This window comes from Microtus pennsylvanicus, chromosome 2 (genome assembly GCF_037038515.1).
Source record: "Microtus pennsylvanicus isolate mMicPen1 chromosome 2, mMicPen1.hap1, whole genome shotgun sequence".
NCBI classification, from domain to species: domain Eukaryota; kingdom Metazoa; phylum Chordata; class Mammalia; order Rodentia; family Cricetidae; genus Microtus; species Microtus pennsylvanicus.
In genome coordinates, this window is record NC_134580.1 from 90,609,877 (window position 1) to 90,670,824 (window position 60,948).

The window sequence follows — 60,948 nt, forward strand, 5'->3', positions numbered from 1 at the left end:
GACTGTTTTTATTCCTTGAGTCAAGATACTCCAATTTAAACGCACACAGAGATTCTGTATCTCAGGAACGGGCTCATGGCGGAACTCAAAGGAAACGGATAGATACAACAAAAGAAATCAAATCATTGCCTCCATTCTTTTCTGATTAAAATCTTGTTAGGAAGATATATCTTAGCCTTAAAGCCACTTACTGAACATAGACTAAAGAAGTGGAGAGGGTATGAGGCTCATTGCTAATGACTCTAGTATGCAGCGTTCTTCTTCATGGTCATTCTGAAGCCAGAGCCAGACCATTAGTGCTCTCCTGTCAGTCTGTCCCTCCCTGCCTGCCCCCCCCCACTTGCTTCCTGGTCTACTCATTTATTAGAGTTTGCATGTGTGTGTGTGACGGTCTTGATATTTGCACATATTCAGTGTATTTTTCCTGTATGGACCGTGTGTTTTCAGAAACTCTTGAATTACATGATGCATAGCATTCGGTCAGCTCCGATGCTTTCATTTTTTTCCTTGCAAGTTTCTCTTGACCTTTATTTTTGGTTGTGTATTTTTTTTCCCAATTTTGATTAATATTTTTTTGATTTATTATTTTTCTTATTTAACTCAAGGCATTCTGTTTTGTGTTGGGCTTTTTCTTCTGAAACGAGTTTTCTTTTTCATCAACTTCATGAATTTTATTAATTTTCCAAACTTTTCTAACTCTATCGTTCCTTCATGTCCTCTTCATTTTTCTTAAACATGTTTAACGATGAAATAAGTTACAGTGTTTTTCAGCATATTTTTCTGCTCCTTATTCCTCGTGATTTTTGTTGTTGTTTTTGAAGGAAGGTCTCACAATGTAGCCCAGTTTTACCTTGAACTTGTGGCAGTCCTCCTGTCTCAGCCTCTTGAGTGCTGGAATTATAGGCATGAGCCACCATGCCTGACTTTTGAATGGTATTATGTAATTGTTCATGCATCTTTTGTGTGAATGTTTTTGCTTACATGTATGTATATGCACTACATAACCCCAGAGTTCAGACGAGGACATCAGATCCCCTGCAACTGGAGTTACAGATAGCGTGGGTGCTGTGATGGAACCTGGATCTTTTCACAAGAGTAGCAAGTGCTAGTTGCCACTGAACCATTGCTAAACCTCTATACAGATCGCATTTGGGTTTTTTTTTCCTGTGGATGGCCTGCATTTAGCCATGATCAAAGACCGGGAAGTGTTGCATCTCTTCTAATACTAGCTGCCACCTATTCCTACAAATTCTTCTTGGTTACCTTGGATTTTTCCCTATTCCACAGGAACATCAGATGTAGCTCTGTTGCTGTCTTTTTTTTTTTTATCATTATTATTTTATAGTCTCTAATGCCAAGAAAATCCCAATTTTTATTGTTTGCCCTTAACTTGTTTAGTGCAAGGTTTTTAGGATAGATTTTACATATTGTTACTGTTTTCCATGTTTTTCTGCTCACTGTCTATTTGGTCTGTCTCTTTGCTATGTTAGCTTTCAAAGAAATTGAAAAGCGTATTGCTGTTGCTTCTGTCTTCTTCTGAAAAGTTTTGGCAATTCAATGATACTTTATAAATTAGCAAGTAAAATTCTTTTTGCATTATTAAAGTGGAAATTAGAAAAAAATAGGGTAGGTATTCAAGGCAAATGAGAAAGTCAAAAGAACTAAAAGTTGCCAATCCCATTGCTTAACTAAATATTTTCCCCTTCCGTTGAATAAGAAATCGACTGCGATGGAGGAGATTGTCTTGATGAAGCAGCAGCTTCAAGAAAAGGAAGAAGTCGTTAGTACTTTGCAGACTGAGCTCAGGCAGAAACAGGAAGAGCAAGCTGCACAGGTAGGATGATGGCGCCTCCATTAGGATAGAATCCATGGGGTCCAGAATGGTGCAGGTGGCAAGTCAATCCCGGCAGTCACTTGAAAAGCTTGGTAGATGAAAGTATAGTAGCTAGGATATTAAAGCCAAGCCTAGGAGGGTGTGGCAGAAGAAGCCACAAGTATGGTAAGTGGTTCATATCTTAGTAGGAAACATCAGAACCCCTCAAAAATGCCTTAGGTTGGTGAACATGCCATAGCTTTATGATGACTGTTTTTATTCCTTGAGTCAAGATACTCCAATTTAAACGCACACAGAGATTCTGTATCTCAGGAACGGGCTCATGGCGGAACTCAAAGGAAACGGATAGATACAACAAAAGAAATCAAATCATTGCCTCCATTCTTTTCTGATTAAAATCTTGTTAGGAAGATATATCTTAGCCTTAAAGCCACTTACTGAACATAGACTAAAGAAGTGGAGAGGGTATGAGGCTCATTGCTAATGACTCTAGTATGCAGCGTTCTTCTTCATGGTCATTCTGAAGCCAGAGCCAGACCATTAGTGCTCTCCTGTCAGTCTGTCCCTCCCTGCCTGCCCCCCCCCCACTTGCTTCCTGGTCTACTCATTTATTAGAGTTTGCATGTGTGTGTGTGACGGTCTTGATATTTGCACATATTCAGTGTATTTTTCCTGTATGGACCGTGTGTTTTCAGAAACTCTTGAATTACATGATGCATAGCATTCGGTCAGCTCCGATGCTTTCATTTTTTTCCTTGCAAGTTTCTCTTGACCTTTATTTTTGGTTGTGTATTTTTTTTCCCAATTTTGATTAATATTTTTTTGATTTATTATTTTTCTTATTTAACTCAAGGCATTCTGTTTTGTGTTGGGCTTTTTCTTCTGAAACGAGTTTTCTTTTTCATCAACTTCATGAATTTTATTAATTTTCCAAACTTTTCTAACTCTATCGTTCCTTCATGTCCTCTTCATTTTTCTTAAACATGTTTAACGATGAAATAAGTTACAGTGTTTTTCAGCATATTTTTCTGCTCCTTATTCCTCGTGATTTTTGTTGTTGTTTTTGAAGGAAGGTCTCACAATGTAGCCCAGTTTTACCTTGAACTTGTGGCAGTCCTCCTGTCTCAGCCTCTTGAGTGCTGGAATTATAGGCATGAGCCACCATGCCTGACTTTTGAATGGTATTATGTAATTGTTCATGCATCTTTTGTGTGAATGTTTTTGCTTACATGTATGTATATGCACTACATAACCCCAGAGGTCAGACGAGGACATCAGATCCCCTGCAACTGGAGTTACAGATAGCGTGGGTGCTGTGATGGAACCTGGATCTTTTCACAAGAGTAGCAAGTGCTAGTTGCCACTGAACCATTGCTAAACCTCTATACAGATCGCATTTGGGTTTTTTTTTCCTGTGGATGGCCTGCATTTAGCCATGATCAAAGACCGGGAAGTGTTGCATCTCTTCTAATACTAGCTGCCACCTATTCCTACAAATTCTTCTTGGTTACCTTGGATTTTTCCCTATTCCACAGGAACATCAGATGTAGCTCTGTTGCTGTCTTTTTTTTTTATCATTATTATTTTATAGTCTCTAATGCCAAGAAAATCCCAATTTTTATTGTTTGCCCTTAACTTGTTTAGTGCAAGGTTTTTAGGATAGATTTTACATATTGTTACTGTTTTCCATGTTTTTCTGCTCACTGTCTATTTGGTCTGTCTCTTTGCTATGTTAGCTTTCAAAGAAATTGAAAAGCGTATTGCTGTTGCTTCTGTCTTCTTCTGAAAAGTTTTGGCAATTCAATGATACTTTATAAATTAGCAAGTAAAATTCTTTTTGCATTATTAAAGTGGAAATTAGAAAAAAATAGGGTAGGTATTCAAGGCAAATGAGAAAGTCAAAAGAACTAAAAGTTGCCAATCCCATTGCTTAACTAAATATTTTCCCCTTCCGTTGAATAAGAAATCGACTGCGATGGAGGAGATTGTCTTGATGAAGCAGCAGCTTCAAGAAAAGGAAGAAGTCGTTAGTACTTTGCAGACTGAGCTCAGGCAGAAACAGGAAGAGCAAGCTGCACAGGTAGGATGATGGCGCCTCCATTAGGATAGAATCCATGGGGTCCAGAATGGTGCAGGTGGCAAGTCAATCCCGGCAGTCACTTGAAAAGCTTGGTAGATGAAAGTATAGTAGCTAGGATATTAAAGCCAAGCCTAGGAGGGTGTGGCAGAAGAAGCCACAAGTATGGTAAGTGGTTCATATCTTAGTAGGAAACATCAGAACCCCTCAAAAATGCCTTAGGTTGGTGAACATGCCATAGCTTTATGATGACTGTTTTTATTCCTTGAGTCAAGATACTCCAATTTAAACGCACACAGAGATTCTGTATCTCAGGAACGGGCTCATGGCGGAACTCAAAGGAAACGGATAGATACAACAAAAGAAATCAAATCATTGCCTCCATTCTTTTCTGATTAAAATCTTGTTAGGAAGATATATCTTAGCCTTAAAGCCACTTACTGAACATAGACTAAAGAAGTGGAGAGGGTATGAGGCTCATTGCTAATGACTCTAGTATGCAGCGTTCTTCTTCATGGTCATTCTGAAGCCAGAGCCAGACCATTAGTGCTCTCCTGTCAGTCTGTCCCTCCCTGCCTGCCCCCCCCCCACTTGCTTCCTGGTCTACTCATTTATTAGAGTTTGCATGTGTGTGTGTGACGGTCTTGATATTTGCACATATTCAGTGTATTTTTCCTGTATGGACCGTGTGTTTTCAGAAACTCTTGAATTACATGATGCATAGCATTCGGTCAGCTCCGATGCTTTCATTTTTTTCCTTGCAAGTTTCTCTTGACCTTTATTTTTGGTTGTGTATTTTTTTTCCCAATTTTGATTAATATTTTTTTGATTTATTATTTTTCTTATTTAACTCAAGGCATTCTGTTTTGTGTTGGGCTTTTTCTTCTGAAACGAGTTTTCTTTTTCATCAACTTCATGAATTTTATTAATTTTCCAAACTTTTCTAACTCTATCGTTCCTTCATGTCCTCTTCATTTTTCTTAAACATGTTTAACGATGAAATAAGTTACAGTGTTTTTCAGCATATTTTTCTGCTCCTTATTCCTCGTGATTTTTGTTGTTGTTTTTGAAGGAAGGTCTCACAATGTAGCCCAGTTTTACCTTGAACTTGTGGCAGTCCTCCTGTCTCAGCCTCTTGAGTGCTGGAATTATAGGCATGAGCCACCATGCCTGACTTTTGAATGGTATTATGTAATTGTTCATGCATCTTTTGTGTGAATGATTTTGCTTACATGTATGTATATGCACTACATAACCCCAGAGGTCAGACGAGGACATCAGATCCCCTGCAACTGGAGTTACAGATAGCGTGGGTGCTGTGATGGAACCTGGATCTTTTCACAAGAGTAGCAAGTGCTAGTTGCCACTGAACCATTGCTAAACCTCTATACAGATCGCATTTGGGTTTTTTTTTCCTGTGGATGGCCTGCATTTAGCCATGATCAAAGACCGGGAAGTGTTGCATCTCTTCTAATACTAGCTGCCACCTATTCCTACAAATTCTTCTTGGTTACCTTGGATTTTTCCCTATTCCACAGGAACATCAGATGTAGCTCTGTTGCTGTCTTTTTTTTAACATTATTATTTTATAGTCTCTAATGCCAAGAAAATCCCAATTTTTATTGTTTGCCCTTAACTTGTTTAGTGCAAGGTTTTTAGGATAGATTTTACATATTGTTACTGTTTTCCATGTTTTTCTGCTCACTGTCTATTTGGTCTGTCTCTTTGCTATGTTAGCTTTCAAAGAAATTGAAAAGCGTATTGCTGTTGCTTCTGTCTTCTTCTGAAAAGTTTTGGCAATTCAATGATACTTTATAAATTAGCAAGTAAAATTCTTTTTGCATTATTAAAGTGGAAATTAGAAGAAAATAGGGTAGGTATTCAAGGCAAATGAGAAAGTCAAAAGAACTAAAAGTTGCCAATCCCATTGCTTAACTAAATATTTTTCCCCTTCCGTTGAATAAGAAATCGACTGCGATGGAGGAGATTGTCTTGATGAAGCAGCAGCTTCAAGAAAAGGAAGAAGTCGTTAGTACTTTGCAGACTGAGCTCAGGCAGAAACAGGAAGAGCAAGCTGCACAGGTAGGATGATGGCGCCTCCATTAGGATAGAATCCATGGGGTCCAGAATGGTGCAGGTGGCAAGTCAATCCCGGCAGTCACTTGAAAAGCTTGGTAGATGAAAGTATAGTAGCTAGGATATTAAAGCCAAGCCTAGGAGGGTGTGGCAGAAGAAGCCACAAGTATGGTAAGTGGTTCATATCTTAGTAGGAAACATCAGAACCCCTCAAAAATGCCTTTTAGGTTGGTGAACTTGCCATAGCTTTATGATGACTGTTTTTATTCCTTGAGTCAAGATACTCCAATTTAAACGCACACAGAGATTCTGTATCTCAGGAACGGGCTCATGGCGGAACTCAAAGGAAACGGATAGATACAACAAAAGAAATCAAATCATTGCCTCCATTCTTTTCTGATTAAAATCTTGTTAGGAAGATATATCTTAGCCTTAAAGCCACTTACTGAACATAGACTAAAGAAGTGGAGAGGGTATGAGGCTCATTGCTAATGACTCTAGTATGCAGCGTTCTTCTTCATGGTCATTCTGAAGCCAGAGCCAGACCATTAGTGCTCTCCTGTCAGTCTGTCCCTCCCTGCCTGCCCCCCCACTTGCTTCGTGGTCTACTCATTTATTAGAGTTTGCATGTGTGTGTGTGACGGTCTTGATATTTGCACATATTCAGTGTATTTTTCCTGTATGGACCGTGTGTTTTCAGAAACTCTTGAATTACATGATGCATAGCATTCGGTCAGCTCCGATGCTTTCATTTTTTTCCTTGCAAGTTTCTCTTGACCTTTATTTTTGGTTGTGTATTTTTTTTCCCAATTTTGATTAATATTTTTTTGATTTATTATTTTTCTTGGGCTTTTTCTTCTGAAACGAGTTTTCTTTTTCATCAACTTCATGAATTTTATTAATTTTCCAAACTTTTCTAACTCTATCGTTCCTTCATGTCCTCTTCATTTTTCTTAAACATGTTTAACGATGAAATAAGTTACAGTGTTTTTCAGCATATTTTTCTGCTCCTTATTCCTCGTGATTTTTGTTGTTGTTTTTGAAGGAAGGTCTCACAATGTAGCCCAGTTTTACCTTGAACTTGTGGCAGTCCTCCTGTCTCAGCCTCTTGAGTGCTGGAATTATAGGCATGAGCCACCATGCCTGACTTTTGAATGGTATTATGTAATTGTTCATGCATCTTTTGTGTGAATGATTTTGCTTACATGTATGTATATGCACTACATAACCCCAGAGGTCAGACGAGGACATCAGATCCCCTGCAACTGGAGTTACAGATAGCGTGGGTGCTGTGATGGAACCTGGATCTTTTCACAAGAGTAGCAAGTGCTAGTTGCCACTGAACCATTGCTAAACCTCTATACAGATCGCATTTGGGTTTTTTTTTCCTGTGGATGGCCTGCATTTAGCCATGATCAAAGACCGGGAAGTGTTGCATCTCTTCTAATACTAGCTGCCACCTATTCCTACAAATTCTTCTTGGTTACCTTGGATTTTTCCCTATTCCACAGGAACATCAGATGTAGCTCTGTTGCTGTCTTTTTTTTAACATTATTATTTTATAGTCTCTAATGCCAAGAAAATCCCAATTTTTATTGTTTGCCCTTAACTTGTTTAGTGCAAGGTTTTTAGGATAGATTTTACATATTGTTACTGTTTTCCATGTTTTTCTGCTCACTGTCTATTTGGTCTGTCTCTTTGCTATGTTAGCTTTCAAAGAAATTGAAAAGCGTATTGCTGTTGCTTCTGTCTTCTTCTGAAAAGTTTTGGCAATTCAATGATACTTTATAAATTAGCAAGTAAAATTCTTTTTGCATTATTAAAGTGGAAATTAGAAGAAAATAGGGTAGGTATTCAAGGCAAATGAGAAAGTCAAAAGAACTAAAAGTTGCCAATCCCATTGCTTAACTAAATATTTTCCCCTTCCGTGGAATAAGAAATCGACTGCGATGGAGGAGATTGTCTTGATGAAGCAGCAGCTTCAAGAAAAGGAAGAAGTCGTTAGTACTTTGCAGACTGAGCTCAGGCAGAAACAGGAAGAGCAAGCTGCACAGGTAGGATGATGGCGCCTCCATTAGGATAGAATCCATGGGGTCCAGAATGGTGCAGGTGGCAAGTCAATCCCGGCAGTCACTTGAAAAGCTTGGTAGATGAAAGTATAGTAGCTAGGATATTAAAGCCAAGCCTAGGAGGGTGTGGCAGAAGAAGCCACAAGTATGGTAAGTGGTTCATATCTTAGTAGGAAACATCAGAACCCCTCAAAAATGCCTTTTAGGTTGGTGAACTTGCCATAGCTTTATGATGACTGTTTTTATTCCTTGAGTCAAGATACTCCAATTTAAACGCACACAGAGATTCTGTATCTCAGGAACGGGCTCATGGCGGAACTCAAAGGAAACGGATAGATACAACAAAAGAAATCAAATCATTGCCTCCATTCTTTTCTGATTAAAATCTTGTTAGGAAGATATATCTTAGCCTTAAAGCCACTTACTGAACATAGACTAAAGAAGTGGAGAGGGTATGAGGCTCATTGCTAATGACTCTAGTATGCAGCGTTCTTCTTCATGGTCATTCTGAAGCCAGAGCCAGACCATTAGTGCTCTCCTGTCAGTCTGTCCCTCCCTGCCTGCCCCCCCACTTGCTTCGTGGTCTACTCATTTATTAGAGTTTGCATGTGTGTGTGTGACGGTCTTGATATTTGCACATATTCAGTGTATTTTTCCTGTATGGACCGTGTGTTTTCAGAAACTCTTGAATTACATGATGCATAGCATTCGGTCAGCTCCGATGCTTTCATTTTTTTCCTTGCAAGTTTCTCTTGACCTTTATTTTTGGTTGTGTATTTTTTTTCCCAATTTTGATTAATATTTTTTTGATTTATTATTTTTCTTGGGCTTTTTCTTCTGAAACGAGTTTTCTTTTTCATCAACTTCATGAATTTTATTAATTTTCCAAACTTTTCTAACTCTATCGTTCCTTCATGTCCTCTTCATTTTTCTTAAACATGTTTAACGATGAAATAAGTTACAGTGTTTTTCAGCATATTTTTCTGCTCCTTATTCCTCGTGATTTTTGTTGTTGTTTTTGAAGGAAGGTCTCACAATGTAGCCCAGTTTTACCTTGAACTTGTGGCAGTCCTCCTGTCTCAGCCTCTTGAGTGCTGGAATTATAGGCATGAGCCACCATGCCTGACTTTTGAATGGTATTATGTAATTGTTCATGCATCTTTTGTGTGAATGATTTTGCTTACATGTATGTATATGCACTACATAACCCCAGAGGTCAGACGAGGACATCAGATCCCCTGCAACTGGAGTTACAGATAGCGTGGGTGCTGTGATGGAACCTGGATCTTTTCACAAGAGTAGCAAGTGCTAGTTGCCACTGAACCATTGCTAAACCTCTATACAGATCGCATTTGGGTTTTTTTTTCCTGTGGATGGCCTGCATTTAGCCATGATCAAAGACCGGGAAGTGTTGCATCTCTTCTAATACTAGCTGCCACCTATTCCTACAAATTCTTCTTGGTTACCTTGGATTTTTCCCTATTCCACAGGAACATCAGATGTAGCTCTGTTGCTGTCTTTTTTTTAACATTATTATTTTATAGTCTCTAATGCCAAGAAAATCCCAATTTTTATTGTTTGCCCTTAACTTGTTTAGTGCAAGGTTTTTAGGATAGATTTTACATATTGTTACTGTTTTCCATGTTTTTCTGCTCACTGTCTATTTGGTCTGTCTCTTTGCTATGTTAGCTTTCAAAGAAATTGAAAAGCGTATTGCTGTTGCTTCTGTCTTCTTCTGAAAAGTTTTGGCAATTCAATGATACTTTATAAATTAGCAAGTAAAATTCTTTTTGCATTATTAAAGTGGAAATTAGAAGAAAATAGGGTAGGTATTCAAGGCAAATGAGAAAGTCAAAAGAACTAAAAGTTGCCAATCCCATTGCTTAACTAAATATTTTCCCCTTCCGTGGAATAAGAAATCGACTGCGATGGAGGAGATTGTCTTGATGAAGCAGCAGCTTCAAGAAAAGGAAGAAGTCGTTAGTACTTTGCAGACTGAGCTCAGGCAGAAACAGGAAGAGCAAGCTGCACAGGTAGGATGATGGCGCCTCCATTAGGATAGAATCCATGGGGTCCAGAATGGTGCAGGTGGCAAGTCAATCCCGGCAGTCACTTGAAAAGCTTGGTAGATGAAAGTATAGTAGCTAGGATATTAAAGCCAAGCCTAGGAGGGTGTGGCAGAAGAAGCCACAAGTATGGTAAGTGGTTCATATCTTAGTAGGAAACATCAGAACCCCTCAAAAATGCCTTTTAGGTTGGTGAACTTGCCATAGCTTTATGATGACTGTTTTTATTCCTTGAGTCAAGATACTCCAATTTAAACGCACACAGAGATTCTGTATCTCAGGAACGGGCTCATGGCGGAACTCAAAGGAAACGGATAGATACAACAAAAGAAATCAAATCATTGCCTCCATTCTTTTCTGATTAAAATCTTGTTAGGAAGATATATCTTAGCCTTAAAGCCACTTACTGAACATAGACTAAAGAAGTGGAGAGGGTATGAGGCTCACTGCTAATGACTCTAGTATGCAGCGTTCTTCTTCATGGTCATTCTGAAGCCAGAGCCAGACCATTAGTGCTCTCCTGTCAGTCTGTCCCTCCCTGCCTGCCCCCCCACTTGCTTCCTGGTCTACTCATTTATTAGAGTTTGCATGTGTGTGTGTGACGGTCTTGATATTTGCACATATTCAGTGTATTTTTCCTGTATGGACCGTGTGTTTTCAGAAACTCTTGAATTACATGATGCATAGCATTCGCTCAGCTCCGATGCTTTCATTTTTTTCCTTGCAAGTTTCTCTTGACCTTTATTTTTGGTTGTGTATTTTTTTTCCCAATTTTGATTAATATTTTTTTGATTTATTATTTTTCTTATTTAACTCAAGGCATTCTGTTTTGTGTTGGGCTTTTTCTTCTGAAACGAGTTTTCTTTTTCATCAACTTCATGAATTTTATTAATTTTCCAAACTTTTCTAACTCTATCGTTCCTTCATGTCCTCTTCATTTTTCTTAAACATGTTTAACGATGAAATAAGTTACAGTGTTTTTCAGCATATTTTTCTGCTCCTTATTCCTCGTGATTTTTGTTGTTGTTTTTGAAGGAAGGTCTCACAATGTAGCCCAGTTTTACCTTGAACTTGTGGCAGTCCTCCTGTCTCAGCCTCTTGAGTGCTGGAATTATAGGCATGAGCCACCATGCCTGACTTTTGAATGGTATTATGTAATTGTTCATGCATCTTTTGTGTGAATGATTTTGCTTACATGTATGTATATGCACTACATAACCCCAGAGGTCAGACGAGGACATCAGATCCCCTGCAACTGGAGTTACAGATAGCGTGGGTGCTGTGATGGAACCTGGATCTTTTCACAAGAGTAGCAAGTGCTAGTTGCCACTGAACCATTGCTAAACCTCTATACAGATCGCATTTGGGTTTTTTTTTCCTGTGGATGGCCTGCATTTAGCCATGATCAAAGACCGGGAAGTGTTGCATCTCTTCTAATACTAGCTGCCACCTATTCCTACAAATTCTTCTTGGTTACCTTGGATTTTTCCCTATTCCACAGGAACATCAGATGTAGCTCTGTTGCTGTCTTTTTTTTAACATTATTATTTTATAGTCTCTAATGCCAAGAAAATCCCAATTTTTATTGTTTGCCCTTAACTTGTTTAGTGCAAGGTTTTTAGGATAGATTTTACATATTGTTACTGTTTTCCATGTTTTTCTGCTCACTGTCTATTTGGTCTGTCTCTTTGCTATGTTAGCTTTCAAAGAAATTGAAAAGCGTATTGCTGTTGCTTCTGTCTTCTTCTGAAAAGTTTTGGCAATTCAATGATACTTTATAAATTAGCAAGTAAAATTCTTTTTGCATTATTAAAGTGGAAATTAGAAGAAAATAGGGTAGGTATTCAAGGCAAATGAGAAAGTCAAAAGAACTAAAAGTTGCCAATCCCATTGCTTAACTAAATATTTTCCCCTTCCGTGGAATAAGAAATCGACTGCGATGGAGGAGATTGTCTTGATGAAGCAGCAGCTTCAAGAAAAGGAAGAAGTCGTTAGTACTTTGCAGACTGAGCTCAGGCAGAAACAGGAAGAGCAAGCTGCACAGGTAGGATGATGGCGCCTCCATTAGGATAGAATCCATGGGGTCCAGAATGGTGCAGGTGGCAAGTCAATCCCGGCAGTCACTTGAAAAGCTTGGTAGATGAAAGTATAGTAGCTAGGATATTAAAGCCAAGCCTAGGAGGGTGTGGCAGAAGAAGCCACAAGTATGGTAAGTGGTTCATATCTTAGTAGGAAACATCAGAACCCCTCAAAAATGCCTTTTAGGTTGGTGAACTTGCCATAGCTTTATGATGACTGTTTTTATTCCTTGAGTCAAGATACTCCAATTTAAACGCACACAGAGATTCTGTATCTCAGGAACGGGCTCATGGCGGAACTCAAAGGAAACGGATAGATACAACAAAAGAAATCAAATCATTGCCTCCATTCTTTTCTGATTAAAATCTTGTTAGGAAGATATATCTTAGCCTTAAAGCCACTTACTGAACATAGACTAAAGAAGTGGAGAGGGTATGAGGCTCACTGCTAATGACTCTAGTATGCAGCGTTCTTCTTCATGGTCATTCTGAAGCCAGAGCCAGACCATTAGTGCTCTCCTGTCAGTCTGTCCCTCCCTGCCTGCCCCCCCACTTGCTTCCTGGTCTACTCATTTATTAGAGTTTGCATGTGTGTGTGTGACGGTCTTGATATTTGCACATATTCAGTGTATTTTTCCTGTATGGACCGTGTGTTTTCAGAAACTCTTGAATTACATGATGCATAGCATTCGGTCAGCTCCGATGCTTTCATTTTTTTCCTTGCAAGTTTCTCTTGACCTTTATTTTTGGTTGTGTATTTTTTTTCCCAATTTTGATTAATATTTTTTTGATTTATTATTTTTCTTATTTAACTCAAGGCATTCTGTTTTGTGTTGGGCTTTTTCTTCTGAAACGAGTTTTCTTTTTCATCAACTTCATGAATTTTATTAATTTTCCAAACTTTTCTAACTCTATCGTTCCTTCATGTCCTCTTCATTTTTCTTAAACATGTTTAACGATGAAATAAGTTACAGTGTTTTTCAGCATATTTTTCTGCTCCTTATTCCTCGTGATTTTTGTTGTTGTTTTTGAAGGAAGGTCTCACAATGTAGCCCAGTTTTACCTTGAACTTGTGGCAGTCCTCCTGTCTCAGCCTCTTGAGTGCTGGAATTATAGGCATGAGCCACCATGCCTGACTTTTGAATGGTATTATGTAATTGTTCATGCATCTTTTGTGTGAATGTTTTTGCTTACATGTATGTATATGCACTACATAACCCCAGAGTTCAGACGAGGACATCAGATCCCCTGCAACTGGAGTTACAGATAGCGTGGGTGCTGTGATGGAACCTGGATCTTTTCACAAGAGTAGCAAGTGCTAGTTGCCACTGAACCATTGCTAAACCTCTATACAGATCGCATTTGGGTTTTTTTTTCCTGTGGATGGCCTGCATTTAGCCATGATCAAAGACCGGGAAGTGTTGCATCTCTTCTAATACTAGCTGCCACCTATTCCTACAAATTCTTCTTGGTTACCTTGGATTTTTCCCTATTCCACAGGAACATCAGATGTAGCTCTGTTGCTGTCTTTTTTTTTTTTATCATTATTATTTTATAGTCTCTAATGCCAAGAAAATCCCAATTTTTATTGTTTGCCCTTAACTTGTTTAGTGCAAGGTTTTTAGGATAGATTTTACATATTGTTACTGTTTTCCATGTTTTTCTGCTCACTGTCTATTTGGTCTGTCTCTTTGCTATGTTAGCTTTCAAAGAAATTGAAAAGCGTATTGCTATTGCTTCTGTCTTCTTCTGAAAAGTTTTGGCAATTCAATGATACTTTATAAATTAGCAAGTAAAATTCTTTTTGCATTATTAAAGTGGAAATTAGAAAAAAATAGGGTAGGTATTCAAGGCAAATGAGAAAGTCAAAAGAACTAAAAGTTGCCAATCCCATTGCTTAACTAAATATTTTTCCCCTTCCGTTGAATAAGAAATCGACTGCGATGGAGGAGATTGTCTTGATGAAGCAGCAGCTTCAAGAAAAGGAAGAAGTCGTTAGTACTTTGCAGACTGAGCTCAGGCAGAAACAGGAAGAGCAAGCTGCACAGGTAGGATGATGGCGCCTCCATTAGGATAGAATCCATGGGGTCCAGAATGGTGCAGGTGGCAAGTCAATCCCGGCAGTCACTTGAAAAGCTTGGTAGATGAAAGTATAGTAGCTAGGATATTAAAGCCAAGCCTAGGAGGGTGTGGCAGAAGAAGCCACAAGTATGGTAAGTGGTTCATATCTTAGTAGGAAACATCAGAACCCCTCAAAAATGCCTTTTAGGTTGGTGAACTTGCCATAGCTTTATGATGACTGTTTTTATTCCTTGAGTCAAGATACTCCAATTTAAACGCACACAGAGATTCTGTATCTCAGGAACGGGCTCATGGCGGAACTCAAAGGAAACGGATAGATACAACAAAAGAAATCAAATCATTGCCTCCATTCTTTTCTGATTAAAATCTTGTTAGGAAGATATATCTTAGCCTTAAAGCCACTTACTGAACATAGACTAAAGAAGTGGAGAGGGTATGAGGCTCACTGCTAATGACTCTAGTATGCAGCGTTCTTCTTCATGGTCATTCTGAAGCCAGAGCCAGACCATTAGTGCTCTCCTGTCAGTCTGTCCCTCCCTGCCTGCCCCCCCACTTGCTTCCTGGTCTACTCATTTATTAGAGTTTGCATGTGTGTGTGTGACGGTCTTGATATTTGCACATATTCAGTGTATTTTTCCTGTATGGACCGTGTGTTTTCAGAAACTCTTGAATTACATGATGCATAGCATTCGCTCAGCTCCGATGCTTTCATTTTTTTCCTTGCAAGTTTCTCTTGACCTTTATTTTTGGTTGTGTATTTTTTTCCCAATTTTGATTAATATTTTTTTGATTTATTATTTTTCTTATTTAACTCAAGGCATTCTGTTTTGTGTTGGGCTTTTTCTTCTGAAACGAGTTTTCTTTTTCATCAACTTCATGAATTTTATTAATTTTCCAAACTTTTCTAACTCTATCGTTCCTTCATGTCCTCTTCATTTTTCTTAAACATGTTTAACGATGAAATAAGTTACAGTGTTTTTCAGCATATTTTTCTGCTCCTTATTCCTCGTGATTTTTGTTGTTGTTTTTGAAGGAAGGTCTCACAATGTAGCCCAGTTTTACCTTGAACTTGTGGCAGTCCTCCTGTCTCAGCCTCTTGAGTGCTGGAATTATAGGCATGAGCCACCATGCCTGACTTTTGAATGGTATTATGTAATTGTTCATGCATCTTTTGTGTGAATGTTTTTGCTTACATGTATGTATATGCACTACATAACCCCAGAGGTCAGACGAGGACATCAGATCCCCTGCAACTGGAGTTACAGATAGCGTGGGTGCTGTGATGGAACCTGGATCTTTTCACAAGAGTAGCAAGTGCTAGTTGCCACTGAACCATTGCTAAACCTCTATACAGATCGCATTTGGGTTTTTTTTTCCTGTGGATGGCCTGCATTTAGCCATGATCAAAGACCGGGAAGTGTTGCATCTCTTCTAATACTAGCTGCCACCTATTCCTACAAATTCTTCTTGGTTACCTTGGATTTTTCCCTATTCCACAGGAACATCAGATGTAGCTCTATTGCTGTCTTTTTTTTTATCATTATTATTTTATAGTCTCTAATGCCAAGAAAATCCCAATTTTTATTGTTTGCCCTTAACTTGTCTAGTGCAAGGTTTTTAGGATAGATTTTACATATTGTTACTGTTTTCCATGTTTTTCTGCTCACTGTCTATTTGGTCTGTCTCTTTGCTATGTTAGCTTTCAAAGAAATTGAAAAGCGTATTGCTATTGCTTCTGTCTTCTTCTGAAAAGTTTTGGCAATTCAATGATACTTTATAAATTAGCAAGTAAAATTCTTTTTGCATTATTAAAGTGGAAATTAGAAAAAAATAGGGTAGGTATTCAAGGCAAATGAGAAAGTCAAAAGAACTAAAAGTTGCCAATCCCATTGCTTAACTAAATATTTTTCCCCTTCCGTTGAATAAGAAATCGACTGCGATGGAGGAGATTGTCTTGATGAAGCAGCAGCTTCAAGAAAAGGAAGAAGTCGTTAGTACTTTGCAGACTGAGCTCAGGCAGAAACAGGAAGAGCAAGCTGCACAGGTAGGATGATGGCGCCTCCATTAGGATAGAATCCATGGGGTCCAGAATGGTGCAGGTGGCAAGTCAATCCCGGCAGTCACTTGAAAAGCTTGGTAGATGAAAGTATAGTAGCTAGGATATTAAAGCCAAGCCTAGGAGGGTGTGGCAGAAGAAGCCACAAGTATGGTAAGTGGTTCATATCTTAGTAGGAAACATCAGAACCCCTCAAAAATGCCTTTTAGGTTGGTGAACTTGCCATAGCTTTATGATGACTGTTTTTATTCCTTGAGTCAAGATACTCCAATTTAAACGCACACAGAGATTCTGTATCTCAGGAACGGGCTCGTGGCGGAACTCAAAGGAAACGGATAGATACAACAAAAGAAATCAAATCATTGCCTCCATTCTTTTCTGATTAAAATCTTGTTAGGAAGATATATCTTAGCCTTAAAGCCACTTACTGAACATAGACTAAAGAAGTGGAGAGGGTATGAGGCTCATTGCTAATGACTCTAGTATGCAGCGTTCTTCTTCATGGTCATTCTGAAGCCAGAGCCAGACCATTAGTGCTCTCCTGTCAGTCTGTCCCTCCCTGCCTGCCCCCCCACTTGCTTCCTGGTCTACTCATTTATTAGAGTTTGCATGTGTGTGTGTGACGGTCTTGATATTTGCACATATTCAGTGTATTTTTCCTGTATGGACCGTGTGTTTTCAGAAACTCTTGAATTACATGATGCATAGCATTCGGTCAGCTCCGATGCTTTCATTTTTTTCCTTGCAAGTTTCTCTTGACCTTTATTTTTGGTTGTGTATTTTTTTTCCCAATTTTGATTAATATTTTTTTGATTTATTATTTTTCTTATTTAACTCAAGGCATTCTGTTTTGTGTTGGGCTTTTTCTTCTGAAACGAGTTTTCTTTTTCATCAACTTCATGAATTTTATTAATTTTCCAAACTTTTCTAACTCTATCGTTCCTTCATGTCCTCTTCATTTTTCTTAAACATGTTTAACGATGAAATAAGTTACAGTGTTTTTCAGCATATTTTTCTGCTCCTTATTCCTCGTGATTTTTGTTGTTGTTTTTGAAGGAAGGTCTCACAATGTAGCCCAGTTTTACCTTGAACTTGTGGCAGTCCTCCTGTCTCAGCCTCTTGAGTGCTGGAATTATAGGCATGAGCCACCATGCCTGACTTTTGAATGGTATTATGTAATTGTTCATGCATCTTTTGTGTGAATGTTTTTGCTTACATGTATGTATATGCACTACATAACCCCAGAGGTCAGACGAGGACATCAGATCCCCTGCAACTGGAGTTACAGATAGCGTGGGTGCTGTGATGGAACCTGGATCTTTTCACAAGAGTAGCAAGTGCTAGTTGCCACTGAACCATTGCTAAACCTCTATACAGATCGCATTTGGGTTTTTTTTTCCTGTGGATGGCCTGCATTTAGCCATGATCAAAGACCGGGAAGTGTTGCATCTCTTCTAATACTAGCTGCCACCTATTCCTACAAATTCTTCTTGGTTACCTTGGATTTTTCCCTATTCCACAGGAACATCAGATGTAGCTCTATTGCTGTCTTTTTTTTTTATCATTATTATTTTATAGTCTCTAATGCCAAGAAAATCCCAATTTTTATTGTTTGCCCTTAACTTGTTTAGTGCAAGGTTTTTAGGATAGTTTTTACATATTGTTACTGTTTTCCATGTTTTTCTGCTCACTGTCTATTTGGTCTGTCTCTTCGCTATGTTAGCTTTCAAAGAAATTGAAAAGCGTATTGCTGTTGCTTCTGTCTTCTTCTGAAAAGTTTTGGCAATTCAATGATACTTTATAAATTAGCAAGTAAAATTCTTTTTGCATTATTAAAGTGGAAATTAGAAAAAAATAGGGTAGGTATTCAAGGCAAATGAGAAAGTCAAAAGAACTAAAAGTTGCCAATCCCATTGCTTAACTAAATATTTTTCCCCTTCCGTTGAATAAGAAATCGACTGCGATGGAGGAGATTGTCTTGATGAAGCAGCAGCTTCAAGAAAAGGAAGAAGTCGTTAGTACTTTGCAGACTGAGCTCAGGCAGAAACAGGAAGAGCAAGCTGCACAGGTAGGATGATGGCGCCTCCATTAGGATAGAATCCATGGGGTCCAGAATGGTGCAGGTGGCAAGTCAATCCCGGCAGTCACTTGAAAAGCTTGGTAGATGAAAGTATAGTAGCTAGGATATTAAAGCCAAGCCTAGGAGGGTGTGGCAGAAGAAGCCACAAGTATGGTAAGTGGTTCATATCTTAGTAGGAAACATCAGAACCCCTCAAAAATGCCTTTTAGGTTGGTGAACTTGCCATAGCTTTATGATGACTGTTTTTATTCCTTGAGTCAAGATACTCCAATTTAAACGCACACAGAGATTCTGTATCTCAGGAACGGGCTCATGGCGGAACTCAAAGGAAACGGATAGATACAACAAAAGAAATCAAATCATTGCCTCCATTCTTTTCTGATTAAAATCTTGTTAGGAAGATATATCTTAGCCTTAAAGCCACTTACTGAACATAGACTAAAGAAGTGGAGAGGGTATGAGGCTCATTGCTAATGACTCTAGTATGCAGCGTTCTTCTTCATGGTCATTCTGAAGCCAGAGCCAGACCATTAGTGCTCTCCTGTCAGTCTGTCCCTCCCTGCCTGCCCCCCCACTTGCTTCCTGGTCTACTCATTTATTAGAGTTTGCATGTGTGTGTGTGACGGTCTTGATATTTGCACATATTCAGTGTATTTTTCCTGTATGGACCGTGTGTTTTCAGAAACTCTTGAATTACATGATGCATAGCATTCGGTCAGCTCCGATGCTTTCATTTTTTTCCTTGCAAGTTTCTCTTGACCTTTATTTTTGGTTGTGTATTTTTTTTCCCAATTTTGATTAATATTTTTTTGATTTATTATTTTTCTTATTTAACTCAAGGCATTCTGTTTTGTGTTGGGCTTTTTCTTCTGAAAAGAGTTTTCTTTTTCATCAACTTCATGAATTTTATTAATTTTCCAAACTTTTCTAACTCTATCGTTCCTTCATGTCCTCTTCATTTTTCTTAAACATGTTTAACGATGAAAAAAGTTACAGTGTTTTTCAGCATATTTTTCTGCTCCTTATTCCTCGTGATTTTTGTTGTTGTTTTTGAAGGAAGGTCTCACAATGTAGCCCAGTTTTACCTTGAACTTGTGGCAGTCCTCCTGTCTCAGCCTCTTGAGTGCTGGAATTATAGGCATGAGCCACCATGCCTGACTTTTGAATGGTATTATGTAATTGTTCATGCATCTTTTGTGTGAATGTTTTTGCTTACATGTATGTATATGCACTACATAACCCCAGAGGTCAGACGAGGACATCAGATCCCCTGCAACTGGAGTTACAGATAGCATGGGTGCTGTGATGGAACCTGGATCTTTTCACAAGAGTAGCAAGTGCTAGTTGCCACTGAACCATTGCTAAACCTCTATACAGATCGCATTTGGGTTTTTTTTTCCTGTGGATGGCCTGCATTTAGCCATGATCAAAGACCGGGAAGTGTTGCATCTCTTCTAATACTAGCTGCCACCTATTCCTACAAATTCTTCTTGGTTACCTTGGATTTTTCCCTATTCCACAGGAACATCAGATGTAGCTCTATTGCTGTCTTTTTTTTTTATCATTATTATTTTATAGTCTCTAATGCCAAGAAAATCCCAATTTTTATTGTTTGCCCTTAACTTGTTTAGTGCAAGGTTTTTAGGATAGATTTTACATATTGTTACTGTTTTCCATGTTTTTCTGCTCACTGTCTATTTGGTCTGTCTCTTTGCTATGTTAGCTTTCAAAGAAATTGAAAAGCGTATTGCTATTGCTTCTGTCTTCTTCTGAAAAGTTTTGGCAATTCAATGATACTTTATAAATTAGCAAGTAAAATTCTTTTTGCATTATTAAAGTGGAAATTAGAAAAAAATAGGGTAGGTATTCAAGGCAAATGAGAAAGTCAAAAGAACTAAAAGTTGCCAATCCCATTGCTTAACTAAATATTTTTCCCCTTCCGTTGAATAAGAAATCGACTGCGATGGAGGAGATTGTCTTGATGAAGCAGCAGCTTCAAGAAAAGGAAGAAGTCGTTAGTACTTTGCAGACTGAGCTCAGGCAGAAACAGGAAGAGCAAGCTGCACAGGTAGGATGATGGCGCCTCCATTAGGATAGAATCCATGGGGTCCAGAATGGTGCAGGTGGCAAGTCAATCCCGGCAGTCACTTGAAAAGCTTGGTAGATGAAAGTATAGTAGCTAGGATATTAAAGCCAAGCCTAGGAGGGTGTGGCAGAAGAAGCCACAAGTATGGTAAGTGGTTCATATCTTAGTAGGAAACATCAGAACCCCTCAAAAATGCCTTTTAGGTTGGTGAACTTGCCATAGCTTTATGATGACTGTTTTTATTCCTTGAGTCAAGATACTCCAATTTAAACGCACACAGAGATTCTGTATCTCAGGAACGGGCTCATGGCGGAACTCAAAGGAAACGGATAGATACAACAAAAGAAATCAAATCATTGCCTCCATTCTTTTCTGATTAAAATCTTGTTAGGAAGATATATCTTAGCCTTAAAGCCACTTACTGAACATAGACTAAAGAAGTGGAGAGGGTATGAGGCTCATTGCTAATGACTCTAGTATGCAGCGTTCTTCTTCATGGTCATTCTGAAGCCAGAGCCAGACCATTAGTGCTCTCCTGTCAGTCTGTCCCTCCCTGCCTGCCCCCCCCCCACTTGCTTCCTGGTCTACTCATTTATTAGAGTTTGCATGTGTGTGTGTGACGGTCTTGATATTTGCACATATTCAGTGTATTTTTCCTGTATGGACCGTGTGTTTTCAGAAACTCTTGAATTACATGATGCATAGCATTCGCTCAGCTCCGATGCTTTCATTTTTTTCCTTGCAAGTTTCTCTTGACCTTTATTTTTGGTTGTGTATTTTTTTTCCCAATTTTGATTAATATTTTTTTGATTTATTATTTTTCTTATTTAACTCAAGGCATTCTGTTTTGTGTTGGGCTTTTTCTTCTGAAAAGAGTTTTCTTTTTCATCAACTTCATGAATTTTATTAATTTTCCAAACTTTTCTAACTCTATCGTTCCTTCATGTCCTCTTCATTTTTCTTAAACATGTTTAACGATGAAATAAGTTACAGTGTTTTTCAGCATATTTTTCTGCTCCTTATTCCTCGTGATTTTTGTTGTTGTTTTTGAAGGAAGGTCTCACAATGTAGCCCAGTTTTACCTTGAACTTGTGGCAGTCCTCCTGTCTCAGCCTCTTGAGTGCTGGAATTATAGGCATGAGCCACCATGCCTGACTTTTGAATGGTATTATGTAATTGTTCATGCATCTTTTGTGTGAATGTTTTTGCTTACATGTATGTATATGCACTACATAACCCCAGAGGTCAGACGAGGACATCAGATCCCCTGCAACTGGAGTTACAGATAGCATGGGTGCTGTGATGGAACCTGGATCTTTTCACAAGAGTAGCAAGTGCTAGTTGCCACTGAACCATTGCTAAACCTCTATACAGATCGCATTTGGGTTTTTTTTTCCTGTGGATGGCCTGCATTTAGCCATGATCAAAGACCGGGAAGTGTTGCATCTCTTCTAATACTAGCTGCCACCTATTCCTACAAATTCTTCTTGGTTACCTTGGATTTTTCCCTATTCCACAGGAACATCAGATGTAGCTCTATTGCTGTCTTTTTTTTTTATCATTATTATTTTATAGTCTCTAATGCCAAGAAAATCCCAATTTTTATTGTTTGCCCTTAACTTGTTTAGTGCAAGGTTTTTAGGATAGATTTTACATATTGTTACTGTTTTCCATGTTTTTCTGCTCACTGTCTATTTGGTCTGTCTCTTTGCTATGTTAGCTTTCAAAGAAATTGAAAAGCGTATTGCTATTGCTTCTGTCTTCTTCTGAAAAGTTTTGGCAATTCAATGATACTTTATAAATTAGCAAGTAAAATTCTTTTTGCATTATTAAAGTGGAAATTAGAAAAAAATAGGGTAGGTATTCAAGGCAAATGAGAAAGTCAAAAGAACTAAAAGTTGCCAATCCCATTGCTTAACTAAATATTTTTCCCCTTCCGTTGAATAAGAAATCGACTGCGATGGAGGAGATTGTCTTGATGAAGCAGCAGCTTCAAGAAAAGGAAGAAGTCGTTAGTACTTTGCAGACTGAGCTCAGGCAGAAACAGGAAGAGCAAGCTGCACAGGTAGGATGATGGCGCCTCCATTAGGATAGAATCCATGGGGTCCAGAATGGTGCAGGTGGCAAGTCAATCCCGGCAGTCACTTGAAAAGCTTGGTAGATGAAAGTATAGTAGCTAGGATATTAAAGCCAAGCCTAGGAGGGTGTGGCAGAAGAAGCCACAAGTATGGTAAGTGGTTCATATCTTAGTAGGAAACATCAGAACCCCTCAAAAATGCCTTTTAGGTTGGTGAACTTGCCATAGCTTTATGATGACTGTTTTTATTCCTTGAGTCAAGATACTCCAATTTAAACGCACACAGAGATTCTGTATCTCAGGAACGGGCTCATGGCGGAACTCAAAGGAAACGGATAGATACAACAAAAGAAATCAAATCATTGCCTCCATTCTTTTCTGATTAAAATCTTGTTAGGAAGATATATCTTAGCCTTAAAGCCACTTACTGAACATAGACTAAAGAAGTGGAGAGGGTATGAGGCTCATTGCTAATGACTCTAGTATGCAGCGTTCTTCTTCATGGTCATTCTGAAGCCAGAGCCAGACCATTAGTGCTCTCCTGTCAGTCTGTCCCTCCCTGCCTGCCCCCCCCACTTGCTTCCTGGTCTACTCATTTATTAGAGTTTGCATGTGTGTGTGTGACGGTCTTGATATTTGCACATATTCAGTGTATTTTTCCTGTATGGACCGTGTGTTTTCAGAAACTCTTGAATTACATGATGCATAGCATTCGGTCAGCTCCGATGCTTTCATTTTTTTCCTTGCAAGTTTCTCTTGACCTTTATTTTTGGTTGTGTATTTTTTTTCCCAATTTTGATTAATATTTTTTTGATTTATTATTTTTCTTATTTAACTCAAGGCATTCTGTTTTGTGTTGGGCTTTTTCTTCTGAAACGAGTTTTCTTTTTCATCAACTTCATGAATTTTATTAATTTTCCAAACTTTTCTAACTCTATCGTTCCTTCATGTCCTCTTCATTTTTCTTAAACATGTTTAACGATGAAATAAGTTACAGTGTTTTTCAGCATATTTTTCTGCTCCTTATTCCTCGTGATTTTTGTTGTTGTTTTTGAAGGAAGGTCTCACAATGTAGCCCAGTTTTACCTTGAACTTGTGGCAGTCCTCCTGTCTCAGCCTCTTGAGTGCTGGAATTATAGGCATGAGCCACCATGCCTGACTTTTGAATGGTATTATGTAATTGTTCATGCATCTTTTGTGTGAATGTTTTTGCTTACATGTATGTATATGCACTACATAACCCCAGAGTTCAGACGAGGACATCAGATCCCCTGCAACTGGAGTTACAGATAGCGTGGGTGCTGTGATGGAACCTGGATCTTTTCACAAGAGTAGCAAGTGCTAGTTGCCACTGAACCATTGCTAAACCTCTATACAGATCGCATTTGGGTTTTTTTTTCCTGTGGATGGCCTGCATTTAGCCATGATCAAAGACCGGGAAGTGTTGCATCTCTTCTAATACTAGCTGCCACCTATTCCTACAAATTCTTCTTGGTTACCTTGGATTTTTCCCTATTCCACAGGAACATCAGATGTAGCTCTATTGCTGTCTTTTTTTTTATCATTATTATTTTATAGTCTCTAATGCCAAGAAAATCCCAATTTTTATTGTTTGCCCTTAACTTGTTTAGTGCAAGGTTTTTAGGATAGATTTTACATATTGTTACTGTTTTCCATGTTTTTCTGCTCACTGTCTATTTGGTCTGTCTCTTTGCTATGTTAGCTTTCAAAGAAATTGAAAAGCGTATAGCTATTGCTTCTGTCTTCTTCTGAAAAGTTTTGGCAATTCAATGATACTTTATAAATTAGCAAGTAAAATTCTTTTTGCATTATTAAAGTGGAAATTAGAAAAAAATAGGGTAGGTATTCAAGGCAAATGAGAAAGTCAAAAGAACTAAAAGTTGCCAATCCCATTGCTTAGCTAAATATTTTCCCCTTCCGTTGAATAAGAAATCGATTGCGATGGAGGAGATTGTCTTGATGAAGCAGCAGCTTCAAGAAAAGGAAGAAGTCGTTAGTACTTTGCAGACTGAGCTCAGGCAGAAACAGGAAGAGCAAGCTGCACAGGTAGGATGATGGCGCCTCCATTAGGATAGAATCCATGGGGTCCAGAATGGTGCAGGTGGCAAGTCAATCCCGGCAGTCACTTGAAAAGCTTGGTAGATGAAAGTATAGTAGCTAGGATATTAAAGCCAAGCCTAGGAGGGTGTGGCAGAAGAAGCCACAAGTATGGTAAGTGGTTCATATTTCAGTAGGAAACACCAGAACCCCTCAAAAATGCCTTTTAGGTTGGTGAACTTGCCATAGCTTTATGATGACTGTTTTTATTCCTTGAGTCAAGATACTCCAATTTAAACGCACACAGAGATTCTGTATCTCAGGAACGGGCTCATGGCGGAACTCAAAGGAAACGGATAGATACAACAAAAGAAATCAAATCATTGCCTCCATTCTTTTCTGATTAAAATCTTGTTAGGAAGATATATCTTAGCCTTAAAGCCACTTACTGAACATAGACTAAAGAAGTGGAGAGGGTATGAGGCTCATTGCTAATGACTCTAGTATGCAGCGTTCTTCTTCATGGTCATTCTGAAGCCAGAGCCAGATCAGTAGTGCTCTCCTGTCAGTCTGTCCCTCCCTTCCTGTCCCCAAACTCCCTTGCTTCCTGGTCTACTCATTTATTAGAGTCTGCGTGTGTGTGTGTGTGTGTGTGTGTGTGTGTGTGTGTGTGTGTGTGTGTGCGCGTGTGGCGTTCTTGGTTGTTATTTGCACATACTCAATGTATTCTTCATTTATGGAGCGTGTGTTTTCAGAAACTCTTGAATTACATGATGCATAGCATTCGGTCAGCTCTGATGCTTTCATTTTTTTCCTTACAGGTTTCTGTTAACCTTTATTTTTGGTTGTGTAATTTTTTTCCCAATTTTGATTAATATTTTTTTGATTTATCCGTTTTCTTATTTAACTCAAGGCATTCTGTTTTGTGTTGGGCTTTTTCTTCTGAAACGAGTTTTCTTTTCCATCAACTTCATGAATTTTATTAATTTTTAGAACTATTCTAATTCTTATGTTCCTTTCATGTCCTCTTCATTTTTGTTAATCATGGTTAACTATGAAGTAAGTTACAGTGTCTTTCAGCATATTGTTCTGCTTTGTATTCTTCGTGATTTTTGTTGTTGTTTTTGAAGGAAGGTCTCACAATGTAGCCCAGTTTTACCTTGAACTTGTGCCAGTCCTCCTGTCTCAGCCTCTTGAGTGCTGCAATTATAGGCATGAGCCACCATGCCTGACTTTTGAATGGTATTATGTAATTGTTCATGCATCTTTTGTGTGAATGTTTTTGTTTACATGTATGTATATGCACTACATAACCCCTAGAGGTCAGACGAGGACATCAGATCCCCTGGAACTGGAGTTACAGATAGCGTGGGTGCTGTGATGGAACCTGGATCTCTTCACAAGAGCAGCAAATGCTAGTTGCCAATGAACCATTGCTAAACCTCTATACAGATCTCATTTGGGTTTTTTTTTCCTGTGGATGGCCTGCATTTACCCATGATCAAAGAACGGGAAGTGTTGCATCTCTTCTAATACTAGTTGCCACCTATTCCTGCAAATACTTCTTGGTTACCTTGGATTTTTACCTATTCCACAGGAACATCAGATGTAGCTCTATTGCTGTCTTTTTTTTTATCATTATTATTTTATAGTCTCTAATGCCAAGAAAATCCCAGGTTTTATGGTTTGCCCTTAACTTGTTTAGTGCAAGGTTTTTAGGATAGTTTTTACATATTGTTACTGTTTTCCATGTTTTTCTGCTCACTGTCTATTTGGTCTGTCTCTTTTTATGTTAGCTTTCAAAGAAATTGAAAAGCGTATTTCTATTGCTTCTGTCTTCTTCTGAAAAGTTTTGGCAATTCAATGATACTTTATAAATTAGCAAGTAAAATTCTTTTTGCATTATTAAAGTGGAAATTAGAAAAAAATAGGGTAGTTATTCAAGGCAAATGAGAAAGTCAAAAGAACTAAAAGTTGCCAATCCCATTGCTTAAGTAAATATTTTTCCCCTTCAGTTGCATAAGAGTTTGGTTGAGATGGATGAGATCAACATGATGAAGCAGCAGCTTCAAGAAAATGAAGCACTCATTAGCACTTTGCAGACTGAGCTCAGGCAGAAGGAGGAAGAGCAAGCTGCACAGGTAGGATGATGGCGCCTCCATTAGGATAGAATCCATGAGGCCCACAATGGTGCAGGGGTCAAGTCAATCCAGGCAGTCACTTGAAAAGCATGGTAGATGAAAGTATGGTACCTAGGATATTAAAGCCAAGCTTAGGAGGGTGTGGCAGAAGAAGCTACAAGTATGGTAAGTGGTTCATATTTCAGTAGGAAACACCAGAACCCCTCAAAAATGCCATTAAGGTTGGTGAACTTGCCATAGCTTTATGCTGGCTGTTTTTATTCCTTAGGTCAAGATACTCCATTTTAATAGCACACAAAGATTCTGTATCTCAGGAACGGGCTCATGGCAGAACTCAAAGGAATTGGATAGATACAACAAAAGAAATCAAATCATTGCCTCCATTCTTTTCTGATTAAAATCTTGTTAGGAAGATATATCTTAGCCTTAAAGCTACTTACTGAACTTAGACTAAAGAAGTGGAGGGTATGAGGCTCATTGCTAATGACTCTAGTATGCAGCGTTCTTCATGGTCATTCTGAAGCCAGAGCCAGAGCAGTAGTGCTCTCCTGTCAGTCTGTCCCTTCCTGTCTGCCCCTCCCGCTCTCCCTTGCTTCCTGGTCTACTCATTTATTAGAGTTTGCATGTGTGTGTGTGACGGTCTTGATATTTGCACATATTCAGTGTATTTTTCCTGTATGGATCGTGTATTTTCAGAAACTCTTGAATTACATGATGCATAGCATTCGGTCAGCTCCGATGCTTTCATTTTTTTCCTTACAGGTTTCTGTTAACCAATATTTTTGGTTGTGTATTTTTTTTTTCCCAATTTTGATTAATATTTTTTTGATTTATCCGTTTTCTTATTTAACTCAAGGCATTCTGTTTTGTGTTTGGCTTCCTCTTCTGAGACGAGTTTTCTTTTATATCAACCTCATGAATTTTATTACTTTTTAAAACTATTCTAATTCTTATGTTCCTTTCATGTCCTCTTCATTTTTGTTAATCACGGTTAACTATGAAATAAGTTACAGTGTCTTTCAGCATATTGTTCTGCTTTGTATTCTTCGTGATTTTTGTTGTTGTTTTTGAAGGAAGGTCTCACAATGTAGCCCAGTTTTACCTTGAACTTGTGGCAGTCCTCCTGTCTCAGCCTCTTGAGTGCTGGAATTATAGGCATGAGCCACCATGCCTGACTTTTGAATGGTATTATGTAATTGTTCATGCATCTTTTGTGTGAATGTTTTTGCTTACATGTATGTATATGCACTACATAACCCCAGAGTTCAGACGAGGACATCAGATCCCCTGCAACTGGAGTTACAGATAGCGTGGGTGCTGTGATGGAACCTGGATCTTTTCACAAGAGTAGCAAGTGCTAGTTGCCACTGAACCATTGCTAAACCTCTATACAGATCGCATTTGGGTTTTTTTTTCCTGTGGATGGCCTGCATTTAGCCATGATCAAAGACCGGGAAGTGTTGCATCTCTTCTAATACTAGCTGCCACCTATTCCTACAAATTCTTCTTGGTTACCTTGGATTTTTCCCTATTCCACAGGAACATCAGATGTAGCTCTGTTGCTGTCTTTTTTTTTTATCATTATTATTTTATAGTCTCTAATGCCAAGAAAATCCCAATTTTTATTGTTTGCCCTTAACTTGTTTAGTGCAAGGTTTTTAGGATAGATTTTACATATTGTTACTGTTTTCCATGTTTTTCTGCTCACTGTCTATTTGGTCTGTCTCTTTGCTATGTTAGCTTTCAAAGAAATTGAAAAGCGTATTGCTATTGCTTCTGTCTTCTTCTGAAAAGTTTTGGCAATTCAATGATACTTTATAAATTAGCAAGTAAAATTCTTTTTGCATTATTAAAGTGGAAATTAGAAAAAAATAGGGTAGGTATTCAAGGCAAATGAGAAAGTCAAAAGAACTAAAAGTTGCCAATCCCATTGCTTAACTAAATATTTTTCCCCTTCCGTTGAATAAGAAATCGACTGCGATGGAGGAGATTGTCTTGATGAAGCAGCAGCTTCAAGAAAAGGAAGAAGTCGTTAGTACTTTGCAGACTGAGCTCAGGCAGAAACAGGAAGAGCAAGCTGCACAGGTAGGATGATGGCGCCTCCATTAGGATAGAATCCATGGGGTCCAGAATGGTGCAGGTGGCAAGTCAATCCCGGCAGTCACTTGAAAAGCTTGGTAGATGAAAGTATAGTAGCTAGGATATTAAAGCCAAGCCTAGGAGGGTGTGGCAGAAGAAGCCACAAGTATGGTAAGTGGTTCATATCTTAGTAGGAAACATCAGAACCCCTCAAAAATGCCTTAGGTTGGTGAACATGCCATAGCTTTATGATGACTGTTTTTATTCCTTGAGTCAAGATACTCCAATTTAAACGCACACAGAGATTCTGTATCTCAGGAACGGGCTCATGGCGGAACTCAAAGGAAACGGATAGATACAACAAAAGAAATCAAATCATTGCCTCCATTCTTTTCTGATTAAAATCTTGTTAGGAAGATATATCTTAGCCTTAAAGCCACTTACTGAACATAGACTAAAGAAGTGGAGAGGGTATGAGGCTCATTGCTAATGACTCTAGTATGCAGCGTTCTTCTTCATGGTCATTCTGAAGCCAGAGCCAGACCATTAGTGCTCTCCTGTCAGTCTGTCCCTCCCTGCCTGCCCCCCCACTTGCTTCCTGGTCTACTCATTTATTAGAGTTTGCATGTGTGTGTGTGACGGTCTTGATATTTGCACATATTCAGTGTATTTTTCCTGTATGGACCGTGTGTTTTCAGAAACTCTTGAATTACATGATGCATAGCATTCGGTCAGCTCCGATGCTTTCATTTTTTTCCTTGCAAGTTTCTCTTGACCTTTATTTTTGGTTGTGTATTTTTTTTCCCAATTTTGATTAATATTTTTTTGATTTATTATTTTTCTTATTTAACTCAAGGCATTCTGTTTTGTGTTGGGCTTTTTCTTCTGAAACGAGTTTTCTTTTTCATCAACTTCATGAATTTTATTAATTTTCCAAACTTTTCTAACTCTATCGTTCCTTCATGTCCTCTTCATTTTTCTTAAACATGTTTAACGATGAAATAAGTTACAGTGTTTTTCAGCATATTTTTCTGCTCCTTATTCCTCGTGATTTTTGTTGTTGTTTTTGAAGGAAGGTCTCACAATGTAGCCCAGTTTTACCTTGAACTTGTGGCAGTCCTCCTGTCTCAGCCTCTTGAGTGCTGGAATTATAGGCATGAGCCACCATGCCTGACTTTTGAATGGTATTATGTAATTGTTCATGCATCTTTTGTGTGAATGTTTTTGCTTACATGTATGTATATGCACTACATAACCCCAGAGTTCAGACGAGGACATCAGATCCCCTGCAACTGGAGTTACAGATAGCGTGGGTGCTGTGATGGAACCTGGATCTTTTCACAAGAGTAGCAAGTGCTAGTTGCCACTGAACCATTGCTAAACCTCTATACAGATCGCATTTGGGTTTTTTTTTCCTGTGGATGGCCTGCATTTAGCCATGATCAAAGACCGGGAAGTGTTGCATCTCTTCTAATACTAGCTGCCACCTATTCCTACAAATTCTTCTTGGTTACCTTGGATTTTTCCCTATTCCACAGGAACATCAGATGTAGCTCTGTTGCTGTCTTTTTTTTTTATCATTATTATTTTATAGTCTCTAATGCCAAGAAAATCCCAATTTTTATTGTTTGCCCTTAACTTGTTTAGTGCAAGGTTTTTAGGATAGATTTTACATATTGTTACTGTTTTCCATGTTTTTCTGCTCACTGTCTATTTGGTCTGTCTCTTTGCTATGTTAGCTTTCAAAGAAATTGAAAAGCGTATTGCTATTGCTTCTGTCTTCTTCTGAAAAGTTTTGGCAATTCAATGATACTTTATAAATTAGCAAGTAAAATTCTTTTTGCATTATTAAAGTGGAAATTAGAAAAAAATAGGGTAGGTATTCAAGGCAAATGAGAAAGTCAAAAGAACTAAAAGTTGCCAATCCCATTGCTTAACTAAATATTTTTCCCCTTCCGTTGAATAAGAAATCGACTGCGATGGAGGAGATTGTCTTGATGAAGCAGCAGCTTCAAGAAAAGGAAGAAGTCGTTAGTACTTTGCAGACTGAGCTCAGGCAGAAACAGGAAGAGCAAGCTGCACAGGTAGGATGATGGCGCCTCCATTAGGATAGAATCCATGGGGTCCAGAATGGTGCAGGTGGCAAGTCAATCCCGGCAGTCACTTGAAAAGCTTGGTAGATGAAAGTATAGTAGCTAGGATATTAAAGCCAAGCCTAGGAGGGTGTGGCAGAAGAAGCCACAAGTATGGTAAGTGGTTCATATCTTAGTAGGAAACATCAGAACCCCTCAAAAATGCCTTAGGTTGGTGAACATGCCATAGCTTTATGATGACTGTTTTTATTCCTTGAGTCAAGATACTCCAATTTAAACGCACACAGAGATTCTGTATCTCAGGAACGGGCTCATGGCGGAACTCAAAGGAAACGGATAGATACAACAAAAGAAATCAAATCATTGCCTCCATTCTTTTCTGATTAAAATCTTGTTAGGAAGATATATCTTAGCCTTAAAGCCACTTACTGAACATAGACTAAAGAAGTGGAGAGGGTATGAGGCTCATTGCTAATGACTCTAGTATGCAGCGTTCTTCTTCATGGTCATTCTGAAGCCAGAGCCAGACCATTAGTGCTCTCCTGTCAGTCTGTCCCTCCCTGCCTGCCCCCCCACTTGCTTCCTGGTCTACTCATTTATTAGAGTTTGCATGTGTGTGTGTGACGGTCTTGATATTTGCACATATTCAGTGTATTTTTCCTGTATGGACCGTGTGTTTTCAGAAACTCTTGAATTACATGATGCATAGCATTCGGTCAGCTCCGATGCTTTCATTTTTTTCCTTGCAAGTTTCTCTTGACCTTTATTTTTGGTTGTGTATTTTTTTTCCCAATTTTGATTAATATTTTTTTGATTTATTATTTTTCTTATTTAACTCAAGGCATTCTGTTTTGTGTTGGGCTTTTTCTTCTGAAACGAGTTTTCTTTTTCATCAACTTCATGAATTTTATTAATTTTCCAAACTTTTCTAACTCTATCGTTCCTTCATGTCCTCTTCATTTTTCTTAAACATGTTTAACGATGAAATAAGTTACAGTGTTTTTCAGCATATTTTTCTGCTCCTTATTCCTCGTGATTTTTGTTGTTGTTTTTGAAGGAAGGTCTCACAATGTAGCCCAGTTTTACCTTGAACTTGTGGCAGTCCTCCTGTCTCAGCCTCTTGAGTGCTGGAATTATAGGCATGAGCCACCATGCCTGACTTTTGAATGGTATTATGTAATTGTTCATGCATCTTTTGTGTGAATGTTTTTGCTTACATGTATGTATATGCACTACATAACCCCAGAGTTCAGACGAGGACATCAGATCCCCTGCAACTGGAGTTACAGATAGCGTGGGTGCTGTGATGGAACCTGGATCTTTTCACAAGAGTAGCAAGTGCTAGTTGCCACTGAACCATTGCTAAACCTCTATACAGATCGCATTTGGGTTTTTTTTTCCTGTGGATGGCCTGCATTTAGCCATGATCAAAGACCGGGAAGTGTTGCATCTCTTCTAATACTAGCTGCCACCTATTCCTACAAATTCTTCTTGGTTACCTTGGATTTTTCCCTATTCCACAGGAACATCAGATGTAGCTCTGTTGCTGTCTTTTTTTTTTTATCATTATTATTTTATAGTCTCTAATGCCAAGAAAATCCCAATTTTTATTGTTTGCCCTTAACTTGTTTAGTGCAAGGTTTTTAGGATAGATTTTACATATTGTTACTGTTTTCCATGTTTTTCTGCTCACTGTCTATTTGGTCTGTCTCTTTGCTTTGTTAGTTTTCAAAGAAATTGAAAAGCGTATTGCTATTGCTTCTGTCTTCTTCTGAAAAGTTTTGGAAATTCAGTGATACTTTATAAATTAGCAAGTAAAATTCTTTTTGCATTATTAAAGTGGAAATTAGAAAAAAATAGGGTAGGTATTCAAAGCTACTGAGAAAGTCAAAAGAACTAAAAGTTGCCAATCCCATTGCTTAAGTAAATATTTTCCTCCTTCAGTTGCATAAGAATTTGTTTGAGATCGAGGATTTCAGCCTGATGAAGAAGCTTCTTCAAGAAAAGCAAGAACTTATTAGTACTTTGCGGATTGATCTCAGGCAGACACAGGAAAAGCAAGCTGCACAGGTAGGATGATGGCGCCTCCATTAGGATAGAATCCATGAGGCCCACAATGGTGCAGGGGTCAAGTCAATCCCGGCAGTCACTTGAAAAGCATGGTAGATGAAAGTATGGTACCTAGGATATTAAAGCCAAGCTTAGGAGGGTGTGGCAGTAGAAGCTACAAGTATGGTAAGTGGTTCATATTTCAGTAGGAAACACCAGAACCCCTCAAAAATGCCATTAAGGTTGGTGAACTTGCCATAGCTTTATGGTGGCTGTTTTATTCCTTAGGTCAAGATACTCCATTTTAATAGCACACAGAGATTCTGTATCTCAGGAACGGGCTCATGGTGGAACTCAAAGGAAACGGATAGATACAACAAAAGAAATCAAATCATTGCCTCCATTCTTTTCTGATTAAAATCTTGTTAGGAAGATATATCTTAGCCTTAAAGCCACTTACTGAATATAGACTAAAGAAGTGGAGGGTATGAGGCTCATTGCTAATGACTCTAGTATGCAGCGTTCTTCTTCATGGTCATTCTGAAGCCAGAGCCAGATCAGTAGTGCTCTCCCATCAGTCTGTCCCTCCCTGCCTGCCCCCCCCCCACTCCCTTGCTTCCTGGTCTACTCATTTATTAGAGTCTGCATGTGTGTGGATGTGTGTGTGTGTGTGGTGTTCTTGGTTGTTATTTGCACATACTCAGTGTATTCTTCATGTATGGAGCGTGTGTTTACAGAAACTCTTGAATTACATGATGCATAGCATTCGGTCAGCTCCGATGCTTTTATTTTTTTCCTTGCAAGTTTCTCTTGACCTTTATTTTTGGTTGTGTATTTTTTTTACCAATTTTGATTAATATTGTTTTGATTCATTATTTTTCTTATTTAACTCAAGGCATTCTGTTTTGTGTTGGGCTTTTTCTTCTGAAACGAGTTTTCTTTTCTATCAACTTCATGAATTTTATTAATTTTCCAAACTTTTCTAACTCTATCGTTCCTTTCATGTCCTCTTCATTTTTCTTAAACATGTTTAACGATGAAATAAGTTACAGTGTTTTTCAGCATATTTTTCTGCTCCTTATTCCTCGTGATTTTTGTTGTTGTTTTTGAAGGAAGGTCTCACAATGTAGCCCAGTTTTACCTTGAACTTGTGGCAGTGCTCCTGTCTCAGCCTCTTTAGTGCTGGAATTATAGGCATGAGCCACCATGCCTGACTTTTGAATGGTATAATGTAATTGTTTATGCATCTTTTGTGTGAATGTTTTTGCTTACATGTATGTATATGCACTACATAACCCCTAGAGGTCAGACGAGGACATCAGATCCCCTGGAACTGGAGTTACAGATAGCGTGGGTGCTGTGATGGAACCTGGATCTTTTCACAAGAGTAGCAAGTGCTAGTTGCCACTGAACCATTGCTAAACCTCTATACAGATCACATTTGGGTTTTTTTTTCCTGTGGATGGCCTGCATTTAGCCATGATCAAAGAACGGGAAGTGTTGCATCTCTTCTAATACTAGTTGCCACCTATTCCTGCAAATACTTCTTGGTTACCTTGGATTTTTCCCTATTCCACAGGAACATCAGATGTAGCTCTGTTGCTGTCTTTTTTTCATCATTATTATTTTATAGTCTCTAATGCCAAGAAAATCCCAATTTTTATTGTTTGCCCTTAACTTGTTTAGTGCAAGGTTTTTAGGATAGTTTTTACATATTGTTACTGTTTTCCATGTTTTTCTGCTCACTGTCTATTTGGTCTGTCTCTTTGCTATGTTAGCTTTCAAAGAAATTGAAAAGCATATTGCTATTGCTTCTGTCTTCTTCTGAAAAGTTTTGGCAATTCCATGATACTTTATAAATTAGCAAGTAAAATTCTTTTTGCATTATTAAAGTGGAAATTAGAAAAAAATAGGGTAGGTATTCAAGGCAAATGAGAAAGTCAAAAGAACTAAAAGTTGCCAATCCCATTGCTTAAGTAAATATTTTTCCCCTTCAGTTGCATAGGAATTTGGTTGAGATAGAGGAGAACAACCTGATGAAGCAGCAGCTTCAAGAAAATAAAGCACTCATTAGCACTTTGCAGACTGAGCTCAGGCAGAAGGAGGAAGAGCAAGCTGCACAGGTAGGATGATGGCGCCTCCATTAGGATAGAATCCATGGGGTCCAGAATGGTGCAGGTGGCAAGTCAATCCCGGCAGTCACTTGAAAAGCTTGGTAGATGAAAGTATGGTAGCTAGGATATTAAAGCCAAGCCTAGGAGGGTGTGGCAGAAGAAGCCACAAGTATGGTAAGTGGTTCATATCTTAGTAGGAAACATCAGAACCCCTCAAAAATGCCTTTTAGGTTGGTGAACTTGCCATAGCTTTATGATGACTGCTTTTATTCCTTGAGTCAAGATACTCCAATTTAAACGCACACAGAGATTCTGTATCTCAGGAACGGGCTCATGGCGGAACTCAAAGGAAACGGATAGATACAACAAAAGAAATCAAATCATTGCCTCCATTCTTTTCTGATTAAAATCTTGTTAGGAAGATATATCTTAGCCTTAAAGCCACTTACTGAACATAGACTAAAGAAGTGGAGAGGGTATGAGGCTCATTGCTAATGACTCTAGTATGCAGCGTTCTTCTTCATGGTCATTCTGAAGCCAGAGCCAGATCAGTAGTGCTCTCCCGTCAGTCTGTCCCTCCCTGCCTGCCCCCCACTCCCATGCTTCCTGGTCTACTCTTTTATTAGAGTGTGCATGTGTGTGTGTGACGGTGATATTTGTATTCTTCATGTATGGAGCGTGTGTATTCAGAAACTCTTGAATTACATGATGCATAGCATTCGCTCAGCTCCGATGCTTTCATTTTTTTCCTTGCAAGTTTCTCTTGACCTTTATTTTTGGTTGTGTATTTTTTTTCCCAATTTTGATTAATATTTTTTTGATTTATTATTTTTCTTATTTAACTCAAGGCATTCTGTTATGTGTTGGGATTTTTCTTCTGAAACGAGTTTTCTTTTCCATCAACTTCATGAGTTTTATTAATTTTCCAAACTTTTCTAACTCTATCGTTCCTTCATGTCCTCTTCATTTTTCTTAAACATGTTTAACGATGAAATAAGTTACAGTGTTTTTCAGCATATTTTTCTGCTCTTTATTCCTCGTGATTTTTGTTGTTGTTTTTGAAGGAAGGTCTCACAATGTAGCCCAGTTTTACCTTGAACTTGTGCCAGTCCTCCTGTCTCAGCCTCTTGAGTGCTGGAATTATAGGCATGAGCCACCATGCCTGACTTTTGAATGGTATTATGTAATTGTTCATGCATCTTTTGTGTGAATATTTTTGCTTACATGTATGTATTTGCACTACATAACCCTGAGGTCAGACGAGGACATCAGATCCCCTGCAACTGGAGTTACAGATAGCGTGGGTGCTGTGATGGAACCTGGATCTTTTCACAAGAGCAGCAAGTGCTAGTTGCCACTGAACCATTGCTAAACCTCTATACAGATCGCATTTGGGTTTTTTTTTCCTGTGGATGGCCTGCATTTAGCCATGATCAAAGACCGGGAAGTGTTGCATCTCTTCTAATACTAGCTGCCACCTATTCCTGCAAATACTTCTTGGTTACCTTGGATTTTTCCTTATTCCACAGGAACATCAGATGTAGCTCTATTGCTGTCTTTTTTTTCATCATTATTATTTTATAGTCTCTAATGCCAAGAAAATCCCAATTTTTATTGTTTGCCCTTAACTTGTTTAGTGCAAGGTTTTTAGGATAGTTTTTACATATTGTTACTGTTTTTCATGTTTTTCTGCTCACTGTCTATTTGGTCTGTCTCTTTGCTATGTTAGCTTTCAAAGAAATTGAAAAGCGTATTGCTATTGCTTCTGTCTTCTTCTGAAAAGTTTTGGCAATTCAATGATAATTTATAAATTAGCAAATAAAATTCTTTTTGCTTTATTAAAGTGGAAATTAGAAAAAAAATAGGGTAGGTATTCAAGGCAAATGAGAAAGTCAAAAGAACTAAAAGTTGCCAATCCCATTGCTTAAGTAAATATTTTCCTCCTTCAGTTGCATAAGAAATTGTTTGAGATCGAGGATTTCAGCCTGATGAAGAAGCAGCTTCAAGAAAAGGAAGAACTTATTAGTACTTTGCGGACTGATCTCAGGCTGACACAGGAAGAGCAAGATGCACAGGTAGGATGATGGCGCCTCCATTAGGATAGTATCCATGGGGTCCAGAATGGTGCAGGTGGCAAGTCACCCCGGCAGTCACTTGAAAAGCTTGGTAGATGAAAGTATGTTAGCTAGGATATTAAAGCCAAGCCTAGGAGGGTGTGGCTGAAGAAGCTACTTTCCTAACATAGACTAAAGAAGTGGAGGGTATGAAGCTCATTGCTAATGACTCTAGTATGCAGCGTTCTTCTTTTTGGTCATTCTCAATCCAGTGCCACCCTGTTTGCGTGGGCTCCCTCAACTCTGTTTTTCTCAGTTTCTCGTTGTTCTCCTTTGACGATGCTTTTGTGCCATGCCGCATTTTCATCCCTGGAGACCTTTGCACACAACATGCAGCTGATCTTAGCCATCAGACATATTGGTAACAGAGGTGTCTTCCATGTATTGATGGCTGACAGTTGAACACAGAGAGTTTTATACCCAGAAATTGATAATCTTATCCTATTAACTTCTGTTGAAGCTTTCATGCCTCATATATAGTGTAGACTAGGGAAATTTTACACATTTTTTATTCTTTTACGTACTTAAAACAAAGGCAGCGAAGACATATGAATATGGTAACAGTTCCGTTGTGGAGCAAGTCACTCCAAACACAATACCAAAGGCTAAATGTGTTAACAAAAGTCATTGCCCTAGCATGCAGGAGACTGATGTGTACAGATTATGGGTTTGACACCAGTGTTGGCTGCATGACAAGTTCCAAGCTAGCCCAGGCTATACAGGAAGACCTATCTCAAAAAGTAAAATTGATAAAAGTAGCCTCAGCTTTAAAGTATTTTGTGAACATGGTAATTATAGAAACATAGAGGAAAAAAAGATGGGATTTAAACAGAACCCTGAGAGCTTGGTAACACTCCAGATAAGCCATGTTCTTGTGGGGAAGACAGAGAGGAATCCTGGGAGCTAGGCAACACTCTAGACAAGCTGCGTTCTTGTGGGGAAGAGTTGGGAAAGACAGAAAGAACGCATTAAAGAGAACAGCCTGCAGGAGTGACAGCTGGTCATGGCTCTCTGGGGAGGTGGTGTGCCCTTGAAAACACAAACAGATAAGCACACAAGATAGACTAGCCTTGTATTTCTATTTGTAGAACATTTCGAATAATGTCCATGGCTTGAACTGCTAATTTATAGGAGTGAGGGTCCAGGACCATTTTTGAGCATGAGTCTGGTACTGAAGGAGCTAACAGAAATTTAACTTCACTTGTATGTTTAATTTTCTAATCATTTCAGAATTAAAAAATATCTTCTCCCATATTTATAACATTTTTAGTATCGATGAAGATTTTTTTAATTAAAGTTATATATGAATTGATTGGAGTTTGATAGTAGGCTTTCGTTCTTGTCTGGAAGTTACTGCTGGGCCTCTTGTTCTTCTGACATTCTCACCCTTGCCCCTCAGAGCTGAGGTTTAGAGAAGCACTGTCCGTCGGTGCTGTGTGCCCATCTTTGGAGGTTAGGCTGAAAGAATTGTCTCTGAGCTACTCTGGAGCGTATCTTGTCTAGTTTCTCTGGCATGTGTCTTCAGTTGAGTTCCATGCAGCAGATGGTCCATGAAAAAGACGCCCGCTTTGAAACCCAGGTCCGCCTCCATGAAGATGAGCTGCTTCCGTTAGTAACCCAGGCAGATGTGGAGACAGAGATGCAGCAGGTGTGTTGCTCACACTCCATGGAATGACTCTTGTTTTGGTTAACATTTAATCCAGACCTCTCAGCCACTTTCCATGCCCTGCCCTTCCCTGCTGCGCTCCACACATCCTCCATGTATTCCTTGGCTTCTTATTGGTGTCCTCTCTTTCGTTGCACATCATTTTCTGTCTTGTCCATACTTTCCCTTTTTCCTTATCTCATCAGGTCGGAACTTCTTGAGGACTTGTGGGAGTCAGCAATGGGCTGGTTTCTTTCTCATTTGCAGATTTACTGCGACCATTCATGTCCTAACCCTGATCTAAAACTTCAAATAGATGAAGTCAGTTTTGTATTTAAAAAAAATAAAAGAGGTAAAAAGAGATTTCAAAGGCACATTCTTTTATTAAATCTGTATTTTTAAGGTGTATTGAAAATTGACTTTCTTGTATTTGAGCTTACCCTGTACTAACTCACATTGTGTGTACTTAGAATGTGTATGATGGCCAGAGGACAACTTTGAATGTCATTCCTTCTTTTGGAGGAATTCCAAAAGAATTCCAGCCTGAAGGAAGAACTAGAAAGGGTAAAGTTAGAGAATAAAACCCTTTCTAAGGAGTTTGAGGCTTTAATGGCAAAGAAAAACCTTCTGAGAGAAGATCTGGAGCTTCAAGGAGAAGATAGTGTACTAAAACAAGCTAGCCTAGAGGCCACTGAGAAATTCCCTCAACAAACGGATGGCATCACTGAACAAGAAACACAAGCTCTGGCAGGCAAATCGCAAGAGCAAGATACTCAGAGTGTGAGCGTTAAACTTGAAGATTCCTCACATAGTTTTAGTTCGCCATCCTTTGCCGAGATTTGACTCAGGAGGGCATTTTTCTCGTTTTCTAGTGTCTGGCTGAGCCCCCTGTCACTCTGTTTCTCCATCTCTAACTCAGCAATTCTTCCCTTGAGTTGCTCAGGCTGCTGGAGGTGGTCACTGATGTCATTGTGGGAGCCCAAAGTCTCACTAGTGTCAGGCTTGGCGCTGTTTGCTGAAAGAAGACACAATTGGGGGGAAAGCTATATGGCACCAGAGGAATAGACCCAAAGTTGTCCCCTGGCACCCAGGCTGACTCAGGCCCTTATACACACATGTGCCTGCACCCACATGAACATGCATATGCCTATACATGTTTATGCCTAAAAGCAGTAGCTTATGTCATGCTGGGATTCACTCTGTTCTGAGTCAGAATCCTTGTCCTGGGTTGTTCCAGCCGATTCCAAGTTAGCTCTGCTTCATCCAGGGACCATGCACTCTGAGTTTATGCATTGGAAACCCTGGCACTGCTTTGTTCTCTCGGCACTATTGCACACTTTCTGTCCACTGAATATTGATGAGACAAGTCTTTTAAGAAGCCCTTCCTCTGCTTCTGTAACGTGCTGTGATAGTGTTTCTTAAAGCTGTCACTCTGGTTTTTATCACCTAATGAGCAAGGTATTTTATTCTGTTCTGAATGCGCTCAAATGTCCATCCTTTCACCTTCTTCTCACACCCACGAGAAGCTTCTTTCCCTTCAGCAGTTCTGACACCAGTGCTCCCATCGCATAACCTCTCCAGCAGAGAATAAATGTGCTTGTGTACAAGTCATTCCCAAACTCTCCCGTTCGTATAACTGCCTGCTTAGGAACCTTTAAAAGGCACACGATTGTCTGGGAGAAGCTTAGGATCCCTCCCTTGATCTGCCATGCAAGGCCTGATTATTTGTCCTCATCTTTTCAGCCCTTTACTTGATCTTAAGCCTGCAGGCCATCAGACCCAGCTCTTCAGCAAACAGTGATGGCCTTGAGGACCTTCTACCCACATCACCATCTTATTGGTGGGAATGTATTCCTCGTTGCTTCCTTTTGGGGGCCACTCCAGATCTCAGATTCTCCTGCCACACTTCCCAGTTGCTTGCTTCTGTTTTGCCTTCTTACTTCCAAAGTGCTTGTCATCCCGTTTGACTCGCGCTGCCTGCACACAAGTGCCTATGCTCTCGGCCCTATCTTTTGACCCCATTTGATAATTTTGTTTTTGTCACCTTGTTGTTGGTGTTCTTTGTTCTTGGTGTTGTTAACGATGTATAGTTAGCTATTTGGTCTGTAACACATGCATACCTGGTGGTCTTGGATGTCCTCAGACTGTGGTAACAGTTATTACCATCATGTGGGTGCTAGAATTGACCCCAGCCGAATTCCTCTGGAAGAGCAGACAGTACTCTTAACCACTGAGCCATCTTTCCAGCCCTGCTTCTTAATTTGAAAGAAATTTCTCTTTTCTCGTTGTTTTATGTATTTTTTTTTCTTGTTTCACGGGTAAATTTTCTAACTTACCTTTCCAAGAATGGTGGTATTTTGCTTTGTTGTTAATTCTACTGTGAGTGTATGACATGTGCAGGTGCCTGTGGAGGCCAGGAGAGGGCGCTGGAATTACAGGCAATTTTGAATTGCCCAACATGGGGATTGAACTGGGGTCCTCTGGAAGAGCAGTGAGGGCTCTTAACTGCTGAACTACTTCTCCACCTCCCATTTTGCTATTGAGACAAGGTCTTATTATATAACTGAAGCTTGCCTAGAGCGTTCAGTGTGGGCCAGGCTGCCCCCAAATTCACATCCTCATGCACCAGTCTCGCAAAGGCCAGGGTTACAGGTATGTGCCTCCACACCTGACTGGTTGCTTCTTTTGGTGAGTTTCTCTTGGTAACTCTTTATTGATGCTATAATGATCTGATTGCCTGCATTCTCACCTGTCTCAGCGCCTGTGGTTTCCCCGGCTAATGTGTCATCTGCTTCTGGGCCTCAAGTGTGTGTTGCTGCTGTCCTTTGTTGTCTTCCCGCTCTTGTGTTTGCTGCTTTTTAAAGAGCTACTGGTATGGTAGCATTAATATTTGTGATTGGGTGAAAGGTGTGTGTTGAAGGCTGTTGTCTACCCAGGTGTCCTGACGTCATTTCTGCATCAAGCTCTTAGTGGGTATTGGGAAAGAGTTTTAAACGGATCGCAGTTTTCTAAAGGTGAGTCCATCCTAACATCCATTAACCTTGTGTGTGAGACGCATTGTTTTCTTATTTAATTCTCATGTTTGTATGAGGAAAAGTGCTGATTATCTTCATTTAATAGGTGAGGGAAACAAAGACTTAGATCAACTCTCATCCAAGAAACAGGGTATCCAATTCTAGAGCCCAAGTGTCCTTAACGGTAGGGTGTGCACCTTCTTTATAATAGTGGACATCAGCTCAGCTTGAGTTAAGGCTGGAGTCCAGCTGAGATTGGCTTAGTGATAGAGCCCTTGCCTATGTGCCTGAGTTCTGCCCGAGAATTGAGAAACAAAGACAAGATAAACAAGTCAACAACAACAACAGCACCAACAAGGAAAATGGCTGGTGTTCATGTATAAATACAGAAGTTTATGGCGGGCACATGTGTAAGTGGGAAGCCACTCTTTACATCCCCCTTCACAATAACCTGTAGGTCCCTTAAGTCTGTCTCAGGTCAAAGTCGGAGCTCTGGACCTCAGAGGTGGGGCAATAGGGTAGAATGGAAGGGATGGTTAGGCCCTGGAGCCTTGATGGCAGCTCCTTGGCTGTCTGTGGACTGTGGGAAGGTGCTCACAGTCTGTGGTGCCTGTGTGACAAGAGCGACTGGTCAGTAAGGAATGGGAAGTCACCCTTTGTTCCCTCTGGTTAAAGCTGGAGGAACTGAAGACCCTGCAGCAGCAGTACTTACTGAGGAATCAGGAGGTCATTGAGCTACTGCCACTGAAGGCTCAGCTCCAGGAGTATCAAGAGCAGGCAGAAACCATGCAGATGATGCAGGAGGAACTTAGGCGGGAAAGCCTGGCCTGGCAGCAAGAGCTACATCAGCTCAGGTAGGATGATTCCTGCATCTGCATTTTGACCCTTTACTATTATTATTTTAACACTTTATTTTGAAATAGTTGCTGCTTTATAGAATACTGAGGAAACAGTGAGAGAGCATGTATGTACACTTCACTTAGCTTCCTTCAGTGAAAGCATCCTATATGACATGTACCCGTCACACCCAGCATCCTATGTGACATGTTACATGCCACACCTAGCATCCTATGTGACATGTACCCGTCACACCCAGCATCCTATGTGATGTGTACCTGTCACACCCAGCTTCCTATGTGACATGTACCCGTCACACCCAGCATCCTATGTGATGTGTACCTGTCACACCCAGCTTCCTATGTGACATGTACCCGTCACACCCAGCTTCCTATGTGATGTGTACCTGTCACACCCAGCATCCTATGTGATGTGTACCTGTCACACCCAGCATCCTATGTGACATGTACCCGTCACACCCAGCATCCTATGTGATGTGTACCTGTCACACCCAGCTTCCTATGTGACATGTACCCGTCACACCCAGCTTCCTATGTGATGTGTACCTGTCACACCCAGCATCCTATGTGATGTGTACCTGTCACACCCAGCATCCTATGTGACATGTACCCGTCACACCCAGCATGTGACATGTACCCGTCACACCCAGCTTCCTATGTGACGTGTACCCGTCACACCCAGCTTCCTATGTGATGTGTACCTGTCACACCCAGCTTCCTATGTGACATGTACCCGTCACACCCAGCATCCTATGTGATGTGTACCTGTCACACCCAGCTTCCTATGTGACATGTACCTGTCACACCCAGCATCCTATGTGACATGAATATGTCACACCCAGCATCCTATGTGACATGTACCCGTCACACCCAGCATCCTATGTGACATGTACCCGTCACACCCAGCATGTGACATGTACCCGTCACACCCAGCTTCCTATGTGACGTGTACCCGTCACACCCAGCATCCTATGTGATATGTACCTTTCACACTCAGCATCCTATGTGACATGTACCTGTCACACCCAGCATCCTATGTGATGTGATACATGTCACACGCAGCTTCTTTTATGCATACCAAAAAAATAGCTGGTGTTCATTAGAAACTCCACTCTTTACCAAATTCAAGAAAATAAGTAAATAAAATAACAACTAATGCCTATTATTTGATATTTTACATGTGCCAGGCTTCGTGTTTGATGAGTGATGTGTGGTGTCTCATTTAATCTTTCAATAGTCCTAAGAAATAACTAGCTTATTCCTAGTTTATTGAAGGAACTTGGCAAGACTAGCATTTGCTCAGTTCTCATACCTAATATATGCAAGAACCAAAGTTCTAAGTCCTTGAGAGTCAACCCTGGTGTTGATTCTGCAATGGGGCATGATGCCGATGAAGGACTGTGGTGGTTTCCAGTGCCCTACCTAGTCCTGCCATCAACATTCCGTATGTGTTGCTGTACACACTGACTCCCTGGTCTCGCCATCCACATTCAGTACATACTGTTGTACACACTGACTCCCTGGTCTCGCCATCCACATTCAGTACATACTGTTGTACACACTGACTCCCTGGTCTCGCCATCCACATTCAGTACTCACTGTTGTACACACTGACTCCCTGGTCTCGCCATCCACATCCGTACTCACTGTTGTACACACTGACTCCCTGTTCTCGCCATCCACATCCGTACTCACTGTTGTACACACTGACTCCCTGGTCTCACCATCCACATCCGTACTCACTGTTGTACACACTGACTCCCTGGTCTCACCATCCACATTCAGTACTCACTGTTGTACACACTGACTCCCTGGTCCCGCCATCCACATTCCGTACTCACTGTTGTACACACTGACTCCCTGGTCTCGCATCCACATCCGTACTCACTGTTGTACACACTGACTCCCTGGTCTCACCATCCACATTCAGTACTCACTGTTGTACACACTGACTCCCTGTTCTCGCCATCCACATCCGTACTCACTGTTGTACACACTGACTCCCTGGTCTCACCATCCACATTCAGTACTCACTGTTGTACACACTGACTCCCTGGTCTCACCATCCACATTCAGTACTCACTGTTGTACACACTGACTCCCTGGTCTCGCCATCCACATCCATACTCACTGTTGTACACACTGACTCCCTGGTCTCGCCATCCACATTCAGTACTCACTGTTGTACACACTGACTCCCTGGTCTCACCATCCACATTCAGTACTCACTGTTGTACACACTGACTCCCTGGTCTCACCATCCACATCCGTACTCACTGTTGTACACACTGACTCCCTGGTCTCACCATCCACATCCGTACTCACTGTTGTACACACTGACTCCCTGGTCTCACCATCCACATCCGTACTCACTGTTGTACACACTGACTCCCTGGTCTCGCCATCCACATTCAGTACTCACTGTTGTACACACTGACTCCCTGGTCTCACCATCCACATTCAGTACTCACTGTTGTACACACTGACTCCCTGGTCCCGCCATCCACATCAGTACTCACTGTTGTACACACTGACTCCCTGGTCTCACCATCCACATCCGTACTCACTGTTGTACACACTGACTCCCTGGTCTCACCATCCACATTCAGTACTCACTGTTGTACACACTGACTCCCTGGTCTCGCCATCCACATCCGTACATAATGTTGTACACACTGACTCCCTGGTCCCGCCATCCACATCCGTACTCACTGTTGTACACACTGACTCCCTGGTCTCCCCATCCACATCCGTACTCACTGTTGTACACACTGACTCCCTGGTCTCGCATCCACATCCGTACTCACTGTTGTACACACTGACTCCCTGGTCTCGCCATCCACATTCAGTACTCACTGTTGTACACACTGACTCCCTGGTCTCCCCATCCACATCCGTACTCACTGTTGTACACACTGACTCCCTGGTCTCGCCATCCACATTCAGTACTCACTGTTGTACACACTGACTCCCTGGTCTCGCCATCCACATTCAGTACTCACTGTTGTACACACTGACTCCCTGGTCTCGCCATCCACATTCAGTACTCACTGTTGTACACACTGACTCCCTGGTCTCACCATCCACATCCGTACTCACTGTTGTACACACTGACTCCCTGGTCTCGCCATCCACATTCAGTACTCACTGTTGTACACACTGACTCCCTGGTCTCACCATCCACATTCAGTACTCACTGTTGTACACACTGACTCCCTGGTCTCGCCATCCACATCCGTACTCACTGTTGTACACACTGACTCCTGCAGTTCTGGACATCACTCTGCATTCATTCTGCTGAGTTTTCTTGCCAATTTTGAATTGTGTTTCCCGTTTGGAAACCTAGCTCTTTCCTATGAAGGTCCTCCAGTCCTGCCAATAGGAGCTCCTCCTCCAGTTCTGTCACAGCCCGCTCTCACCCCTTACTGGGTGCTTCCACTTGCAAAATAAATTTTACTCTGATATGTATTAGTTTTGCTACATTGCTAACATTGCCTAAGAATGTTTGGAATATAGAATTTTTCTTCTTTGCACCATGAGTATATTTGAGCCATTTTTTTCATGGTGTAGAATGGAAAAAAGTACCTGGGAACTTCATGAGAAGTGGATGAAGGAGCAGTACATTATGGCAATCGCAGATAAAGATGAGAAGCTCGGTCGTCTGCAGAGTCTCCTGCGGTCTTCCTCACAAATCCCTATTCTCTCTGCACAGTACCAGAGACAGGTGAGGAGATCATGTAGTTTGCGCAGGGTGCCACGATCCAGAAAAACATCCTCCTCCTATAAGTAACTGCCCATCTCTCAACTTCTACAGTGGGCATGATTTCTTCTAGGGGGAGGAGTTAAGTATGAACTGTCTGAGGAGACAATGCCACGGACGTTTGTTTCCTGGCAAGCATCCCCAGAAACATCAGTCTCCGTCGATGGCTCACAAAACCTTGAGACAGAACTTCTCAGGGCTCAGCTTAATAACAGCTTAGACGAAATTCACCAGAAAGAATCAAGAACTGAGCAGCTGAACAGCAAGGTACGTGTTTTGTGCTAGACTGAAATTCAGTTTCTTTTTTTCTCTTCCTGGTGGTAAGATTCAGCACAGGCACCAGCTCCAGCAGAACTTAGGAACAAAAGTTATAAGAGCGAGTGTTTATTCCAGAGCAGAGGACACAGGCCACATTCCCCTCGCCCTTGGCCGGTCTTTGAGAGTGACTTGGGGAAACCGATGCAGAAACTTCACCCCATCTTATCACGTGTTAGTAATGTGTCAGCATCTCCTCATGCATCTCCATCAGTCACTGTCTTCCTGCTGCTTTGACTGGTCCAAGTGTTCTCAATGGCTCCTCCCAGTCCTGCCCTCTTCAGAGAAACATAGATAGGTAGGGTCTGCCAAAATTAGACGTCATGCATGAAGCTAGTGGTTAGTGAGTCCAGGGGTCTGTGAGAAAAGTTGTGAATGCCCGCAAATGTCTGCACAGTGTGGGGTGGGTGCGTGCATCTTCTCACAGGAAGTCACAACACGGGTGAAAGTGCTCACCTCACAATCCTGATGACTTCCGTTTCATCTCTGGATCCCACAGTGGAAAGATAGCATCAGCTCCTGAGCGCCGCTCTTCTGTGTTCTCTACATGTGTGCTGTAGAATGAACATTCCTACACTCATGCATGTGTATTTCACACATGCACACAAACACACGCAAATACTAATTACATTGTGATTCAAAAATCATAAAAGTCAGGAGATGATTTTCCCTGATAAGGAGAAAAGCCCACTTGCTCAAGGCTGCAGTCATTCTGAAGTCAGTGGTCATGTGTGTGACTAGTGTGTTTACCACACATACAAGGGACTTGTTAGAGGGATAAATTCAACCATCACTAGAATGTCAGACTCCATAGGCTTTGGATTCAAATGAACTGATAAACTAAATGGCTTAGTTTTGTTTGGTGGGGAGGGGTCTCCTCTCACCTACCTATTACAGAGGTTCTGACCTTTGTAGCTCTGTGGCTGTGAAGACCCAGTGACTCCTTCCGGTCACACCTCAGCTCTTGTCCCTCTCTAAATGCTAGTCTGTAGCTCTGTCGGGGCTTTTCCTCCTATGACAGCATTTTAAACAGAAACAGGTGTTTATAGATGATGAAATAAATTATTTTGGTAGATGATAACAGCTGAAATTTTTTAATGATTTATCAAAGTAAAATGTAATTGGTTGTCTTCTACTCTTTTTATGCTAGCTCTTTTGGGAGCCCACCATCCAGCTCCCAAATAAATACACACACAGAGGCTTATTATTACTTATAAAATCCCAACCTTATCTTGTCTCTATCCAGCTTTTCTTTTTTTTTATTGAAAGAAAAGAAAAGAAATTTCCGCCTCCTCCCAGCCTCCCATTTCCCTCCCCCTCCTCCCACTCCTCTCCTCCTCCCCCACTCCTCTCCCCCTCCCTCTCCAGTCCGAAGAGCAGTCAGGATTCCCTGCTCTGTGGAAAGTCCAAGGTCCTTCCCCCTCCATGCAGGTCTAGGAAGGTGAACATCCATACTGGCTAAGCTCCCACAAAGCCAGAACATGAAGTAGGATCAAAACCCAGTGCCATTGTCTTTGGCTTCTCTTCAGCCCTCATTGTCTGCCATGTTCAAAGAGTCCGGTTTTATCCCATGCTTTTTCGGTCACTGTCCAGCTGGCCTTGGTGAGCTCCCAATAGATCAGCTCCACTGTCTCAGTGAGTGGGTGCACCTCTCGTGGTCCTGACTTCCTTGCTCATGTTCTCCCTCCTTCTGCTCTTCATTGGGACCTTGGGAGCTCAGTCCGATGCTCCGGTGTGGGTCTCTGTCTCTATCTCCATCCATCGCCAGATGAAGGTTCTATGGTGATATGCAAGATATTCACCAGTATGGCTATAGGATAGGGTCATTTCAGGTTCCCTATCCTCAGCTGCCCAAGGAGCTAACTGGGGACATCGCCCTGGGCACCTGGGAGCCCCTCTATGTTCAAGTCTCCTGCCAACCCTAAGATGGCTCCCTTAATTAAGTTATGTGATTCCCTGCTCCTCTATCCAACCTTCCTTTCTCCCAATCATCCCCAAGTCCCCCCCCCATTATCCCCTTCTTACTTTTCTCTCCCCATCTCCCCTTAGTCCCCTCCCAACCCACCCCCAAGTTCCCAATTTTTTGCCCAGCAATCTTGTCTACTTCCCATACGCAGGATAACAACTATATGTTTTTCTTTGGGTTCACCTTCTTACTTAGCTTCTTTAGGATCACAGATTATAGACTCAATGACCATTATTTGTGGCTAGAAACCAATTAAGAGTCAGTACATCCCTTGTTCCTCTTTTTGGGTCTGGGATACCTCACTCAGGATAGTGTTTTCTATTTCCATCCATTTGCATGCAAAATTCGAGAAGTCATTGTTTTTTACTGCTGAGTAGTACTCTAATGTGTATATATTCCACACTTTCTTCATCTATTCTTCTATTGAAGGATATCTAGGTTTTTTTCCAGGTTTTGGCTATAACAAATAATGCTGCTATGAGCATAGTTGAACAAATGCTATTGTCATATGATAGGGTATCTCTTGGGTATATTCCCAAGAGTGGTATTGTTGGGTCCAGGGGTAGGTTGATCCCGAATTTCCTGAGAAACCGCCACACTGCTTTCCAAAGTGGTTGCACAAGTTTACATTCCCACCAGCAATGGATGAGGGTACCCCTTCCTCCACAGCCTCTCCAGCAAAGGCTATCATTGGTGTTTTTGATTTTAGCCATTCTGACAGGTGTAAGATGATATCTCAAAGTTGTTTGGATTTGCATTTCCCTGATTGCTAAGGAGGTAGAGCATGATCTTAAGTGTCTTTTGGCCATTTGAACTTCTTCTGTTGAGAATTCTCTGTTCAGTTCCGTGCCCCATTTTTTAATTGGGTTAATTAGCATTTTAAAGTCTAGCTTCTTGAGTTCTTTATATATTTTGGAGATCAGACCTTTGTCTGTTGCAGGGTTGGTGACAATCTTCTCCGAGTCAGTAGGTTGCCTTTTTGTCTTAGTGACAGTGTCCTTTGCTTTACAGAAGCTTCTCAGTTTCAGGAGGTCCCATTTATTCAATGTTGCCCTTAATGTCTGTGCTGCTGGTGTTATACATAGGAAGCGATCTCCTGTCCCCATCTGTTGTAGTGTACTTCCCACTTTCTCTTCTATCAAGTTCAGTGTGTTCAGGTTGATATTGAGGTCTCTGATCCATTTGGACTTGAGTTTTGTGCATGGTGATAGATATGGGTCTATTTTCATTCTTTTACAGGTTGACATCCAGTTGTGCTAGCACCATTTATTGAAGATGCTTTCTTCCATTGTATGCGTTTAGCTCCTTTATCAAAAATGAGGTGTTCATAGGTTTGTGGGTTAAAATCCAGGTCTTCTATATGATTCCATTGGTCGACTTTTCTCTTTTTATGCCAATACCACCCTGTTTTCATTACTGTAGCTCTGTAATATAGTTTGAAGTCAGGGATAGTAATGCCTCCAGATGATCATTTATTGTATAAGATTGTTTTGGCTATCCTGGGTTTTTTGTTTTTCCATATAAAGTTGATTATTGTCCTCTCAAGATCTGTGAAGAATTTTGATGGGACCTTGATGGGGATTGCATTGAATCTATAAATTGCCTTTGGTAGAATTGCCATTTTTACTATGTTGATCCTCCCAATCCAAGAGCAAGGGATGTCCATCCATTTTTTGATATCCTCTTCAATTTCTTTCTTCAATGCCTTAAAGTTCTTGTCAAATAGATCTTTCACTTCCTTGGTTAGATTTACCCCAAGATATTTTATGCTGTTTGTGGCTATCATGAATGGAGAAGGTTCTCTGATTTCCCTCTCTGCTTCCCTATCCCTTGTGTATAGGAGGGCGACTGATTTTTATGAAGTTGATCTTGTATCCTGCCACATTACTAAAGGTGTTTATCAGATGTAGGAGTTCTTTGGTGGAGTTTTTGGGGTCGCTTATGTATACTATCATATCATCTGCAAATAACAAAAGTTTAACTTCTTCCTTTCCAATTCGTATCCCCTTGATCCCCTTATGTTGTCTTATTGCTGTTGCTAGAACCTCAAGCACTATATTGAAGAGGTATGGAGAGTGTGGACAGCCCTGTCCTGTTCCTGATTTTAGTGGGATGGCTTTGAGTTTCTCTCCATTTAACTTGATGTTAGCTGTCGGCCTGCTGTAAATAGCTTTTATACATTTAGGTATGACCCTTGTAGCCCTGATCTCTCCAAGACTTTTATCATAAAGGGATGTTGAATTTTGTCAACAGCTTTTGCAGCATCTAATGAAATGATCATATGGTTTTTTCTTTCAGTTTATTTATATGATAAATTACATTGATAGATTTTCCTATGTTGAACCAGCCCTGCATCTCTGGGATGAAGCCTACTTGATCATAATGGATAATTTTTCTAATGTGTTCTTGGATTCAGTTTGCCAGTATTTTGTTGAGGATTTTTTGCATCGGTGTTCATGAGCGAGATTAGCCTGTAATTCTCTTTCTTGGTTGAGTCTTTTGTGGTTTTGGTATCAGAGTAACTGTAGCTTCATAAAAGGAATTTGGCAATGCCTCTTTTGTTTCTATATTGTGAAATACATTAAGGAGTATAGGTATTATTAGGTCTTCTTGGAAGTTCTGGTAGAATTCCGCATTGAAACCATCTGGTACTGGGCTTTTTTTGGTAGGGAGGTTTTTGATAACAGTTTCTAATTCTTCGCGACTAACAGGTCTATTTAGATTGTTCCCCTGCTCCTGGTTTAACTTTGGTATATGGTATTTATCTAAAAGAGTGTCCATTTCTTTTACATTTTCCAGTTTTGTGGCATACAGGCTTTTGTAGTAAGATCTAATGATTCTCTGAATTTCCTCTGTGTCTGTGGTTTTGTCCCCCTTTTCATTTCTGATCTTATTAATTTGCATATTCTCTCTCTGCCGTTTGATTAGTTTGGATAGGGGTTTGTCAATCTTGTTGATTTTTTCCAGAAACCAGCTTTTTGTTTCATTGATTCTTTGGATTGTTTTCTGTGTTTCTATTTTACTGATTTCAGTCCTCAGTTTGATTATTTCCAGTCTTCTACTCCTCCTAGGTGAGTCTGCTTCTTTTTTTTTTTTCTAAAGCTTTCAGGTGGGCTGTTAAGTCTCCAATATGTGCTTTCTCCGTCTTCTTTAAGTGGGCACTTAGTGCTATGAGCTTTCCTCTTAGGACTGCTTTCATAGTGTCCCATAGGTTTGAGTATGTTGTTTCTTTATTTTCACTGAATTCCAAGAAGACTTTAATTTCTTTCTTTATTTCTTCTTTGATCCAGATGTGGTTCAGTAGTTGACTGTTCAGTTTCCATGAGTTTGTAGGCTTTCTGGGGGTAGCATTGTTGTTGAATTCTTAGTTTAATCCATGGTGATCTGATAAGACACAGGTGGTTACTAATATTTTTTTGTAACTGTGAAGGTTTGCTTTGTTACCGAGTATGTGGTCAATTTTTGAGAAGGTTCCATGAGTTGCAGAGAAGAAGGTATATTCTTCCCTATTTGGGTGTATCCAGCTTTTCTTTAACTTATATTATTCTGACTAACTTTGCCTCTGGGCTTTTTACTTTTCTCACTTCCGTGTACCGTACTTTCCCTCTTACTCTGCATCTTGCTAAGTAGGGGTGGGGGGTGGCCTCTGCCATCCTCCTCTCCTTATTCTCTCTTGATCATCCCTCAGATTTCTCCTTCTATGTATTCTCTCGGCCTGCCTGCCAGCCCCGCCTGTCCTTTCGTCTGCCTTGCTACTGGCCATTCATCTCTTGATTAGACCATCAGTTGTTTTAGACAGGCCAAGAATCACAGCTTCACGGAGTTAAACAAATGCAACATATACTAAAGTCACACACATTAAAGTAATATTCTACAACAGTTAACACACAAAAGTAACAGATCATTGGCATAGAAGGCTACGTGTTCACAAAGAGATGTGTTACAAGCAGTCAAGATAAAGAACCAGGATGTCTCACACCCCGGCAAGTCCGTCATTCCTCTTCTAATCACAGGCTTAGAACTAAGTGGAGCCGTTTGCAGTATGAACATACTGCTATAGTCCATCATCACTCTGGATAAGAAATAGTTCTCTTTGGAATCTGGCTACAAGGAAGGCACCTCCCTAGCCTCACTCATCCACTAGTTAACAAGTAACTGTCATTTGCCGGCTGAGAGTCTGGTCATGTGGTAGGCACTGAGGACACACATAAAACCTTAAGTCATGTGAGCTTAGTCTCACTCCCTGTGGGTCCCAGCTTCTCACTTGAGATGAAGTTGAGGGGCCGCCACACGTGTTTCTCTCTAACCCTGTCTGCCCTCGCTCCTTTGCTAAATGCTAAGGTGTTCTACACAGTTCTACCTGCTTAGCTCAATGTCTCTGTGCAGTGTAGAAATGTGATAGAAACCTTAAAACGTGACTAATGGTATAATGTTAGTCTAGCCTTAGTGGACTGAATTCAGTTAGCCTGTGAGTAAAGTAGCGGCAGAAACTGAGGAGCCTAAGTGGTCTGTGCACTGCACATCTCTGTAGTGGCAGCCCCACAGCAGCCGTTCCTATGAGCAGTGGTTGCTCCAGTGAGACTCCATGTACACTGGGAGGGCCGTGCCCCTGGATCCTATGCCTGCTCCTAACCCCAGAAACCTAGACAGAATGCAGACAGCCAAGACGGGTTACGAGTGGCTGATTAGTGATCGACTATTTGTCTTTGTAGTTCATAAGCCTTTGCTTCCAACAAGTTTATGGGTCTGACTTCTGTTTCTAGATTTACTAGAGACAAAATGAGAAACAATTTTATTTACTTTTTTTTAATTTTTTTTATTGATAAAAGGAGAATAAAGAAAAGAAAAAAAAAAGAAAAACAAATTTCCACCTCCTCCCAGCCTCCCATTTCCCTCCCCCTCCTCCCACTCATCTTCCCCTCCTCCCACTCTTCTCCCCCTCCTCCCACCCCTCTCCCCTTCCCCCTACTCCTCTCCCCCTCCCTTTCCACTCCAAAGAGCTGTCAGGGTTCCCTGCCCTGTGGTAAGTCCTAGGTCCTCCCCCCTCCATCCATATCTAGGAAGGTGAACATCCAGACTGGCTAGGCTCCCACCAAGCCAGCACATTGCGTAGGATCAAAACCGCGTGCCATTGTCCTTGGCGTCTCATCAGCCCTCATTGTTCGCCATGTTCCGAGAGTCCAGTTTTATCCCATGCTTTTTGTGGTAACAGTCCAGCTGGCCTTGGTGAGCTCCCAGTAGATCATCTCCACTGTTTCAGTGGGTGGGTGCACTCCTCGTGGTCCCGACATCTTTGCTCATGTTCTCACTCCTTCTGCTCCTCATTGGGACCTTGGGAGAAACAATTTTAAAATGGGGAGATTTGTTTTGCTTGCGTTTACTTGTGTTTGGTGTACCTGGGGGCTGTTCATTCCAGCTAGGATTGCTTCTCCTGTGGTGGGAGAGCATGGGGTTAGTCCTCACCCTGGAGTTCTATTGTACTCAGCCCACCACCCTCAAATAACTTTAGCTCCCCCAAAATTCGCACCCTTTTCTTCAGTAACAGCCTTTCTTCCCACACCCATGCCTTTCCAGTGCCCTTACTGTAGTTTAGATTGGGGAGCATCATAAAGTAGGTGGGACTCAAGACTGAGATCCACACCTGTAAGCCTTGCTCTGGGAGCTGCTGCTGCCATGGCCTTGAGTAGTGTAAACTTACTTCCTTTTTCCATCTGTAAAAAAGGAGGGAGGTGCTTTCTCTGCTTCTTTCAATGAAGATGGAATTTGTCCAAATGTTTTATAAACTGAAACTTGATCTTTAGAGTAACAACCACACACAGTCATCTGGAGCCACGTTCAGTTACAGAGCACGTTGTGATCATGTGTGCTATCTGTGTGCATCCAATGCGTTTTCCCAGATGTCTCTAGAAAACTGTTTTCTCTGAAACATTGATGAACTTTCTTAACAAACACGTAGAAGAGAATCAAGAGAACACAAGACTCATAGCCAGATCCATCCATTTCCTGTGACCCAAGCCTTCCCGTGTCTCCGTGGTGGGTACTCAGGAGGACGTCTCCATGGCTACCAATGTATCTGGGTGTTAATCGTGACTGAAGTTTAAAATGACAGTCCACAAGTGAAGAAGCCCAATTCTGGTTCAAGAGGAGTCCATCCCAGTCAGCTAAATGTTTTCACTCATAGTAAAAATGTTTTCTGGTTTAGAAACCAGCAGTTAGATTGCTTTGCCAGGTAGTGGGTACCCTGACTGAACTTGTGCAGGGACATATCTGACTGTGGCTTATCCCTCGGGACCTAGAGAAAAGGTTGGCATACTGTTTCTACTTGGTGAGCATCTGGGCTCTCACTTCCGCTTCACAAGTACACATAGAGACATATAACTTCTGTCTGCTCCCTTGGAAACATGCACACCCAGTAATACTATGACACACATTTTTAAGTGTGAGCTTGCTCTCTGTCTATACTGAGTTCTAGGGCTTGTTATTTATTAGTAATTTTAGCATGGAACCAACCTTCTGCGCTTTGCATACATTCCTGGAATAGCCTGTTCTACTGGAATTTTTGTTAGGGGGTTGGTTCTCTTTAATCGTTATTCAGTTCATAGTCCTTGGAACCAGTAAAAATAAACCAGTTTCCTGCTCTTCTTCCAGAATTAGTTTCCTTTCATGGCTGAAACACTTAGGTATTTTTCCCTTTATAGAAGCAGACCGTGGTAGGACTCTAAGGTAGATTCTGCACTGCAAATCAGGTAGGTCCTGCAAGTTCAGGCCAGTTGCCTAAGCACTGCTTCCAGTGATGTGGTCTGGGCTGGCACTTATCCTCACCCCTGCTGCGATTCTCTCAGCTGCTAGAGGAGGAGAATACCCTCTCCATCCACCTCAGCAATGCCAGCCAGAGTCTCCTCAAGAGACAGCACCCCTGTAATGACCTCTTCAAGTACTGTGCTGTCCTGGAGAAGCAGGTGCAGGAGCTGCAGGTGGTAAGGCAGCGGCGGGAAGTGCTCAGAGTGATAGCTAGGGACTGTCGCTTCCCTACACGGTGGAAGGCTCTCAGTTTGCACACACATGGTGTCTGAAGAGCTTCCCTCACAACTGTTGTTGTTTCTAGGGGCCACCAAATGGACTCAATCCAGGCGTGCCCCAGGAAAGCAATGAAAAGAGGGATCCGGAGGCCACAGGGGAGACACAGCCAAGGTACAGGAGCGTGATTCGCCCTCCATCATACACTGTGTGCAAAGAAATTGGGTGGTAGACAAGAGAGGGTGATGGGTGAATATGATAAAACTATATTATCTACGTGTATGAAAACATCGTAATGAAACCTATTGTTGTGTATGGCCAGTGTATGTTATTTTAATGAAATTGGGTTGTAATCTTGGTGGAGTAGAGTTCGCCATATGCTCTTAGTGTGGCAGGGGGCAAGGTCAGAGGACAATGTTGGGTGTCTTTGTGTAACCCTTTCTAACATTGTCCCCTGAGACAGAGTTTCTCATTGAACCTGGCACTTGCCATTTTTCAGTGACCAGGGGTCATTAGCCATCCTCCTGCCTCTGTCTTCTCCCTAGCCCTGGGGACTGCAGGTGCACACAATCAGGCAGCTCTCACATGGCTGCCGGGGGTGGGGATGCAGATCCTCATGCTTGCAAAGCCAGCGCTCTTCCCAACTGAGCCATCTCCAGGACCCCAGCGTCAGAGCTTTTAAAGGGCCAAATGAACGCATTCTCATCACCTGTCTGACTCCCAGATTTTGTTTGTTTGTTTTTGAGACAAGTTCTTTCTGAGTAGCTCTGGCTGGCCTGAAACTTGATTTGTAGACCAGGCTGGCCTTGAAGTCACAGCAATGCCCTGCCTCTGCCTCCCAAGTGCTGTGATTAAAACTATATGTCACCGCACCTAGCTAGCCAATTGAAATTTTAAAGATTGTAACCTAGGGGAAATAGAAGAGCACTTAAGAAGGAGTGTGGCTTGATTTATTGGCAAATGCACTACCTAACCCTGAACTTCCCTTTGCCAGTCACCGGCTTTTGGCCATCTAGGAGGGCATGAATGTGTGTGATATTGTGGGTACTCTACCACAAATGTGACTGGAAAGACACAGCTGTGTCCTGCTCATTACTTATTCCACATCAAGGAAACTGGAGATCACTGTGTGTGAGAAGGTGGTGTGGCTGCAAGCGTTCTGTTGCTGAGATCCCCTTTACGTGGAAAGAAACAGCAGACACCTCCATTATGTGTGTAAGGGCGAGTCACTGTGTCTGCCGTCTCTTCCCTCAGAATGAACGGCACTAGGGGTGTTTGTGCCTTCTTGCAATGCCTTCCCCAGGGAGCAGGTCTTAGCTGAGATTTCCTTCTTTCCCATCCAGCTTCCATACAGCTTTTGTTCTCAACGCCATCTAGGTAGCCTTGAGGGTAGGCTCTACGGGAACACAGTGCAGCTTGTGTAGTGGCCTTGCAGAGACTTTCTGACACATTTGTTCATGGCCGTTTCTCTGCCACTTATGAGAAACCTGGTCCGTGGGGAGGCTCAGGACCACTTGAGACAGCTTAGTCAGGATGAGTCTGGAGCCTGTGTCTGGACCACGTTAACCTAAGGTTAGCCCCTCCCCCCTTTCCTTCGGACTGAGAGCAGAATGAAGGCCAGGTGTTGGTGATGCACACCTTTAATCCCAGCACTTGGGAGGCAGAGGCAGGTGGATCTCTGTGAGTTTGAAGCCAGCCTGGTCTACTGAGCAAGTTCCAGGGCAGACTCCCTAGGTGCATAGAGAAACCCTGTCTCAGAAAACAAAACAACGATAACAACAAACCCAGAATGGAGAGCAGGGCCACTAAATATGGCCCACCTGAACCAGGTTCAGATTAAGGTATTTCCTCTCTGCTGAAGAAGACAGCAACCCATAGAGAAGTGTCCAGTTGATGGAGATTCTCTGTGTGGGGAAGAAACATGAAGAGGAAGGGGCTTCGCATGCCCCCCACTCCAGTTAAAATGTCTGCCCTGAGTGACGAGACAGGCCTTGCCCTGTTGTTCACAGAGGCCACTGAGTAATGGCAGCTTCTCCTTAAATGGAGAATTTCCAGAATGAAGTAATAAGTACATCAGCAGAAATCAGAGCAGAAGCTGCAGGCGCTGCAGTGGCTGCAGCTCAGCCTCATGCTAAGAGTCCTACAAAATTTCTTGAGTTCTTTGCCTATTATAAATTGAAAAAAAAAATGTTGAGCGTGATGGAGCATGCCTGTAATCCCAGCCCTGGGGAGCAGAGCCAGGACAATCGTAAGTTCAAAGCCAGTTTGGGCTGCATAGTAAGCCCCTTGCTCAAAAACAAAGAAAAAACCAGGGTGGGGTGGAGACGGAAGGGGAGAGAGAAATGAGTGAGTTTCTGAATGAAATGTAGTGTGTGTGGGGGGGGAGAACATGAGGCATAAAGACAAACGGGCATTGGGTTCTAGTTCCCTTGTTAGTCGTGCTTCCATGGGTCAGACACTAACCAGCTTCCCAGCCGGAAGCACCCAAGCCAGCATCCTCAATAAGCAGTTCCTTTACTACTGTGTGGGCCTGGCCTATGGGAGAAATTTCTGCTGCCAGTCCCCAAGCCACCTTCCCAGGATGGCTGGGAAGATGCTCATGCAGGGGATGTGTGCTGTATCTTTCTCTCCACACAGGCTGGGGCACAGTGAAGTCAATCCACCCCGGACTTCTACGATTGGTACCGGTGGCTCTCCCGAAACATCTATACTGATAGATGTCTCAGACAGCAGCTGCGGAAGGGTAAGAGGGAAGGACGCAGGGAGAACTCGGCTGTGGGAACAGGCTGAGGTATGGAGATGGGCAATGTTATTGGTGTTCAGCCCCTGAGGAAACATTCTCCTGGAGTGCCCCTCTGCTGTGAGGATGGGATCAGCTGGCTAAGATGCAGAATTACTGGTGAAGAGAAAGAGCCTCAGGTGGAGCTGACTTCCTCATGTTGTTGTTTTGTTTTGTTTGTTTCAGACCCCCAGTAATGCTATTTGGAAGAGGATTCTTCCGCGTTCACTGTAACAGTTTCGGTCCCATCTATTCCTGATGGCTCATGTCCTCCTCATCCTGTTTTTCCCAAGTTATAAATAAACTTTTCACTTTATATATATAAACAGCTCTCAGAACTTGTAATTCCTTCATCTCTAATGTCAGAATTTTAGTTTTTAGAACAGCCTTCCCACTTCCAACCCTTCCGTATCTTAGAAAGTTCCCATAACAACAGAGGACAGGTTGGGACTCAAGGCCTGGTGCATCCTGTTTTCTGGATGTCCCTCCACTGGGGCTGGGGCATGTGTGCGTGTCCTGAAGCCACTCAGGAGCCGGAGCATCACAACTTCTAGCTCAAGAACCCCTGAGCTACGGCTCATGGTTGTAAGTTATTCTGTCTTCAATGCCATTGTCACCCGGCTCTGCGAACAGGGCTGAGACAATGGGAAGAGAAGACGAAACTCCTGATCCAGACCTGAGAGCAGTGGTCTCGAGTGACACCACTGTGCCTGTGCCCCCCCCCTTGCTAGCCGCCGGCTTTCTCATTGTCGACATCACATCTTCCCTTCTGTGCTCATCACCTGAAGAGGGAGACTGATGGGCTCACCGATCAGCTCTATGTTCTATGGTGATTCCATTTTAGTCACAACCTCCCAAGGACTTTCCTGAACTATTGTAAAATAATAAAGTGTTATTTTCGGAATGAAGATTTGTGTGAGGTTGTCTGTCAGCACAGTTGTTACGTACCTGTGTCTGCTCTCTGGAGAGTGGAGGAGGGATGGTTCCCAGAGTACTAAAGTTCTGAAAAGCCTCCCTTCTCACTGACCAGCCTCAGAGGGCTGTGAGCATCCTTCTAGCCTCAGCTGCTGAAGCCAAAGCAGATGAGGTGGGGGGAAGAAATCCACCCCGAGACTGAGTTAAAGAAGCAGAGTGCCGGGGTGAAGTCCTGAAGCCTTGTGTATTGTTCTGAGAGAACACTGGAAAATGTTGGGCACTTGCCTGCAACTCCAGCACTCAGAAGGCCGAGACAGGAGATCATAAGTTCGGGGTCAGTCTTGTCCATTTAGTTAAGTTCAAGATAGCGTGTGGTACATAGCAAGACTGTCAAAGAAGAAAACAGCACAACAGCAAATCAGTCACCTAGGACACGCAGTGCAGGAGTTTCATACCTCATGCAGGTTGGGTGGGTATAATTATGCTTTTGTACGAAATTGCTGCTTGGGAAAAGGTGGCTGGCTATCTCATTGTACAAGTGGATTTCAGACCAAATCTTTTTGGTTTCAAAGCTATTCCTGCATGTCACACTCCACTCAAGGGACGAACGGTGGATATCTGTAAAGGGGAAATGAGTTTTCTCTGTCTCATCTCTAAAGTCCTATGGTTTCTCCAGAGAACAGCATTGCCATATGATGTGTTATAACGTCTGCTCTGATACTTCTAATTCTGACATTGGATTAGAATTCCAGGTTAGCTAGAAGATTTCCCCTTTCTACATTGTCTCTACTTTAAAACAGCTTTAACAGAACAAATGAAATGTCCCGAGTCCAGTGTCCATCTGGAAGGGACCTTAGGAGCTGTCTGTTCTCCTGCAGAAAAGCTCTGTTCTTCTGTAGAAATGCCTCTTCAGTCCAAGATTAGAGAAACCGGTCTGGGACCCTTTCTGGGTTCATTATCTCTAAGCCAATCAGGTCACAATTCCATAGCCCACCAAGGTCAGAAGAGCCTGGGTCAGATTCAATAACAAATTCTTATGATTATCTTGGGACTTCTTTGCTGTCTGTTTGTCACTGAGGACCTCAGGCTGCCAGAGGAGTCGGGTGTGTTTGGGGGAAGGGGAGATGGGGAGGGAGAAGTGGAGGATGGGGAGAGCTTAGGGAAATGGGATTGTTGAGATGGAGGAAGGGTGGATATGGGAGCAGGGAAGAAGATATCTTAACTAAGGGAGCCATTTTAGGGTTGGCAAGAGTCTTGGCTCTAGAGGGGATCCCAAGTGTCCAAGGGGATTTCCCCAGCTAGGTCCTTTGGCAGCAGAGGAGAGGGTGCCTGAACTGGCCTTCTCCCATAGCCACACTTATGGATATCTTGCATATCACCATAGAACCTTCGTCCGGCGATGGATGGAGATAGAGACAGAGAAACACATTGGAGCACTGGACTGAGTTCCC

At 41.2% G+C, this 60,948-nt stretch overlaps 1 protein-coding gene across 6 annotated transcripts; it reads left to right on the top strand.

Annotated features, from left to right (window-relative positions):
• Positions 1-22,456: 22,456 nt before the first annotated feature.
• Positions 22,457-59,490, top strand: LOC142843763 (uncharacterized). Of its 6 annotated transcripts, XM_075961700.1 has the most exons (12): positions 22,457-22,569; positions 24,532-24,648; positions 26,655-26,780; positions 32,897-33,022; positions 34,999-35,124; positions 37,065-37,190; positions 38,755-38,877; positions 42,564-42,742; positions 46,316-46,469; positions 55,892-55,977; positions 58,441-58,546; positions 58,769-59,490. In XM_075961700.1, the coding sequence occupies exons 1-12, from the start codon at positions 22,465-22,467 to the stop codon at positions 58,814-58,816; spliced, it is 1,422 nt and encodes a 473-aa protein (XP_075817815.1). In that variant the 5' UTR covers positions 22,457-22,464; the 3' UTR covers positions 58,817-59,490. The 6 variants fall into 6 exon arrangements, with proteins under 6 accessions (XP_075817815.1, XP_075817819.1, XP_075817817.1 ...); XM_075961704.1 differs by lacking the exon at positions 46,316-46,469; XM_075961702.1 differs by lacking the exon at positions 38,755-38,877.
• The last annotated feature ends 1,458 nt before the right edge of the window (positions 59,491-60,948 follow it).

What these genes read in the sequence shown, in the direction of transcription:
- LOC142843763 (XM_075961700.1), top strand. Translation starts at nt 22,465, where the DNA reads ATGGAGGAGATTGTCTTGATGAAGCAGCAGCTTCAAGAAAAGGAAGAA. An exon ending in AGGAAGAGCAAGCTGCACAG is followed by an intron (nt 24,649 to 26,654) that starts GTAGGATGATGG and finishes TTTCCCCTTCAG; the next exon opens with TTGCATAAGAGTTTGGTTGA. An exon ending in AGGAAGAGCAAGCTGCACAG is followed by an intron (nt 35,125 to 37,064) that starts GTAGGATGATGG and finishes TTCCTCCTTCAG; the next exon opens with TTGCATAAGAAATTGTTTGA.